This window comes from Chelonia mydas, chromosome 3 (genome assembly GCF_015237465.2).
Source record: "Chelonia mydas isolate rCheMyd1 chromosome 3, rCheMyd1.pri.v2, whole genome shotgun sequence".
NCBI classification, from domain to species: domain Eukaryota; kingdom Metazoa; phylum Chordata; order Testudines; family Cheloniidae; genus Chelonia; species Chelonia mydas.
Window position 1 is genome coordinate 37,129,076 of NC_057851.1, and position 72,089 is coordinate 37,201,164.

Consider the following 72,089-nt stretch of genomic DNA (forward strand, 5'->3'; position numbering starts at 1 on the left):
AACACAAATCTCTCCAACAAAACCTGCATATATAGCAAATCAGTGTAACCACATGCTCTTGTTACTGTTGCATTGTGATCCTTCGCCTACTACTTTTGTTACTCTCACTTTCTGTGTCTTGTCCAAAATGAAGGTTAGAATGTGTAAGCAGCACCATCAGAAGAGGCTTTTTGCTTTAGAAAGACACAATTCCTTCCCCTTGCTCTTCATGGGGTAATAATTGCCCAACAGCAAATAACACACCCATGCTGGCTCCATCTATTCTCCACCTAGCTGCTCCAAGGTGGGCACAATGCCCACTAACTGTGGCATGCCTGGACCTAAGGATCAGATAACTCATACAGGCGTGTAGTCCAAGTGACAGTCTAGCCTTAAGGTTGTTCTAGGCCTCATCCTCCTTTCACCTGGTGTATTCATTTACACTTGTGCAAGGCAATTGGGAATCAGGCCTAAAGTCTAGAATGAAGGTGCTAAGACAATCATAATATAACTTCTTGAATGACTTCAGTATTACCAAAGCGCACACAGTATTCTTCCACCTTATACTCTAGTATTGTAAAATGTGTGTTCCTAGACACAGCCTTTTTAGACTATACTACTAATGAGAAATAATGAAACACTGGAGTTTCTTCCTTCCTTCCGCAGTTCCTTATTGGAGGCACCAAACCCCCCGCATTAACATATTCCCTTCAGAGTCATAGGACAGAGTCTGGCTTACTAACTTCCTGGCTAATGGATCTTTGTACACAAATTAGGCTTATAGGGTTTTATCTTTCCCTAGGGAGAATATTGCTGGATTATGTATGGTTCTTCTCTTTCCCCTCCCCCCTTTATCTATTATTTATAAAACAAAACATTCCTGTTTCTTCCTTCTGAAAACATAGTTATTCCTGGCATCAGTAAAAGGCTTTTGTCAGTGTAATAAATGACCAATTCCTGTATGTTTTCCAAGCTAATATGTTACAGAAATACATGTTGGATGTACGGCAAGTTGTGTTTTAAGATCTAATTTGATTTGGCACAATTGATTCAGGATATTAGATATATTTCATAAAGCATACAATTTTTACAGGTGCACCCAAGAAATGTTTGGAGACAGCATCAAAACTCAATTTATTTTGTTCCTGATCCACCAAGACTACTTCATCCATCACCCTATTCTCTTTGTCAGCATTAGGACCTGTTTTGTAACTCATAATAAAATGCCAACTTATTTTAATAAAATATTGATATTAACAATAACAATTTGGATTTAACATCTTTACCAGAGCAACTCAAAATGTAAGTAAGCTTCATATCCCTCATGTAACATAGGTAAGAATTTAGTAACTAGTTTACAAATTGGTGACATACTAAACATTACATAAGGAGTGAGAGACAGAGTTGTCACTAGCGGCCATGGGATGAAAGTTGCCACTGACTTCACCTAGGCCAGGATTGCACCCCATGAGTCCCCCAGCTGAAAATACAAGAGTACATTCCCTCCTTTATTAGTGGTAGCATACCTTTCTAGTGAGGAACAGTGTGATGGAAAGCTTAAACTGCATTAGAATGTTTAATCACTAGGTAGTGCTGTATGAAAAATACTGGAGCTCTTCTTTACCGAGTGCTGGAGATAGTCTGTGTTCTTTTGTTTACAATAAAGTTGTTGTTACTAGTGTCTATCTTACCTCTGTCGCAGTTTGACTAACCTGAGATGGTGACATCAGAAAAACAATAAAACTGCAGAATATCATCAAAATGTGACCGTTTCATGCCCCAGAGAGCTTTAACTTCGGCAGAGCATCAGACTGGCCTGATTGGAAGGAGCTGTTTGCACGTTTTCACATCACAATTAAACTCCATGAGGAGTGTGGGGAGGTGCAGGTTACTTCCCTACTCTATGCCATGGGCAGGAAAGCTGAACATATCTTTAAATCCTTTGTCTTTAGAGACGAGAGCCCCCAAGAACAATTATGGGGTGGTACTGGCTACGGTTGATGAACTTTTTATACCTCAGCATAACTTGGTTTATGCATGGGTGATTGGATGTCCTGATTTTTATAGGGACAGTCCTGATATTTGAGGCTTTGTCTTATATAGGCACCTATTACCCCTGAACCCCTGTCCTGATTTTTCACACTTGCTATCTGGTCACCCTACGCTGTGGTGTCTGCGGAATCTTTCATAAGATGACATTGCAGAAAACTTATTTTGAAGGCATAAAGGAAGAGGACATTAGAGACAGAGTAGTGACTGGTATTTTAGACAGTGGACTGTCAGAGAAACTGTAAGTGAAGAGAGATTAAATCCTTCACAAATCGATAGAAATAGCAAGATAACTGGAGAGGATCAAAATCAAAATAGAGAGACCAGTGGTCACCAGAAAGAAACCTAGAAAAAAGTGACTTAGAATCATGTTAGAGATAGCACAGCTGCAAAAACAAAACAAAACAAAACAAAAAACAAACAAAAAAAACCCCATCAAAAACAACAATAAAAAAAACCCCTGTAATAAATCCTCAAAGGCAATATGGGGTAAGCCCCAGGCAAAATACAACACTTCTCAGACTAGATGCACAAGTTGTGGGATAAATCACAGTTAAAGAAGTGATTGCCCAGCTAAAGGAGTCAAATGCCAGCTAAAGTACAGCAAAAAATTGGACATTTTGCCACTGTCTGCTACACAATGGCAGAATGGGAAGTGCCCACTGAGCATCTAGAGCCATTTTTGTGGGATCAATCATGTATAATGGCCCAGCCTGGAGAGTGGAATTGTATCTGTGGAAAAACTGTTAATTTTAAAATAGATTCAGGTGTAGATGTAACAGTCATATCAGAAGGGACTTTTACTTACCTCCAGCCCCTCCTGGAGCTGAAACAGTAGATACTGTCCTAAATAGTCCTGGCAATATTTTGAACTGCATTGGACAATTTTCCAAGGAAACAACCTTGGAACAACAAAGACAAAAGCTTTAATTTTAATGTGTATGTGGTTAGAGGAGCAGAGGCTGTCAATCTCCTCTGTCGTAGTGTGGTTGTCATAATAGATCTAGTGAAAAAGATGGAAGAAGTTGAAGGAATATTTGGTGCTAGTGGACTTTTGAAAGGAGATCCAGTAGAAATAATCTTAAGAGACAATGCTGAACCATACACCCCACAGAACATACACCCCACAGAATTCCTATACCTTTACTTCGTAAAGTAGAAACTGAGTTAAGGGGAGTGGAAAAGAATGCCAACTCCACGGTGCACACTGATAGTGTCTGTTACAAAGAAAAATGTGAAAATAGGAATCTGTGGATTTTAAAAGACTTAATGAAGCAGTAGTGAGAGAAAAATATATCTTCCCAACACGAGAGGATTTCCTCCCTAAAGTGTTAGGAGCTACTATATTCTCCAAGCTAGATGCATCAAGTGATTTTTTGCAAATCCCTTTAGCCAAAGAGTGCTTGTCAAGGTTCCTTCCCCACTCTGAACTCTAGGGTACAGATGTGGGGACCTGCATGAAAACCTCCTAAGCTTACTTTTACCAGCTTAGGTTAAAACTTCCCCAAGGTACAAATTATTTTACCCTTTGCCCTTGGATTTCCACTGCCACCACCAAACTTTATATGGGTTCCTGAAAAAACGGAGTTTGGACACGTCTTTCCCCCCAAAATCCTCCCACCCCTTGCACCCCACTTCCTGGGGAAGGTTTGGTAAAAATCCTCACCAATTTGCATAGGTGACCACAGACCCAAACCTTTGGATCTTAGAACAATGAAAAAGCATTCAGTTTCCTTACAAGAAGACTTTTAATAGAAGTAAAAAAAAGAATCACCTCTGTAAAATCAGAATGGTGAATACCTTACAGGGTAATTAGATTCAAAACATAGAGAATCCCTCTAGGCAAAACCTTAAGTTACAAAAAAGACACGCAGACAGGAATATTCATTCTATTCAGCACAGCTATTTTCTCAGCCATATAAAGAAATCATAATCTAACACATACCTAGCTAGATTACTTACTAAGTTCTAAGACTCCATTCCTGTTCTGTCTCCGGCAAAAGCATCACACAGACAGACACAGACCCTTTGTTTTTCTTCCTCCTCCCAGGTTTTGAAAGTATCTTGTCTCCTCATTGGTCATTTTGGTCAGGTGCCAGTGAGGTTACCTTTAGCTTCTTAACCCTTTACAGGTGAGAGGATTTTTCCTCTGGCCAGGAGGGATTTTAAAGGGGTTTTACCCTTCCCTTTATTTTTATGACAGTGCTAAACTGACTTTATTCATTACAGTCTTTGGGAGATTTTGCTTTCAAAGATTACCTTTCTTGATTACCAATGATTACCAATGAATTTTTCCCAAGAAAGGCAGCAGAGCTGCTAAAGAACCTAAATGGGATTGTTGTTTTTACAGATTGATTTTTTAGTATACAGGTCATCAATGGAAGAACATGACAAACTTTCAGTGAAGTTCTAAGCTTAATTAGTGAGTCTGGTCTCAAGTTAAATAAAGAAAAGTGTGTTTTCTGCTAACACCAAATTGAATTTTTGGGACAGATAATAAACAAAGATGGAATTAGTCCTAGTCCTAAGAAAGTAAAAACAATTAGAGAATTGAATACACCAACAAATGTACCAGAACTGAAATGTATACTGGGGATGGTAAATTATCTTGGACGATACCTGCAAGACCTCTCTACAGTGATGAAACCAAAGAATGAACTATTAAGGTCCAATACATCCTGACTAAAGGAGGCCAATCAGGAGACCACCTTCAAAAGTGTAAAATAAATTATCTCCTCTACTCCAATTTTAAAGTTCTATGATGTAAATAAACTCACAATGGTCAGTGCTGATGCCAGTAGCTATGGTCTTGGTTGTGTATTTTTACAGTTACATTGTTCTGAGTGGAAGCCAGTTGCATTCTGCTCTCGTACAGTTACAGAAGTAGAAACAATATGCATAGATTGAAAAGGAGTGCCTGGCAAGTATGGTATGCAAAAACTTATTCAGATATCTGTGTGGGTTGGGTTCCTCTAAACCAATAACTGACTATAAGCCTCTTGTATCTCTCATCAACGGAAAAAACATGGATCAAGCACGGCTGAAATATCCATGTCTTTTGATTAGGCTAATACAATTTAACTCAATTGCTGGATATATTCCTGGTAAAAAAAAATTGGTAATACCAGACACCCTATCATGGAGTCCAGGACCAGACTCAAACACCTGTTGGCTAAAGGAAGATATAAAGGCTCACGTGGATGCTGTAGAAGTTTACAGGACAATGTCAGGTAGGAGACTATACCTATCACAGAAAACAAATCTAGCAGATAACTAGAAACTTCTTGAAGTTGCTTATGTTCAGGCAGGATGGCTCAAGTATCTAAAGAATACTATGGCCGTGGCAAGATATGACTTTGCTGTACACAGGCAATGGACTAATGATTAAAGATTATTGTATTGTCATCCCAAGCACTTTGAAAGGAAAAGATTTAGACCTAATCCATGAAGGACATCAAGGACTAGCTAAATGGCATGAGTGAGCCAATCAGTCAGTGTGGTGGCCTGGAATCCGTAATAAAGAATAAAGTTTCTTCATGCAAACATTGCAAAACTAACAGACCAACACAATAGAAAACATCTCTAATAACAGCACCTGTACCATACAGACCCTGGAAGAAGCTAGCAACAGATTTATTCAAATTCAGAAGATATCATTACCTAGTTGTGGTGATTTATTTTTCTAGATATATTAAAATAATATATTTGAAAGATACAATATGTCAGTGTTATTGAGAAATTAAAGAGCACATTTACCCATTTTGGTATTCCAAAACAAGTATTGACAGGCAACAGACCACAATTCACCATAGCTGAGTTTAAGTAATTCCAAACAAAATAAGATATGAATAGATCACTAGCAGCCTGAATTACCCATAAACAAATGGGAAAGGCTGAGAGGGCTGTACAAACTACCAAGAAAATATTGAAGCAGGAAGATCCATTCCTTTTGTAACCCACACGCTTAATAAGGAGATATCTCTTTAAGAGATTTAGAGTGGAGAAGTGGGGGAGGAATGAATTGAGTTGTCTGTATCTAGGGTGACCAGATAGCAAGTATGAAAAATCGGGACAGGGACTGGGGGGTAATAGGAGCCCATATAAAAAGAATTCCCAAATATTGGAACTGTCCCTATAAAGTTGGGACATCTGGTCACCCTATCTGGATCATGCACAATTAGCATTCCATGCCCAGAAGTTTCTGGAATTGGGTGTGGCTGTTCTGGGTATGCTCAATAGACTCCCTGTAACTGAACTCCATTGAGTAGACTCCATTGAGAGTGAGTAGTTAGGGTAGCTGCTTTACAAAAGGATATGTATTCTTGTCAGCAAGTTAAAGAAGTATGGGCTGGATGAATGCACTATAAGGTGGGTAGAAAGTTTGCTAGATTGTCGGGCTCAACGGGTAGTGATCAATGGCTCCATGTCTAGTTGGCAGCCGGTGTCAAGTGGAGTGCCCCAGGGGTCAGTCCTGGGGCCGGTTTTGTTCAATATCTTCATAAATGATCTGGAGGATGGTGTGGATTGCACTCTCAGCAAATTTGCGGATGATACGAAACTGGGAGGAGTGGTAGATACGCTGGAGGGCAGGGATAGGATACAGAGGGACCTAGACAAATTGGAGGATTGGGCCAAAAGAAATCTGATGAGGTTCAATAAGGATAAGTGCAGGGTCCTGCACTTAGGATGGAAGAACCCAATGCACAGCCACAGACTAGGGACCGAATGGCTAGGCAGCAGTTCTGCAGAAAAGGACCTAGGGGTTACAGTGGACAAGAAGCTGGATATGAGTCAGCAGTGTGCCCTTGTTGCCAAGAAGGCCAATGGCATTTTGGGATGTATAAGTAGGGGCATAGCGAGCAGATCGAGGGACGTGATCATTCCCCTCTATTCAACATTAGTGAGGCCTCATCTGGAGTACTGTGTCCAGTTTTGGGCCCCACACTACAAGAAGGATGTGGATAAATTGGAGAGAGTCCAGCGAAGGGCAACAAAAATGATTAGGGGTCTGGAACACATGACTTATGAGGAGAGGCTGAGGGAACTGGGATTGTTAGTCTGCAGAAGAGAAGAATGAGGGGGGATTTGATAGCTGCTTTCAACTACCTGAGAGGTAGTTCCAAAGAGGATGGTTCTAGACTATTCTTAGTGGTAGAAGAGGACAGGACAAGGAGTAATGGTCTCAAGTTGCAGTGGGGCAGGTTTAGGTTGGATATTAGGAAAAACTTTTTCACTAGGAGGGTGGTGAAACACTGGAATCCGTTACCTAGGGAGGTGGTAGAATCTCCTTCCTTAGAAGTTTTTAAGGTCAGGCTTGACAAAGCCCTGGCTGGGATGATTTGATTGGGGATTGGTCCTGCTTTGAACAGGGGGTTGGACTAGATGACCTCCTGAGGTCCCTTCCAACCCTGATATTCTATGATTCTATGATTCTATGTGACCCGCATGGGTTTGGAGAAGCTCAGCCACAGGTGCAGAAAGCAGGCTGCTTTCCCCTAACTGAAGCATTTTGCAGCAGGTTAGTGATAATAATAACTTTCCAACACAGGGAGACACTGGTAGTGTCAGTTATAGAAAGAAAATTTAAAAGGGAAAATATGATAATGGACTATTTACCTAAATAACTCAACTGTTATTCGCAAAAAGAAAAGGAGTACTTGTGGCACCTTAGAGACTAACCAATTTGAGCATAAGCTTACGCTCACGAAAGCTTATGCTCAGATAAATTGGTTAGTCTCTAAGGTGCCACAAGTACTCCTTTTCTTTTTGCGAATACAGACTAACATGGCTGCTACTCTGTCAACTGTTATTGGAAGGCAAACAACTGTACTGTTTCTGGTGTCTTGGTGAACTGTGGTATTTATTGACAGTGTCAAAAGGCAATGACTATATAAATGATAATGATCAGAGACAACTCATTACAGGAATTTATATTTCGTTGTGAGTATGAGCACACATTCAATAACAAAATATAGCTGTTCCTTCTTTAGTCTTTTTAAGTGAAATTGATATAGTTCTTTCCACAGCTAGATTGGTAAGTATGGGAAGAATATAGAAAAGGTCAAGGGATACCACATGTTTATCAATATTTTATATTGTTAATCAAAACAAGAGAACCATTAAATAATACACTCAGAATTTTTCTTATCTACTAGCATGATAGTTCAGGTTAATTTAAATTGGCTACATTCTGAATTTAACAAGGCAAGAAAGTAGGCTGATTTCAGGTCTATCCAAGTGTAGCAGAAAATCAAGGTTCTGAGAACACTTTATCAAGCTGAAGATTCCCTGATTCCATTTTTAGATAAGTAATGTATTTTACTGACAAAAATCTAATCCTTCCAAGCCTAGTTATTTGTAAGAAAAAGAGTAAAAACTATTAAAATATAAAAACAATCGTACTCAACTACGGTACGTGACTTTATTCCACCATCATTTACACAGCTGGAAAGAGCTGGATTTATGTGTAACATATATTAGTGAGAAAACCACATTGTGGTTTTCTAGCTTTACTCTGAGTTGTTTAAAATGAATTGCCACAAAACTTTCTTTCCCGCCATAGATAAGGTTTCTGTTTACAGAAAACGTAAGGACCTAAAGAATGAGTTATGATGGAGACAATTCATAGATTCCATGTAGGTCTTCAAATCTTTGGCTATTTGGGATCTTTCTCCTTTCTAATTTAGAATCAGTCTGGGAAATATTTTTCCTTGTGCAACGCTGTTGAATGGAACAGTCTTCCTTTGACCTATGGTATAGACCCTTTGAGACACAAAAACGTGTCCTTGTGTCGTGGTTCATCAATTTCTGGTTTCCATAACAAAATGTGGTAACATCTGTCTGAGAATTGGTACACCAGGCCCAGAAGACTTCCCTCAGAAGCACAAAGACAGATGGCAGGACAGCTGCACCCAATATTCAAAAGTTCATATAATGAGGGCAATCTCCTAAGAAGGTGACTGTTGGTATGTGGAGAAAACTCCCAGAAAGAGTACTGCAATAATATGTAATTTTGTTTCCTATATTGTATTGTGAACCTTGTTTTTACTAAGTGGCCCGAAGGAGTGCAAGCCTTTATGGAGAGACTTTATTTATTTTAAACAGGCATCACAAAATAACTAGGCCCTGTTTCCCAAAAGAGGATTCTCTTCCTTGCCAGAAAATGGCCTCCTGTTGTTCACAGGAAGAACTGTGGAACTGAGCTTTGCTACACTCCAAATTCATATTAAGGAAACAATGAACCTGTTGCCATTTCAAAGAAAACTGATTTTTCTCATTTTCTCTTTGTCCCACAAGGAAAATATCTTTTATGAACACCTGGTAATCTCTCATTAATGAGACTTCGTGCCTGCCAAGAGTGTTTCTACCATTCCTAGCACTATAACATATAGGTTCTCCGAAACACAAGGTAGGTTGGTGTTGAATCCCAAGAGATGATGCTTGTAATGGATACGTGGAAAATATTTGACTTGGGGGAAGAAGGAAAAAAAGGATATTTAATAAACTAACAAGTATTTTGTTAGGAAGGGAATGAAATATGTCACAAATAATTTATCTACTGGAGTTTTAAAAATGTTTTTAAAAAGGATGTTGAAAGAAGCATTCTTAAAATGCCTTTTGACTTCTTAGTGGCATGGGACATAATTCCCACTGTCAGAATTGCAAGGCGACCTCTGTCCTAGGCCAACAGAGTATGTCCTAAATAAGACAGCCGCTAAATGGTATCTAAGCTACGCAAAGGGCTACTGGGGTTTAAATGGAACATGCTTCCAAATGAATATGTAATTGGAGTTATTATCGTTAAAGAATATGAAATTTGACTCTGTCAAAACTTACAAGAGTAAATCTAGAAATGCTGTGTATATAAAGCAATGCAGTAGATACTTCAAACACTAGAGACAGCTTAGATGAGGAGAGAGGAGGAACGGACAATATGGTGGGGAACTGTTACTCTTTGAGTTACCTTGGATAAAGAATCCAGTTTAATCCTACTAACTTTGTAGATTCCCTAGCCATCAGGGACCACTGTGATTATCTCATCTGACCACCTGTATAACACAGGCCATAGAACTTCCCCAAAATAATTCCTAGCGCATAGCTTTAGAAAAAGATGTAATCTCAATTTAAAAATGGTCTGTGATGGAAAATCCACCACAACCATTGACAAGTTGTTCCAATGGTTAATTACTCTCACTGTTAAAATGTTATGACTTATTTCCAGTCTCAATTGGTATAGCTTCAGTTTGCAGGCATTGGATTGTGTAATACCTTTCTCTCCTAGCCTGAAGATCCCATTATTAAATATTCCCCATGTAGATACTTATAGGCTGAACCGAAGTCACCCCTTAACCATCTTTGTTAAGCTAAATAGATTAAAGAAGCTCAATCTACCACTATTTCCTGTTTTTCCAATCCTTTAATCATTCTCATGGTTCTTCTCTGAACCTTTTCCACTTTATAAACATCCTTCTTGAATTGTAGACACCAGAACTAGAGATGATATTCCATCAATAGTTGCACCAGTGTCAAATGCCGGGGTAAAATAACCTCACTACTACTACTACTCAAGGTTTCCCTGTCAGCCAAGAGTTGTATTAGCCCTTTTGGCCAGCTCAAGTTCAGCTGATTAACCACCATGACCCCCAAACCTTCTTCAGAGTTACCACTTCCCAGGATAGAATCCTCCATCCTATAAGTAGGGCCTACATTCTTTGTTCCTAAATTATACATTTGCATTTAGCCATATTAAAATACATTTTGTTTGCTGGGTTCAGCTTTCCAAGCTATCCAGATCACTCTGGATCAGTGACGAGACCTCTTCATTATTTACCACTCCTCTAACTTTTGTGTTAACTGAAAACTTTGTCAGTAGTGATTTTATCTTCTCTTTCAAGTCATCAATAAAAATATTAAATCACATAGAGCCAAGTACCAATCCTGTGTGACCTCACTAGAAAAACACCCATTTGATGATGATTCCTCATTTCTAACAACACTGAGACCTGTCAGTTAGCCAGCCTTTAATCCACTTAATCTGCACCATGTGGATGTTATACCATTCTAGGGGTTTTTTTAATCAAAATATCATGTTGTACCAAGTCAAAGGCTTTACAGAATTCTAAGTATATTACATCCCACAATTATCTTTATCAACCAAATTTGTTATCTCATCAAAAAAGATAGCAAGTTAGTTTGACAAAATCTATTATCACATGTTGATTGACATTATTATATTACTACTTCTTGCTTGCTTCTGAAAAAATACAACATTACTGCTGATGAGAATTGCTTCTTCCTTTGTCTACTCCATTTTGAAATTTTTATATTGAAAAAATGACAGATATCAGCACCTTTATTTTTTGATTCACACTGGACAGTCAACGATTCAATGGCACCAGAGGACTGCTTGCCAGATCTTGGACGATGATAACTTTTCTGAAGAAAGAAAGTTATTCTTTTGTGATGTTTAAGAGTTGAAGCCCAAAGGATGTGTTACATCTAACTTGATTTGCTAGATCCTCTATCTGATTCTATGGACCACGGGTGAGAGTTTTTGTAAGTGCCTAAGGAAGTTTTGTCTCCAGCTCCCTTTGAAAGTCAAAATTGCATACAACTCTAATACGACACTGTCCATAGACAGCAGCAACTTGCTGATGCAGGCATTTTTCTCAGGTTTCAACTCTGTCTCTCAGGGGTTACTTGTGTACATAGTAGAGGGAGGCTAAGTTCCACTTGCCTGGAAAGAGAAAAGGAAAAGATTTTTATAGAGCTAGTACCCAGCCAAACTAATTATTCAGTTCCTGGCTTCTCTGTAGATACTGCCAATATGAACTAGACTGAGGCCACCAAGTCATTTCATAATCAAATACAAGCATTTTAAATGGTAACTGGATTTGAACCTTCAGCTGAAAGGTTCCATAGCTCCTTACCAAGCCCTTGAGCTCTACAGTCCCATAAAAATGAAAAAAGAAATCTATACACTTAGAAAATGTGAGTGATGTAAAAATAGGAAAACATGGGCTTTCATAGCTAATCTGTGAGAAGTGTTTACTACTCCTAGTAAAAGCACTCAAATGTGTGGCAAAAATGCTAAATTCCATATGTGAAGAGGTGGGCAGTTATTTATTACTTACACCTGGGGAGCCATATGTTTGCATTGTTTGTTTGCAGACAAACAAAAGTGGCAAGACCTTGCCTCAAAGAGCTAACAACCCAGATTGACTAAATTATCATTTATCAAAGGAAGTTAAACAAATTCTGAAAATGTTGTTCCAACACAACAGTGAACAGCTGAACATTATATTCATATTGGGCCTGTTCCAAAGCCCACTGAAGTCATTAGCAATCTTTTTCCTGGTGCAGAATGAGAAACATGGATTTGCAAGGACATTGTATATAGTTGATTCCAACAATGTGCACAAAAAAAAGATTGTATCACATTGTTTAAATACTCTGTAAGAGAAAACCCTGTTATCCACCAACTCCAAGTAGAGTTCTTTATATACTGTAGTAAATAATAGTTCCCCAAAAATGTCTAACCAATTCTACAAGCAGCTAGAAAAATGAACTGATGAATGTCTGTAGTGGAATGGTACAATTTACCACTGTATTGGAAGTCAAGGGACAAAAACCAGCCAGTCAATCCAATAACTAAATAAATAGCTAAAGTACAGAAGAAACAAGTTTTCCAATTGCATATGGACAATTGGTTTCTGGTTTCTTTGCCAGCTGGGCTTTTATTTGTCAACAATATTAAAATAATTAATCTTGTATCTGAAATGTTTATGCAAACACTGGGCCAGATGGAAAAGGGACTAGATGGCAGTAGCAGCTGGTGCCAAAAATAAGTTTTGGGGATAGGGTGGGGAATTAGAAAAAATTCTCACCCCCTCCCCACCCCAAAAATTACTCCTGGTCTTCCCTCTAAATAATTTGGATCTCTTTCCCTTCTCTCAAATACATTCTGCCTCCCTCTACCTCAATCTTCCCCCACTTGATCCCCTTGTATTGTTCCTGAGGTGAAGATGGAGCTCTGCACATAAAACTGTTAGAGGAACTTCATTCCACATGTGCCTTTCTCCCATGACCTGTGTTAGCTGAAAAAGAGAACAGAGACCACTACTGATGAAGATTGTCAGTGCCTCCCTTAAGGAGGGAAGGTTGCTGCCTCCTCTTATGTAAGCTCTTGCAGGGCCTTTGCTCAAGAAGCTAGCACTGGATGTAGATGATCTGGCCACTATCAGCCTTCATCTAATTTTTCTTTTGGTTCAGATTAGTGGAAAGACAATCTGGTCTCAGAGACTAGATGGCTCAGACCTCCTTGTGGATTATCAGACTGGGTACTGACAAAAGCTTAGTACAGAAATTTCATAGTTCACATCTGTAGATGATCTGTTCCTGGTGATGAACAATGATCAGGTGTCCATGCTAATATTAGATATATTAGCTGCCTTAGATTATGAGATGTTCTTGATTTACCTGCTGCCTCTAGCAGATGTGCACGGGCTGCTTTGGTGGTTCTCTTCCTTTCTTACAGAGTACTCGGAGTGATTTTGGACAACAGTTCTTCTTTCTCAGTAATAGGGTTCTACTGCATTCCACTGCATCACCTTTCCTGTTCAATGTGTGTATGGGAACAATAGAAGAGTTAATAAAGAGATAAGAACTTGGGTGCATTCAGTGTGCTGATGACATCACAGCTCTGCTTCTTTCTTCAAATCCAACTGATGCAGTCAAGAGCTGTACTCAATGTCTGGTTGAAATTGAGAGGTAGCTGTCTTTAGACAAGACAAAAGTAATGGCAGCAAACCATTTATCACCAGAGTTCACAGTCTCAGTTGGGTTAGGTTCTCAGTTAGGTTCACAGTTGATGGTAGAAATAAAACTGGCAGAAAAAAATTATGTATTTTCCACAATAACCTTTTCCTATCTTAGTTTGGCCAGAAGATTATAAACATTTCTTTTGGATGTGGACCTGGCAAGTGCCCTGGTGGCTGCAAAGGAAGGGTTGACAGGAATTAAGATATTGAGTTAAATAGTTACTACTCACACTCTATATTTGTGGATCAGTTTAAAAGCATTGGTGTTAGAGGTGTATTTAGTACATCATTATCCATCATGCTTTGCTTGGTGCTTAGACAACTAGAAACAATGGCTTTCTTGAACAATCGATGTCTTACCTGATAAGATTTTAGTTAGTTATTTTAACTAAAATAGACAGCATAGCATGAAGACTTTGTTAAGATTATGTAAGCATCTTTATTTAAAATGTTAACAAAAGTTAAAAACTACAGTGATCCTGCTTTGTGCACAATAAAATGGCCAAATTAAAGCCTATATTAAACACTAGAATACCATAGCAACAAGCAACAAGATCCTCAGCTAGTTCTAATTGGCATAGCTTTATGGACTTCAGTAGAGCGAGGGTGATTAAAAACAGCTGAGGATCTGGATTTCTGAAAAAATTATGATGAAAAAATTGAAATAATTCATTTGATGAATGTTGTTCATCTACCTATAGATTTGGTTAAGTAATAGAAACAAATTATTTGTGAAAACATTATCTGATAATTGATGGAGAAAAAACTAGTTGTGATTATTATTCAACTAGCTCAACAAGAGAACAGCATGTTGAAGGAAGGAGATGACAATGGTTTTGTATTACAGAAGATTTGGGTGTAACACATATACAGTTACAACTATATAAGTCATGTTACCTCTAAACAGAGCTCTATTCCATTCTACTTTTCTCATCTTAATATTCCAAAGGACACTACGGGCCAAACCTAGCTCCAGTGTAAGTGGGCACCTCTCCTTTGAAATCAATGGATTTACTCTGTGACTGGATTTGACTTTATGCCTCTGGAAGACTTAGCCTGCCTCCACTTTTACCTGTGAGGACAGAGAAAAGACAAAAGAAATGACCAAATAGATATTATATATCTGGCTACTCCTGGGTTCCAAGAATAATACAATTCACTATACTCAAGGTCTAGCATCCATAGAGGAGAAAACCTGGCAATATGAAATTAATTAAGCTTGCCATATCTTTACTGAATCCTGGATGTGACCCAAGTAACTATAAACATATTTAAATATATCAAATAAATGTCTGGGTCATTAATATTTTTCAGATACTATCAAAGATGAAAACAGTTGCCCAGACCCAGTCCATCTCCCGAGACACTTGAAACCCAAACAAGCAAGACCCAATCGTATGGGTCAATCTATGCTAGACATTATGGCATCACAGAACCATTTAACTCACTGAGTTCAAACTCCCCTTTAACAAACCACTGTTGAAAGCAAAAGGCTGAGTGTCTAATTATCCTTGCTTCAACATCCAGCTCAGGTACAATTTATTATTTGGATTACTTTAGCAGACTTACCAGCCTACAATATTCCTAGAACACAGAGGCCTAAAATTGCAGTTAGTACTCAGGCAAAATTCCCCAAACTATCCATAAAATCAGGGGGTGGATTAACCCGTGGGACAGGGCCTCAAAACGAGGAAAGTCTGGAAGAATGAAGGCTGTCAGTACAACTTCCCCTCTGATAGTCTGCCCACAAAAGGTCAGCACAGCCTGAAAAGTGGTGAGACGGCATAGCCAGAATGGCCGGTGGCTACCTTATTCACGACAGCCATTCGCATTCATCACTGCTGCAACCACTATGAAACTCCTGGCAGAAACAAGACCCGCATAACCTCCAACTAGGGTGGTAATGGAAAGATGATCTGCCTTCCTTAGGCAAAAAGAAAAGGAGTACTTGTGGCACCTTAGAGATTAACAAATTTATTTGAGCATAAGTTTTCGTGAGCGATGAAGTGAGCTGTAGCTCATGAAAGCTTATGCTCAAATAAATTTGTTAGTCTCCAAGGTGCCACAAGTACTCCTTTTCTTTTTGCGGATACAGACTAACATGGCTGTTACTCTGAAACCTTCCTTAGGCAGAATCCTCTCCACAGTACAACACAGGGTCATGCTAACCACACCCTGGGCCTCACGTCTTTTTAAAGAGTTTTGAACAGAGTTGGATTTTGAAAAAATAAATAAATTCATTTAAAGTTTTTCATGAATTTTTTTTGGCTTTTGAGTAAAAATTTTGTCATTATGCTCTTTAATTTTTTTAAAAAAGCATAAATATTGAAATCTTTATTTTGATAGGGAAAAAAAACTTTCATTTTTAAACTCCCTCCCACCTGTTTCTTCTCCCTGTGGGGGAAAAAGAAAGCTAGGGGAAAGTAGATAGTGCATTTAGACTTTTTCTTGACATACTTAGGAATGCTATCAATCATGGTAACATTAGAAGGCCATTTCTGCCACTAGGATGGGGAAAACTCCTTGGAAAAAAATCCATAAAACCCCTACCTTATCATAGGGGTAGTTTGACTTCTATATTTATGGGGGGCAGCTCTAGTCAGGCCAATGGGGCTGCACACGGAGGGTAAATTTCACACCTGCCTGAGGCTTGCAGTTTGAGAGGCAATGTCTCCCATACCCCACCCAAACTATGCCCATATACCTTATCCTCCTTCTTATCTCTGATTCATCTTTGTTGTACTGCCTACAGAATTATGGCAGTTGATCCTGAGCAGGCAGGTGGTGAGCTTACTGTGCTAAATTTGCTCATTTCTTTGCTATCTCTTTCTCCCCCATCTTATTTGTTTCATCCACTTGTTGCATCTTGTCATATACAAAAACAGTAATTTATTTGGGACAGGAACTGTCTTTATACTTGATATCTGTTCAACACCTTGTAAAGGTCTCCATCAGGGACTGATTGTGCAAGTAATTACATTGACTTTGGTGGAATGACATCACATTAAAATCACTGCAATGAGATTAGAACACTGTATTTAGGATTAAAAAGGAGCAAACAGTCTGAACGGTTGCCCCATCACTTATATGTGTGTGTGTTTGATAGATAGATATCTATTTCCTAAATTTCACTCAAAGTCAATCAAAGTTGTTTGCATTTAGGGAGAAAAAAAATATGTCATAATTTAAGTCAGCTAATATATCCACTAATATTGTTTTTCCCCACTAACTATGCATTGTCACTCTTATTCAAGTTGTGTAACTATCCACACAATAATGGAAATTCAATAATCTTTAAAAATGTGCCATTTTGAAAAAGTTTACCATTGCTAGTGGAACTTCCCATTCTCTAAATAGAAAATATTGCTGAAAATGGTGGGGAAACCCCACACCTTACTAAACTGTAGAACTTTTAAGCCTGTTCACTCTATTATTCAGAATAAAGGTGGTAGAAATGTGGATTCAGTAAGGAAATCCATTCATATGCTTTGCATTATATTTAGCCAGCAGCAGCTGCTAAGCCATGGTTCTCTTCTTCCAAGGACACAAATATGATTTTACCAAGGGATGAGTCTGCCTTGTTTTCTCAGCTGTTTAGATTTTAGCATAATTTTTTTCAGTCTGTTCTGCCCAATTGAGAGTACAGGAAGTGTGGTTTTCAATATTTCTTCTTGTGTTCCTGCAAATCAAATTGCTATAGCTACAGCCAAAATAAAAGGCTTTAGGTGGTCAAGAGACTGATGACAGGGAAACACACATAAGATTCATGACTTTTAGGTTTGGAATGGAAGTGGCATTAGTGTGCTTTTTCCAGGATATGTGAAAAAGGGTATTGAGGTGGAAACTGTGTGTGTGTGTTCAGATTTAGTTGAAATCTTTTAAACAGGTAATTTTTATACCACCAGAGTTGTTTACATAGAAAACAGAATAGTATTTTTCTAACTTGTCTGACCCTGCTGCTTTATCAAATATATTCTGCCATAGTACAATGGCCACCACCAAAAAGTAAGAATTTGCAGAGGGTTATCACAAGGCTTGTCTTCACTACTGGGGAGATTGATGCTGCTGCAATCGATTCAGCAGGTGTTGATTTAGTGGGTCTAGTGAAGACCCACTAAATCGATGGCAGAGCTCTCTGGTCAACCCCAGTACTCCCTCAATTGACTTACCTTACTTTTCTCGGAGAGGTGAACATCTGTCAATGCAGCGCAGTGAAGACACTGGGGTAAGTTGACCTAAGCTATGTTGACTCCAGCTATGTTATTCATGTAGCTGGATTAGTGTAACTTATGTCGACTTACCCCAGTAGTGAAGACAAGCCCACACAGTAGTATCTGAGATATCTTTGGTAACAGTGAACAGGCACTCTCATGCTTCATAGGCTCAAAAATGCAATCTCCATTTTTGTCCCCTAAAAAGTTTATAAATGCTGGTTTCAGAGTAACAGCCGTGTTAGTCTGCATTCGCAAAAAGAAAAGGAGGACTTGTGGCACTTAGAGACTAACCAATTTATTTGAGCAGAATGCATCCAATGAAGTGAGCTGTAGCTCACGAAAGCTTATGCTCAAATAAATTGGTTAGTCTCTAAGTGCCACAAGTCCTCCTTTTCTTTTTATAAACGCTGTGCGCTGTATTCCTCACACACTCAAAAGAAATGCTTCAATGCTGTTTTCTTTAAAAATGTTTCAACGGAGCTATACTGATTTACACCTGTGGGTATTCTGGCCAGTAAGTGAAAAAACGGGCAAAATAAATTACTGTATTTGTCTCTTCATTTGTAAAAGAAGCTGAAGAACAACTTAAGCTTAAAACTGCATGCATTTTCCTAATGAATGAGAGTTCTGGCATCATGCGAAAGTCTTAAAGGACATAAGCTGCTAGAATCATAAAAAGTTCATGAGGAGCTAGAACCATAGGCAATGAATCCAAGAATTCTCATGAAAGTAGCAAAGATAAACAGCGAAAGAACTCAGGATACAACAGGTACCAAAGGACTGGAAGATGACAAATGCAGATCTCACATATACAGTAGGAAACTGATTGGATAAATTAAGTGAGGATCATACCCGATGAATATTCCTGATAGTACTGAAATAATGCAGCAGAGATAAAACACACCACATGAATCTTGATTTCAGAAAAGCTTCCTATCTATACCAAACAAATCAGATTCCATAGCACTTAGTGCTAAAATAATGGTGTACTTCTGCCAGCAGATTGCTACAAAAATATTTTAAACGACGCTAGTTGGACTAAATGCTTAACTCAAAGGGGTCAAACATTAACATTTTCAAACCTAGGTGTAGAGTGGGGGCAATAAATTGGAGGCCATGGTTTAATGTTGAACCAAAACAAAGTGAATAGTTTTGATTTGAGAATGTTGAAACATTTTGTTTTAATTCAAATGTCAAAGCAAAATGTTTAATCATTTCAAAATTGAATGTCGAAGTTTCAGGTGCTCAATTTTTAGACAAAGTCAAAATTTTCTATACACATTTGATATTTTTCCTTGACAATCAGAAGTTTCAATGGAAAAAAATTTTCACCAGCCTGTCTTGGGTACCTCTACATTCATATTTAGGCATGTAAATAAGCCTGACTTTCAGGGTGCTGAGCAGTCATTTTGGAAAAATCAATCCCTAAATAAGTAAGTATATAGAAGTCTATCTCTAGGCAAAGCAAAGGAGCTTCACTGATTATGTAGTTAATAAGGCTGTCAATCGCAGGTAACTCAAGCAATTAACACAAAAGAAATTAGCTGGATTTTTTAAAAAGTAGTTATGATTAATCACAGTTTTCATTGCACTTTTAAACAATAGGATACCAATTTAAATTTATTATAAATATTTTAGATGTTTTTCTACATTTTCAAATATTGATTTCAATTACAGCACAGAATGCAAAGTGTACAGTACTCACTTTATATTTTTTTATTACAAATACTTGCACTGTAAAAAGAAGATAACCAAAAGAAATAGTATTTTTCAATTTACCTCATACAAATACTGTAGTGCAGCAGTTCTCAAACCGGGTTGGGATCCCAAAATGGGTTGCAAGGGCTGGCCTTAGACCTGCTGGGGCCCAGGGCCAAAGCCGAAGCCCCACTGCTCCAGGCGGTGGGGCTCAGGCTACAGTTTCAGCCCTGGGCAGTGGGGCTCAGGCTTTAGCTTCAGCCTTGGGTGGTGGGGCTCAGATTACAGGGTATTTTTGTCTTATTTTTCTGTGAGGGCTCATTCGAGAATGAGTATTGACCATGATTGCAGTGGTGTTATCTGGCAACTTCACTTTGAATAGTCTCTTACAATATGTATTGTCTTCTTATGTTAAACAATCTGTTCTACTTTGTATTTAGCTGTGGCACTCTCTGTAACATTCTCATGTAAGTTTGAAAACTTGTCTCTTTCACCAAGAGCCGTTGGTCCAATAAGAGATATTACTTCACCCTCCTTGTCTCTCTAATATCCTGGAGCCAACATATCTACAACACTGCAAACATTAGACAAAAATAGCAGGTATTATCTTGTTTCATTCCCATCAAGAATCCCTCAAATTATAAATTAATATCAACTAGTTAGTAACTGAAGAGAACAGTTTCTGCTGCCGCGTGAGCCCAGTCCTAAACAACAAGCGAACTCATACTCTTTTTAAGACTATGGTCAGCACACTGCTATGAACTTCCAGCCAGTATTTGTGCAGATGGTTCTACCAGAATTGCTGGGATATGTGCTCTTATGTAATAGTGTACATTTAGCCCAATATGTTCATCATAGAAGTACAATTATGTTAAAGGATTCTCATACAGTATGGGGATGAGTGCTATGGAAATGCCATTACATACAATTATAATCAATGCATTTGGTCTAGCCTTGTAGTCTAATGGCAGTGCAAAACAATATCTAAGTAAATATGTACTGGTATATGTCTGTGGGCTTCTCTGCATAGTTATTTAGGCACCCAAGTTGAAGATCTGTGGAAATTAAAATTTCCAAAGCTTTGTCCCACTCCTCTAAAGATTTCCACATTCCTTACTCATTCCTTAATATCCTAGTTTGCAATTCTTGTTAGTTTACCGGTGTGTTGATTTTTGTTCTGATAGCCATTGCTGCAATGCCAGAATCTATGAAGTGAGCTAAATAATTTAGTAAACTTGACCCTAAACTAACAGAGATAGTAAGAGGTCTAATGCAGCCAGAAATTTCTACAATTATTTAATCCACCCACCTGCAAACATAGTATAAGTAAAAGAGCCACTGTTCAAACACTCCTCCAGATTATATTTGTTTTAATTTAAAATGTTTTGCCAGCATACAATATTAAATGTGTCTTATTAAACACAGCTACTTATATCCTGGCAATCTGCTTCCTTTGCTAGAACTGTTTAAATATTTATCTGAGAGTCTTACCCAGCAGATATAAAGAAATGGCATAAGGTTTCCTACATAAAAGCTGCTTGCTTTCCCTCTAACTTTAGCATCCATACAAAATAACCTGGTCATAACGAGAATCTTACAAACTCCAAGAATGCAAACTAAGAGAGAATAGGGTGCAGGTCCTTTCCTACATTAGGGCAGTTTTGCACAACTCCTCAATGAAAGCAGCTCCAATGCCAGCAAAACATGCAACAAGTGAGTCACCCCAGTGTTGGGGGTTCTTGGTTTGTGCGGGTGGGGGTTCTTGGTTTGTGCAGGTTATCACAATGACACTTATCAACTCAATTAGCCCTCAGATGAGAATGAAGGGTATGAGGAGTCTAAAGATGGCTTAAAGCTATCTTTTCATCCCCCCCCCCCACTTTGGTGTTTGTTACACATTCCTTCAGCACAATGTTTGTGACATTTTTATTGTATTTCTGTAAAAATGGCTATAGACATTTTTTTCTTTCTACCAAAAAGTGAAATAACTAAATATAGATATTGAAACTTTTCAATAAAAAAAAAATGTCTACCACCTCTAAAAATCAGGCCATATCTGATTACATGCAGCCTTGGAACAGTGGTCCTTTTTGGCCAAGGCTCACACACGCATGCACTTGTAACACTGACAGGCCCCGGTTGTTGGCAGGCGGGATCAAATCGGGGACCTCTGGAGCTTAGTGCATGAGCCAAAAGCCAACCGGCTGTTAGCTAAGGCTGTAGAGCAGACACGTTCATCTCTTTCGCGCTCTAAGTGGTCTCAGTGCCACTAGATGGGACACAACACCACACCCAGAAGGTGTGTGGGTTACACACACACACACACACACACACACAAAATAGCAGCTTTCAAATGGATACAAATTAGAGAGCTAAAGAAACGAGATTTTTGTTTATCATCATATATGAATAATAGTATTTTAACTGTGTACTAGCCAGTTATATTCCACTGTGATAACAATATGTATCCTAGCATATAACTTGAATCAGTGACATTTTGGACAGAAGCAAGAAAGAAGTTACCTACTGAGAAATATACATTAAAAAATCAGTAACTTTATATAAAACCATTATGTACGAAGCACACATGGTGAATCTCACATGGTGAATGGTAACATAAAAGCTACCCTCTGGATCATAGTTAAAAGGACAAGAATCCTAAGGAAGGAAGATATAAGTTAATTATTTGTTGGTGTTCAGAATAATGACACTGTAACTTTAAGTATTCATCAGTTTATGGGTTTGAAATCCGGAACACTGATTTATTAGAATTGGTTCAATTCCTTCTGATAGTTTCTTTGGAAAGTTATGTTGTGATGATTAGACTCCTTGGTACAGTTTACATTGTTATGTCACTTCCCTGCATGTCCCCTTTCCTATGGTTTTACTTACCAGTAGCAAAGATTTCAGGCACTGATATTGTCTGAAAGCTTACAGTAATTCTAATGGGTAATGTACTGTAGAGATGTGTTACAATGATACCACATTACAAAGAAGTGACAGTGCTGTCGTGAGGCATTTCTTTAGTGGAAACAAAAACCTCAAGGGATTTTCATTTTAGAGGATTGGTTTTATTAGACTGTTAAAATTATTTTTTGATAATTTGCCTAATGCTATATTTGAAAATGAGTATCTGTATTTTGCATAAAAATTATTTCCAGCAGATGCTTCAGTGGTTGGTGGTTTGTTTGGCTTGTTTGTTTGCTTTTTTGAGCTTCTGTTTCATCTTTTATGGTTCTAGCATATAAATGGCCTAATCAGTGTGCTGTAGATTAAATTAGGACCAGTGGAATTTTCCAAATCAAGGGTCCAAGGCCTCAAGAAATAGGGAAGACTATGATGTTTTGGAGAGCACCCATGACATGTTAGTTTCTTCAAGGCCTTTTGTGAGTGTACAAGTATATGTCAAGTACATACAACTTGTCAGTTACAAGTGTATTATCATGACCTGATTGAAATATAATTCTGTTTTGTGCTATAGCTGGGACTTAGACATGTTTTAACCATGCCCCTAAACTGTGCTTGGACAGAGAGGGGCTCTGTTTTTGGCAACACAGTAAAACACACCTAGGTCCTGACTTACTGCAAGACAGAACTATAACTGTGATAAATAGTGGGATAACATTTTGCATTACTAAATTTACAGGACAAGATCCCATGTGAAACATACATATGACCATGATAATTCTAAATTTTGGTCCTTAATGACTCTGATATCACATATGCGAAATCATTAATGAGTATAAAAACCATCTCTTTCATGCCTCTCTATGCCATGCAGAATATACCTTCCATCTTCTATCACTACCTCCATCTTTGCTGGTCCACTGCTGCAGTTCTAGTTTCTTCCTAGGTAATTCTGATAGTTTTCAGTTCTACTTCTACTGTAGGTCCTGTCCTATCCTGTCTTGTTATGTTATTTGTATCTTTCTCTATGTATGTCCTAGACATCTCTATTTCTGTTCTGTAATGTCCTCTCCTATTAGTTTGTTTGGTTCTCCTCCAGAGTTCTGCATTTGTGATTTTTATGGACATCTGATATTAAGGATTTGACTAAGGAAGCTGTTTATGAAAATATGGAGTTAGATATAAGGTCTTAATAAGTCTCAAAGTTTCAGCACCGTATAGTAAGATGGACTTCACAATGGTGTTAAATATTCAAAGTTTAGTTTGAAGGGCAAGATTTCTGTTTCTCCAGATCAGCTTTAGAGTTGCTAAGGCATGTCTAACTTTTGCTATTCTGTCTTTAACGTCTTAGTCAATTCCACCTCTTGTACTTACAGTGCTGCCAAGATATGTGAAATGTCAGACCCCTTCTATGTCAGTCCCAGAAAATGTTATTTCATGTGGTGTGTTGATAATAATGATTTTAGTTTTCTCAGTGTTGATTTTCAACTCTGCTAATGGTGCATAGACCTGGAGATAATTTGTTTTGGCTTGCATGTCTTTCTGGTTATGGGAGAGCAATCTGATGTCGCCTGCAAAGTCAAGATCCTGCAACTTCTCTGTGAAAATCCATTATTTGCCCCTTGCTTGTTCCATGGTGTCCCATTACCAGGTAATGATTACCCAGTCCACCAGCAGTAAAAAGATCCTGGGTGATATGCAGTATCCTTCTCTGCTGCCCGTAGAACCTCAAATGAATTTATCAGTTCACTGTTATGTATTACCTGGCATGTCATATTTTCATAGAAGCTCTGTTCCCCAGTGTTCCGTTCCTAGCTCTGACGCCTCAGAGCCTTGCCTGTGTCCCCATTCCCTATTCCCACTTCCCACCTCCTCCTCTTAGCAGGCCCAAATATACCTGCAGTGCATTCCCCTAGTCACACCCCTTACAACTTATGATCATGTTCTGTTTGAGAGGTTTTGAGTTGGGGTCTTCGTCCCACCTCTTTTGTACCCCATAGGAGGGGTAAGGAGTGAGGTTGTGCTCTGACCAAGGCCAGTCCTTTCTTCAATTTTTAGTGTTTCTAATGCCTCCCTCCCCAACCCCCATTGCCACTCCTAACTGGTTGCTTGACCTTGCCTTGAGGTAAGGAGTTGAGGCAGTCTTCAAGTGTGTGCTCATATTTTACATTCCCACCATGTCCAGTAACACTTGAGCTGTATCCCTTGTCTTTTCCCATTGTACTAAAAGCCCCATCTGGCTGTGGGAAATGCAACACAGTCTCTTTGTTCATTGTTCTTTACACATATTAGTATAAGATATAAGAGTATCAAAATGTCAAACCCCAAATTCTATCTCAGGCTGGCAAACAAGCCTAAATACAACCACCACTATATGAGCCTGGTAAGATGGAGCAAGTAATAAAAGAAATAGACAGTGTGGCCCAATGGCTGGAGTCCATGTCACTCACCCCGAGTATCAGGGTATTGTGGCCCAATGGCCAGAGTCTATATAACTCGCCCCAAGTATCAGGGCATCGTGGCCCAATGGCCAAAGTCCATATAACTCGCCCCAAGTATCAGGGCATTGTGGCTCAACAGCCAGAGTCCATATAACTTGCCCTCAGGCAGGGAAGAGTATCCCAACGGTCAGAGGGGTAGGGGAACCCATGCCCGCCCTCTCCATAGGGTCCCAACCCAGGGCTCTCCTATTGGCAGGGTTTCCCCTGGCACTTAGCTTGGTGGGGATCCACCCACAACACGCCAAGCATCAGTGCAGCTTTAACACTGCTTGTCTCTAAAATGCCCCTGGGTCACTTCCTACCCTCAATGTCGTCTTCTCCACTCCAGGGGGTGGGGGCAGGGGGTCCTCTGGTCCATCCCCTCCTGCCAAGACCTCCGTCTGGGATGCCAGGTGCGTCCCAGCTTGGCTGGCCCCTGGACCCGGGAGCATTGGCTGTCCCTCCTCAGGAGCTAGCAGTGTGCCACCTCCTCCTCCGGTGGTCAGCCCAGACTGAGCACCTTTGCAGGCTTTTATACTTATTCTCCAGTTGGAGCATGCCCAGCAGGGCTTCTGGGGCGGGGCTTCCTTGGCCAGGAAGGAAGGGTTAATTCCTGCGGTATCAGTGCCGGGCCAGTCTGCCCCGTCACAGTAACCAATTCTGACTTTAATGCCTCATTACTTGTAATCACTTAAAATCTATCTTTCAGTAGTTAATAAACTTGTTTTATTGTTTTATCTAAACCAGTGTGTTTGGATTGAAGTGTTTGGGAAATTCTATTTGAGAGAACAGGATTTGTGCATATCATTTTCTATTAATAAAATGATGGACTTTGTATTGTCCAGGAGAAGGCTGGCCAGTACAAGACACACATTTCTGGGGGCAAATCTGGGACTGGGAATTTGCTGGTGTTACTCTGTAGCCTAATTCAAGGGTGACTAGCCATAGTACTCATACAGTATAGCTGGGAGTAATTTATATGCTGGAGGCTGTGTGTGAGCAGACCAGGAATGGTTGCTCTCACAGCGAAGCAGTGTAAAAGGCAGCTCAGGCTGGAGAACTGAGGGGACAGAGCTGTTCAACAGTCCAGATTGTACCCTGGGTATTGTCACAATGGTGCAGCGAGCAAGGTATATGCTCAGCTTGTTGTTCTGAGTGAAATTTACACTTTAAGCACTGGTGTCATAATTTTAAGTAGAGACTCAAGTGTGGTGGCTGAAAACAGTCAAAGAAACATTACAGTTTGTTTTCTGTTTGCTTATTTAGGGTAAGGGGAATAGAAACAATAAGCATAAAAATGAGCAGCCATGACAAAACTACAAAGTTAGAGCTGGCCAGACTGGAAGCTCCAGAAAAAGAGAGAGATTGCCAGTATCAGATATGGCAGGCAGAGATGAGACTGAAAGAAACAGCTGCTGCATTGGAAGCTGAAAAGCAAAACGAAAGAGAATAATTCACCCACAAAAGATCCAGGGAGGCTGAAGGAACTGCCCATAAAAGAGCCGTGGTGCTGAAGGAACAGGAGGTGGAAGCCCATAAGCAAGCCATGATGCTGAGACAATGAGAAGCTGAGGAGAAGGAGAGGAAATAACAATCTGGAACTGTTAGAAAAACAGAGAAGGATCCCAGAGTCACCAACATCTCCCTCCACACGAGGAATCCACAGCTGGGACCAGCTGTGGCCTGCATACAAAGAGACAGACTGTATGAAGGAATACTTCACCATCTTTGAAAAGTTATGCAGAGTTCATAAGGTTCCTGAGGACAAGAAAGTCCACACACTCGTTGCAAAACTGTCTGGTAAAGTTTTGAATGTATTTATTGAAATGCCAATTCAGGAAGCTCTGATATATTCTAAATTTAAGGAAACTGTTTTTTACAAAGGTTCCAAGTCACTCCTGAAGTGTATACGGTGAAACTCAGAAATCTTAAAAGGAGTGCTGGCATGAGTCATAGTGAATGTTTATAAGATGTGTGCCCTAATGAGAAAATGGGTAAAAGGAAAAAGGGATGAAAGTTACAACCAATTGCTTGATCTCATTTCTCAAGTATATGCACTGATGATGTAAAAAATTGCCTGTCAGATAAATCTGTAGAAGAGATGGCTACACTGGCTGATGCCTTTGAGCAAGCCTAGATATAGCTTGTGTAAGGGGACTGTTGCCCCCTTACTAACATTCAGTGGGGGTGTTTTAGTTGCTAGCTCCCAGTACTAAAAAGGGGGAAGGGTCGATGGGGAATCAGGACCCTGAGACTGACAGCCCCCAGGAACAATGGGGAGAGGCCAATGCTCCAGGTCAACCTGAATGACAGGGTCAGCAGGCTAAGCAGGGAGTCAGGAGGCCAGAGAGGTCCCGTCCTCCCTGTGAGCTGAATTTGCCTGGGTCAGACAGAGAGGGGCCGAGCTAAGGAGAAAGCAGGGGCCCAAGCTAAGCTGGGGAGCAGAGCTGTGCCAGATCCAGAGGGACCACAAAAGCAGCCCAGAGAGAGCAGACCCTATCCTGGGAGCAGAGCTGCAGCCCCAAAGCCAGAGGCACAGCCCAGAGAGAGCAGACTTGCCCTGGGAGGAGAGCTGCAGCAACCAGAGCCAGAAGGGCCAGAAAAGCAGCCCACGAAGCAGGTCAGTGCTGGGAGCAGAGTCACAGAAGCAGCCTGCAGAGCAGACCTGTCCTGGGAGCAGAGCTGTAGCAACCAGAGGCAGAGGGGCCAAAGAAGCAGTGCAGGGAGCTGGAGGCAGAGCAGAAGCAGCGCTGAGACAGAGTGGTGCAGCTGGGGCTGGAGCAGTCTGGAGCTGGGTGCGGTGAACAGCTGGGGAGAGCGAGGGGGGCCCTGGGCAGCAGGCCCAGTACAGGGAGACGCCTCAGCCAAGAGGCTCTGCAGGCCAGGCTTGGATCGTAACCCCGACAGGGCGGGGGCGACACTGGGAAGAAGGGTCCTACCACTTAGAGCCTGAGAGCGTGTGGCCACCACCAGAGCAAGCGTCCAACCCACAGCATCCCTACAGCACAGCCAGGGCCTGAGGAGGAGGCCTGGGACTTACAAGGAACAGACTGTGAACTTCCCTGATGTTCCAGAGACACTGTTTGTGATGTTCCCTGCCACAGAGCGGGTTGATGTATTTCCTTTAACCTTTCCCATTTTTCCTTATTCTTTTTAAATGTAATTGTTGATTAAATAACTTGCATTTGCTTTAACTTGTATGTAATGGTCAGTGGGTCAGAGAAGTGCCCAGTGCAGAGAGAGTACCCCGGAGTGGGGACACCCTAGCTCCTGTCCTAGGTGACCACAGCAGGGTTGGGGGTCGAGCCCCCCAGGAATCCTGGGCCCAGCCTTGTTGGGGTTACGAGTCTTCTGCCAGACAGGAGAGTGGAAGGGGACTCCTCAAGGGCAGGGAGGCCACTGAGTAAAGGAAGTGGGAGCGAGGACTCAGATCCTTTCGCTAACTCACTTCACCGGGGTAGTGCAGAAGCCAGGAAAGTTCCCCACAAGAGCGGGACTATTCCCCCACTTACACTTGGGCACAAGCCACAGAAGGAGGGGCACAAACCCAGGGTAAATGAGGAATCCTGTTTTACCCCTGCAGAAAAGGAGGGTGGTTGGGAGCCTATGCACTCACTACCCCAGAATCATTCGTCTCCTGGAAATCCCAACACAAACCTCCTGTGAAAGGGGAGTGCCCAAAAAGGTGTTACCAGTGTAACGCCAAGGAGCATCTAAGTTGAAGGAAACTGTGCGATGGGAGCTGGTGGGTGCAGAAGGCCAGGAAGAGGTAGGGGTAGGGCCAGGGAGGCAAGCTAGAGGCAGGAGCAGTAGGGGGGAGCAGTGGGAAAGGCAGACAGGTGTGTAAAGGGTAGTGGCGAGTAGAAGGGATCAGGTAGTGGGTGCAGAAGGTGGGGGTAATGAGTAGGGGAGATGGGGCACAGCAGGAGACAATAAGATGTGTCATGTAACTGTCTGGGGTGGAATGAATGGGTTGTTACAGGACTGGCTGAAACTGACGCATCTCAATGGAAGATGCGCCAAGACAATGGGAGCCCCAGTGACTGAACAACTGACACTTATCCTCAGGAGTCTCTGGTAGGTGGAACACGTGAAATCAGTATGGGTCAGTGTCGGGGGAGAGGTTAAGAGTTGGCTCTGAAACTCTCACCTGAGACTAAAGAAAAAGGGACAGATATCTGGAGTATTTGTGGAGAATTAATTCCATGATTCATGCTGGGTTTTTCTTTTAGCCTATTGAGTATTGCATCCAGGTCACATTAGTCCATTCCAGGTTTTGGAGTTTTATTGGGGAGTTCAGTTAGTTATCATTAAAGAAGGTGTATGTTGTGTTCTGCGAGCTGCAGGATTAAACTAGTGGTCTGTGGAATCTTAATCTGAATACGATATACAGTGACTCTTTCCAGAAGATCCTACTCAATTTGATCCAACACTGGCAACGAAGATCAACAAGAACCACAAGAATTAAAAAAAAGAGAGACACCGCAAAAAAGAAAAAAGAAAGGTATGAGCTCTTTCTAAGTTTTGCCCATAGAAACAATAGTCTGCCTATCTGCAGTTGCAGAAGTCACTTTCTGCCATGCTGTAATCAGCACTTTGCAGCAATTTTGGCTTGCTCTGTCAGCCTGGAAGTGTTGTGGCAGCCATTCTGAGTGGGGAATATCCTCTGGACTTCATCAGAAAGCCTGAACTTGTCCATTTGAAGTTAACACAAAAAATAGTGTACACAATATATAGTTAACACAATAGTGTACACAGAACACTGCTAACCAAGGCCTCGTGACAACAAATCTATCAAGGGTTTACTTCATTTCCCACAGCCACATAGCACACTTTGCAATACTGCAGTCTTAACTTCAAAAAAAAAAAAAATTCCTGAACTTCCCTGCATTTCCTGTCCATGAATGTCTTTCCACTCTGGGACCCAAAGGGGAACACTGGCTTGAAAGGTTAGAAAATCTATTTCTTGTGATGAAGGAAGATGACTCTATCACAAAAGGTGCTATGCTCCGACACTTGCAGGCAGTGAGGTGCATCATATTTTTGAAACATTCCCTAACATTGAGGATAGTAAGACTATAAGAAAGCAAAAATAGCACTCACAGGGTTTTTTAAACTGCATAAAAACATTGACGATGAACAATATACATTCCAGCAAACATGTAAGTGAGAAGGGGGAAACATGGATGAGTATCATGTCAGCCTATGTTGCCTTGCAAGTTCATGTGTGTTCACAAATGTGGACCACGAGATAAAAGGGCAGATAATACAAATATGTTTGTCGGTTAAACTGAGAAGACATTCTCTGAGACCCCCCCAAATGTATCTTGTCATAATACTGGTTGAGGCTTGAGTGAACAAGATGTTGGAAACACTTAGAATCATAGAATATCAGGGTTGGAAGGGACCTCAGGAGGTCATCTAGTCCAACCCCCTGCTCAAAGCAGGACCAATCCCCAACTAAATCATCCCAGCCAGCGCTTTGTCAAGTCTGACCTTAAAAACTTCTAAGGAAGGATATTCCACCACCTCCCTAGGTAACGCATTCCAGTGTTTCATCACCCTCCTAGTGAAAAAGTTTTTCCTAATATCCAACCTAAACCACCCCCACTGCAACTTGAGACCATTACTCCTTGTTCTATCATCAGCTACCACTGAGAACAGTCTAGATCCATCCTCTTTGGAACCCCCTTTCAGGTAGTTGAAAGCAGTTATCAAATCCCCCCTCATTCTTCTCTTCCACAGACTAAACAATCCCAGTTCCCTCAGCTTCTCCTCATAAGTCATGTGTTCCAGTCCCCTAATCATTTTTGTTGCCCTCCGCTGGACGTTTTCCAATTTTTCCACATCCTTCTGGTAGTGTGGGGCTCAAAACTGGACACAGTACTCCAGATGAGGCCTCACCAATGTCGAATAGAGGGGAATGATCACGTCCCTCGATCTGCTGGCAATGCCCCTACTTATACAGCCCAAAATGCCATTGGCCTTCTTGGCAACAACGGCACACTGTTGACTCATATCCAGCTTCTTGTCCACTGTAACCCCTAGGTCCTTTTCTGCAGAACTGCTGCCGACCCATTCGGTCCCTAGTCTGTAGTGGTGCATGGGATTCTTCCGTCCTAAGTGCAGGACTCTGCACTTGTCCTTGTTGAACCTCATCAGATTTCTTGTGGCCCAATCCTCTAATTTGTCTAGGTCCCTCTGTATCCTATCCCTACCCTCCAGCATACCTACCTCTCCTCCCAGTTTAGTGTCATCTGCAAACTTGCTGAGGGTGCAATCCACACCATTCTCCAGATCATTAATGAAGATATTGAACAAAACCGGCCCAAGGACCGATCCTTGGAGCACTCCACTTGATACCGGCTGCCAACTAGACATGGAGCCATTGATCACTACCCGTTGAGCCTGACAATCTAGCCAGCTTTCTATCCACCTTATAGTGCATTCATCCAGCCCATACTTCTTTAACTTGCTGGCAAGAATACTGTGGGAGACCGTGTCAAAAGCTTTGCTAAAGTCAAGGAACAACACGTCCACTGCTTTCCCCTCATCCACAGAGCCAGTTATCTTGTCACAGAAGGCAATTAGATTAGTCAGGCATGACTTTCCCTTGGTGAATCCATGCTGACTGTTCCTGATCACTTTCCACTTTGTAAGTGCTTCAGAATTGATTCCTTGAGGACCTGCTCCATGATTTTTCCGGGGACTGAGGTGAGGCTGACTGGCCTGTAGCTCCCCGGATCCTCCTTCTTCCCTTTTTTATAGATGGGCACTACATTAACCTTTTTCCAGTCATCCGGGACTTCCCCCGATCGCCATGAGTTTTCAAAGATAATGGCCAATGGCTCTGCAATCACATCCGCCACCTCCTTTAGCACTCTCGGATGCAGTGCTCCAAATAAAGCAAGAAAACCTGGTAAGTAGTACAGAGACTACTTACAGAGTAGTACAGGATTTGTGCTGGAAATGGCCCTACTTGATGATCACTTTAGATAAGCTATTACCAGCAGGAGAGTGGGGTGGGAGGAGGTATTGTTTCATGGTCTCTGTGTATATAATGTCTTCTGCAATTTCCACAGTATGCATCCGATGAAGTGAGCTGTAGCTCACGAAAGCTCATGCTCAAATAAATTGGTTAGTCTCTAAGGTGCCACAAGTCCTCCTTTTCTTTTTGCGAATACAGACTAACACGGCTGTTACTCTGAAACCTGTCATTGATGACATTGTTCAGCCTGTAGACCTACCACACAGATACATTCCTTTCCATGTCAGAAAGTTGGTGGAAGAAGAACCAGCACACCTAGAAAAGCTAGACATCATCAAGCAAGTGGATGGCCTGCAAAAAACAAAGCAGCGAGGCAAAATCTGAATTTGTGTGGATATGTGTTTACAGAATCAGGTTATCAAGCATGAGTGACCACTGTAGATGAAATTATTGCAAAGCTGAATGGAGCAAAGTTCTGCTGAAAACTTTACCTCACAGCAGCATACCATCCACTTGAGCTCCACCCTGAGTCAAGGTATTTAACAACCTTCATAATTCATGTGGGTCTACATCACTATGAATGACATTTCTGGCATTTCTTCAGCTACAGAAATATTTCAAACCACCATACATGAGGTACTAGCTGGAATCCCTGGGGTTTCTTAATGTGAGTGGTGACATATTAGTACTTGGTACCACATCTGAAGAATACAACACTTGACTAGCAGCTATTTTTGAATGACTGCAGGAGCAGAATCTCATGTTAAACCCAGACAAATGTGATTACACTAAACCCACGTTAGAATTTTTTGGATACACATTCTCCAAAGATGGTGTCTCAGAGGATCCTAAGAAAGTGAAGGACATTCACAATGCCACCGTGGCCACAAACCCCGCTGAAATGTGTAGCTTGGTAGGGCTTACAGATTTCTGTGGCAGATTCATTCTGAGGTTAGCCAGTATCACACAACCACTGGAAGATCTTACCAAGAAAGATAAAATATGGGTGTGGGCACATGAACATCAAAATGCATTGAGGAACTAAAAAAATCCCTTACCAGCAATGCCGTCATGTCATATTTTAATTCTGGTAAGAGGTCTGAACTTTAAGTAGATGCCAGCCCTGTTGGATTAGGAACAGTCCTCACACAGGTTGACCAGGGTGGTCAAATTTACACCATTGCTTATTCCAGCAATGCTCTTTCACCCCCTGAACAACAAGATTCTCAGACAGAAAGAGAAGCTCTTGCTGTAGCATGGAGTTGTTCCCATTTTCATTGAGCAGTGGATGATCAAACAACAAGGTTATCTATTGGCCTGGAAAGGATAACCCTGCTGACTTCTTTTCCAGGCACTTACTGCTGAAACAGCTAACAATCAGAATGCTATGGAAAAAGCTGACGCGCATGTTCTGCTCTCACACACCAATCCTAAAGCTGTCTCGTTGCAACAAATAAAAACAACTGCAAATTGCTGCAGCTGATGGTTTGGACATGAAACAGGAGTTATTTTGTTTCCTCCATAGTTATTGAACTACTCCCTGCTGCTCAACAGGCACTGAGCGAGCAAGTGCTTTGTTCAGCAGACAACTACGGACAAAATTCCTACCTGTTGAGACAAGAGCAGATGATTGATCTCTTTATCACATGGCAAGGAAGCAAAGCTCATCATGAAAAAATATGCTGACTAGTACAGACAGGCCTAAACCCATTCTTTCCATGTGGGAGATATTGTTCTTGTCAGAAATGTTCAGCCCCACAACGAACTGTGTACGTCTTTTTATCCTGAGTCTTATAGGATCACAATGGTCAAGGTGTGATCACTGCAAGAAGAGGATCCCAGAAAGTCACACAAAATGAATCTCTCAGCAGACCACTTGCAGCACTCATTGAGTTCCCACTTTGCAAGATGATGATGACGACGACGATGACAACCTTACAGAAACTGAACCCTTTGTACTCTCTCCAAGGCAAATGAGTTGACCCTCTGTTGTGCCAGAGATGGAAAGTCACCATTACCCAAAAAGAAGTAGCCATCAACCTCCAGTGCATTTGGCGGGCTATATAACATAAGCAACTGTGTTTCTGTGGATGTGTTGATCTATCATCAAACTTTTGACATTGTTTTATTTATTCTGTGCTTGTTGTATTTTATTTATAAACTGGAAGTATTTCAAAGTGATTAATTTAGTAATTGTTGTGAATTTAAAGTATTTTTGGGGAAAGGAGGGATGTAGTGTAGGGCAATTATGACACAAAAGCCAGGATGGCTTTGATGGAAGCAGCATGGCTCACTGGAGTCCAGGCCTGGCGTTTGCCAGGCTGAACTCTATCTTAACTTTTGCTTCTCTTTGCTAACCTAAGGACTTGCATAATCTGTATTGCCAGGTAACTAATAAGTTGTGACCATGTTTTGGAAAGGCTGCCTGGTAGCTGTTACGGACTGAGATGAAGGTGTTCTGGCCTAGTAGTCGGGGCAGGAGTCAGGTCTAGTGGGCAGAACAGGTTGGGGAACAAAGCCCAAGGTCAGCACCAGAGTCAGCTACCAGTTACCAGAGCCAGGGGTCAAGCCAGAGTCAGAAACAGGAATCAAAGCTGAAGGTCAGAGCTAAGGACAGATGCCAAATGCCAGAGCCAAGGGTCAAGCTGGAGTCAGGGTCAGAAGTCACAGGCCAGGGTCAGAGCCAGGAGTGGTGACTGAGGATTGGAGGCAAGGAGTAATGGCTGGAGGAAAGGCAAGGATCAAGCATGGAGCAGGAGCAGGAGCACGGTGGGAACAGGAGCTAAGCTGAAGGTAAGGCAGCAGCCAGGAGCAGAGTAGGAATCAAGAACAGGGTTGGGTGCAGCAGGCAGGCACAAGCAGGGTCCAATGCAGCCACAACAGGAAACCACCTTGTTGCTCAGACAAACTTCCCATTCCTCCTTCTGCCTTAGATAGCATAGTTGAATCAATCGGTGGAGTTGGGCAATCCTCCAATCAGAGCTCCTGTGCCTTCTCTGGGGCCATAGACCTCGTAGTTTCTTAGCCCACCCAGTTTTAGTAGTAATTTGGTGGCGGCCAGGATATGCAGTTGTCGGGAAAACTCCCAGGCCTGGATTCAAGACCGAGGCCATCATGGTATCCCCACAGGCACATCTTTAGTTAGATACTAAGCTCAGCAGAAGCAGATTATTTTTAGAGGCAGCTGGCCATTAATTTCAGCAGTCCTTCACTGGTTTTGTAGTTTAAAACATTCAGGGCTAACTTCTTCCTTCAAGTATATGTGCGTAACTCGTACAGAAGTTGGGGGAGTTGGCATGCAAAGGTGTGGGCAGAATTGTCCCAAGTAATGCACATTATTAATTATGGAGTTTAACAGCTTTTATATTTCATCTTCTCTTTACTATTTAAATTTGGGTGCTAGTACCAAAGACAAATACAAATGTTTGCAGTTAAAGATTGGGAGAGGCACTTATTTTGAGGTCCAATAAAAAGTTATGCACAGTTCCATTCTTTCCCATGACCACTGATATGTAATATTAGAGATGAATTATAATGGATCTGGTTTATCCCGAAAATACTCTACTAAGATAGGTTTCAGAGTAACAGCCGTGTTAGTCTGTATTCGCAAAAAGAAAAGGAGTACTTGTGGCACCTTAGAGTGCCACAAGTACTCCTTTTCTTTCTACTAAGATATGCATTTCCCTTCAGCTAACAAGAATTCACTAATTATTGGCACAAAAGATTAAGTGATTTGAAAAGAATATTGGAAGGAAATTGCAGAGCAGAAATCATATTACAAAGAAGAAACAGTTGCAGCATCACTTATTCCCATTAAAAGTGAATCATTTATTAAGAAGAGTGACTGTAAAATGATGTGTGCATTCAGATAACTCAGCACTAGGCTTACGAAATTAATGGGAAATAGCTCAATTCTCAATGTCCTGTTTTGTAGCTGGCCACTTGTAATGTAATATGCAGCATTCAGAAGGGTCGCAGATCCATATTCTCAGTTAACTTCAGGCTCTTGTGCATTGGGCTGGGTAACAGGGCATCTAGAAGAGATAACCCTAAGGACATGTGACTTGGCCTTGTTTAGATGAATTCAGTAGCACAAAAAGTTTGATAGGGTTAATAAGGAAGGAGCCAAGGAAAAGTAATCAATAAATACAACACATAAATTAATTATAAAAGCCAGTGACTAAGCAACTGAGTCAGGAGAAGGAATGTAATACCCTCAAAATTCTAGTCGATTTCTATTAATAAAAACAGTACACACCCTATCAAGACAGTGAAAACCTAGAGATTTTAAAAGATTGTAGTAGAGCTAGATGATTTTATTACTTTATCTGCTTCTCTAAAGGAATGGCTGCTCTTCTGTCATAATCAAGTTATAAGTGTTAAAGCGGAGTTATATATTTGTTAGAAGAAATGAACAATTAGAGATGAGATAATCTGCACCAGCTTTAGGGAGACAGGCCAGTCCTTGCTTACAGACAGCCCCCCATCCGAAGCAAATACTCACCAGCAACCACACTCCACGGAACAGAACCACTAACCCAGGAACCGATCCTTGCAACAAAGCCCTTTGCCAACTGTGTCCACATATCTATTCAGGGGACACCATCATAGGGCCTAATCACATCAGCCACAATATCAGAGGCTCGTTCACCTGCACATCTACCAATGTGATATATGCCATCATGTGCCAGCAATGCCCCTCTGCCATGTACATTGGTCAAACTGGACAGTCTCTACATAAAAGAATAAATGGACACAAATCAGACGTCAAGAATTATAACATTCGTAAACCAGTCGGAGAACACTTCAATCTCTCTGGTCACTCGATTACAGACTTAGAAGTGGCAATACTTCAACAAAAAGCTTCAAAAACAGACTCCAATGAGAGACTGCTGAATTGGAATTAATTTGCAAACTGGATACAATTAACTTAGGCTTGAATAGAGACTGGGAGTGGATGGGTCATTACACAAAGTAAAACTATTTCCCCATGTTTATCACCCCCTCACACCGCCCACTGTTACTCAGACGTTCTTGTCAACTACTGGAAATGGCCCACCTTGATTATCACTACAAAAGGTTCCCCCCCCCCCCCCCCCGCTCTCCTGCTGGTAATAGCTCACCTTACCTGATCACTCTGGTTACAGTGTGTATGGTAACGCCCATTGTTTCATGTTCTCTATGTATATAAATCTCCCTACTGTATTTTCCACTGAATGCATCCGATGAAGTGAGCTGTAGCTCACGAAAGCTTATGCTCAAATAAATTTGTTAGTCTCTAAGGTGCCACAAGTACTCCTTTTCTTTTCACTTACTATGTAATCTCATAGACTTCAATCAGACTGCTTGCAGGGTGTAAAGTTATGCACACGTACAAGTCGTTGTGTAATAATAAGGAGCAGGGTACATTTTTCTTTTTGTAATAGAATACAGAACCTTTCTCCTCTAGATCACTGGTAAGTACTGGATGGAAGTCATTACCACGTATTGATCGTTTGGTAGCAAACTTTCCCTGCCTTGAATTTCCCATTTCAGGGGTAGATATTTAGTAGGCTGTTCTGATGATTTACCTCTGGCTATTCAGATAACAGTAATTTCTCATTAAATATTTTAATATGTAGTTATGAATTATAACATTTTAAAAGGCATTTGGGTCTTTTCCCATAGGCTGCTAAGGAATATTCAGCCAGAAGGCTAAAATAATTTGGTAAATAGATACATTTGTGGTAAGACTATGAGTCTTTATGAATCTTAAGGTTCAGTTGATTCAGTTTTAAAGTGAACAGCAATCCAATCAAAATCTGCCCACCAAGATTTTCCTAGAAAGCATTTAATCAGGAGGATGTCTCCTCTTACTGAGAAGGTAAACATTCCATGTTCAGTTGGGTGGCCCCCGCACAATCCCAGACTTCATTATAGATTGCACTGGACTTCCTCTAAACCTATAATTTAAATAAATAAAATATTTATATGATAAGCTGAAATGTTAGCATCAGGAATATGGTATTTAGTTTTGGACTGACAAACTAAGTAGCAAACTGGAACAATTTTGAAGTAATAATGTCTAGAAAGCATCTTATAAATGGTTTATATCATAGTGTAGCAAGATAGGAACACTGTGAAAGATGAAAGCACAGTGAAATCTTTCCAAAATAAAATAAGAGTATCCAAAAATTTAAAATAGTACAAAATTAAGACTAAAATTTAGACAATCCATAATATTTTGGTTGACTCAATAACAAACTATTTGGCAAGATGATGAAGGAATTAACTTTGTCTTCCTTCCTTCCTTCAGAAAGATTAAATTAATGTACAAAAAAGTCTGAAATGCCTAGAAATGTTTATACTATGTTGCATTCATTTTAGTCCTGAGCGTTTACATACTATTGCTTATATTTAAAATTTTTTCAAATCTTCCCAAGTTTGCAATTTTAAAATTTTACTGAATTAGATGTACCTGTCTCATAAGACTTAAAATAATGAAATAAAAAAAAATGTATAATCGCAAACAATTTCTAACTTCACATGCAAAAACACTATTAATAGTGTGTCACTATTTGTAAATGGAAATGGGTTCAGTTGAAGTCAATGGAACTTATGTACTTAAAGTTTAAACACATCTTTAAATGCTTTGCCAGATTGGGGCCTAAATTTATTGTAACTCAGATGTCAACAACATATAGCTTCATCCAGCTGCAAAATATTTGCAACACACTCTGCCATAAAACTTCTCCAGAAGGGTATAAATTCTGAATTTACAGTGTATTGACCTATCCAGGAGAAAGGTCAGACTGCCGCACAAAGCCAAAAAAATAGTGAAAAGTTCATAATTAGAGAGCTGTAAGAATGTTAAGAGTTGTAAAAAGAAAAGGAGTACTTGTGGCACTTTAGAGACTAACAAATTTATCTGAGCATAAGCTTTCGTGAGCTACAGCTCACGTCATTGGATGCATTCAGTGGAAAACACAGTGGGGAGATTTATATTGCCCCCTTCCCTGGCCGCACTCACCAGCCCTGCTGGGAGGTCTCTGGCTCCTAGGGTCAGAGGAGAGAGGGGAGGGGTATCTCCAGACTCTCCACGTGCTGCACCCACCACAAGCACGAGCTCCATGGCTCCCATTGGCCGGGAAAAGTGCCAATGGGAGCTACCGGAGCCGCGGAATGGGTCTTGCAGGTGCTGCCAGTGTGCAGAGATCCTAAGAGCCAGCAGGTCTCTCTGGCTCCTAGGGTCGCGTCAGGTTGGGCGGGGGGAGCAGAGGGCTCTCTGCCCGCTGCCGGCGCCTGCAAGACCCACCCCCGCAGCTCTGATTGGGCAGGAGGGAGCTGGTGCAGCACATGGAGACCCCCTCCACCTCTGTGCCAGGGGGCCGCCCACACTGCTGGCTCCTGCCAGCGGGCGGGCGCGTCGCCGGGAGCTGCCCCAGGAATCGCCGCCACGCCAGCCCTGGGACTTTGGCGGTGATGATGAACGGTTCCCGATATCGGGACAAAGGGCTTCCCGACCAATGTGCAGTTGGGATGAGGGACAAATGTGCGTGCGGTGTTTCGCCATGTGTGTGGGGTTTAGGATCTGTATGCGCACAGCTTAGGGGGAACAGTGATCATGGAGAACCCTGATCTAGAGATAATGGATAAGCCAATGTCTTTTTCAGCTGTGCGAAAGGCAATGGTTCTGTATCCTCCATGTGACTGGAATTAGCCAGCCATCACTTTGTTAAAGCAACCTGTGGTGAAATACTTTTGATTATGAGTCAGTAAATTTTCTCTGTTCCCTAGTTCCTCCAGTGGGTAGCTCAGCCTTTGGCAGTTACTTCAGTCCTAGAGTTAGGACTACCATAACATCCTGAATTTACCCCTGTGCTGTTACTCTTAAAGTCTTATATTACAAGACATGAGAAAGCAGAGCATGAGATCAGGTAGATTCAGATGTAAAAGTTTCAGTCCCTCTCTGTATAATATGTGCAGCATTATTCATATTTGCAGCTGAGAGCTTTCAAACAAAGATTTCTGTATGATAATGAGAGTATGGAGAAGACTATTGTCAGGGTTCCCTCTCCACTCTGAACTCTAGGGTACAGATGTGGGGCCCCGCATGAAGCACCCCCCTAAGCTTATTTCTACCAGCTTATGTGAAAAAGTCCCCAAGGCACAAATTCTCCCTTGTACTTTGGATTAGGTAACGCTGCCACCACCAAGTGATTTAGACAAACTCAGGGAAAGGACCACTTGGAGTTCCTACTTCCCCCTAATATTCCTCCACACCCCCTTTCCTGGGGAGGCTTGAGAATGAATAAGATGACCACAGACCAACCTCGGGTTTTTTTAGGACACTAAAAAAAACCCCAATCAGATTCTAAAAGAAACAGAACTTTATTAGAAAGAAAAAAGGTAAAAGAAGTACGTCTGTAAAATTAGAATGGAAGAAAATCTTACAGGGCAATCAGATTCAAAAACATAGAGGATTTCCCTCTGGGCCAAACTTTAAAGTTACAAAATAGAAAACCAGGAATACACCTTCCTCTCAGCACAGAGAAAATCACAAGCCAAAACAAAAATAAGCTAACGCATTCCCTTGCTATTACTTACTAATTCTAATGGAGTTGGATTGCTTGCTTCCTTGATCTGTGTCAGGCAAACACACAGAACAGACAGACCAAAACCTTCCCCCACCCCCCAGATTTGAAAGTATCTTGTCCCCTTATTGGTCCTTTTGGTCAGGTGCCAGCCAGGTTATCTGAGCTTCTTAATCCTTTACAGGTAAAAGGATTTTGTGTCTCTGTCCAGAACGGATTTTTTAGTACTGTATACAGGAAGGTTGTTACCCTTCCCTTTGTATTTATGACACTATGCATTCCTATGATGTGTGTGCAGTTATTTAATGGGTACTGTAGTACCATAGTACCTACTGGTGTTATGGTGGATGGTTGGTTATGTTCAGCTTTTAAAGATTCCCTAGGAGTAGAAGAACTGCCATACATAGCAGACCAGTGGTCCATATAGTCCAGGATTCTGCCTTTGACACTTGTCTGTAGTGAATTCTTCAGAGGAAGGTGAATAAACCATAGTGTACCTTACCAACTGTGTAACAATATATCATCCAGGAGAGATGTCTTTCTGATCATGATCAGAAAGTGTCCTGCAAAAGGACTGACCGTTCTTGTTATTTTTATTCCAGATAATGTAACTGCAAATTTTATTCAGGGCCAGTTCAAACAAATTTGAGGGGCACTTTGAAGCCATTCACCCAAGGACCTCCCCGGCTGTAATGCTCAGTATTCAGTTCCATCCTCCCTGTCCCACTCCAAGTGTGTCAAACTTAAGTGTAATATCAGCTGCAGGGGGTTCAGTCCAGTCAGAAGAAGGAGTAGATGAAGTCTCTAGAACTGGTATGTGCTTCTGTGGAGGGAGTAGAACTAGTAAGAATGTGGGGATCCTATTAAACATGGAAAAAAGAAAAAGATGAAGATTGTACTCTCCTCCAAAGATGAGAATGGGAAAAGTAAACAAAGGGACCTGAGAGGCGGGCATCATTGGCAGAGCACAGGGACAAGATTGGATGTGATAAGAATTGGGAGTAGAGGTCATCAGGGGTGTAGTTGTGCAGGAATTCTGGTCTCATCTTCCATACAGATGACTTTCATGGTGTCTGCGCGGCATAAGCAGAGAACTACACTTGCAGGCTACTATACTTGTATGATTGTACAAAAATGGTATGATGTCATATTGGATATTTGAGAAACAGTATGTGATTGTGTAATTAAAGACTATTGTAGTCCATATTCCCAAACGGATGGAGATAAGGTTACACAGGAAAACTTACTGTGGTATTCCTGCCTTTTGAGTATTTAAATTTACCTTCATGGTTTTTTAGCATAGGTTATTTTAACAGAATATAAATACTACATCTGTTTTAATATGCAATTTTATATTTTTAGAAGCAACATTCTATATGATCTTGTTCTTCTTGGGCTTGATTCTCATTTACACTTAGGCTCCTTTACACCACTCTGGCAACTTTTTGTGTAAGTAAGAATCATGTCCATTGTTTTAGGGCTTACTCAACAATACTTCTAAAGTTTCCAATCTGAAACTTTCTCCATGTCTGAATGAAAATAAATTGAAGTCATTCTACTGAAAGTTACTGTCAATTGAGTAGAGCTATAATATAGGGGTCCTAAAATTTTTAGAGAGAAAAAAGGATTCTGTTTATTATTATATCCTTTCCCCTTCTTTATCCCACTAGTTCCATATGTGTTTTCAGGGCATGGGTTATTATCTTTTGTTTTCTTAGTATCACATTTATTTCCATTTCCACCCTCTTACTCCTAAGTAACTTTTTTATTTATTTATTTTGCCTTCTCTACTTCTGTTGCTGTTTTCCATTTTTTTCCCACCCTTCACTCTACAGTGCATATGACAGGGCAACTACTTCTCTTAAAAACTAAAATAGTCATGGCTTCTGTCACAAATGAAGTATAGCAACTGAAGTTGCCTGTCTTTATTAAAGCAAAACTAGCAGTCTAATTTGCACTACCCTTCTTTGTTGCAAGAAAATGACTGTACTCTCTGTGCAATTACTTGCTTCTATCCTCTTTCAGATAAAAGATGTACTGTGTCTCTTTAAGTCTGTGACACACCACTATTATGAGTCAGTCTGTGCTAGATCGCAACAGGTGCACCACATCACATGCAGAGTCATAGCTTGATGTTACATTTCTGTGTTATACCACAATACAAGTGCACAGCACATTTGAAAAGTCTGCTTTTTCATTTACTTCTGTACTATCTAGAATTTATTTGGGTGGGGGGAGAGGGGAGCTGTTGCCCAAGCTTATTGCATAATGTCAGAAAATGCCTCAGTATAAAGTCTTCTGTACAGGAATAAATAAAGCCAGATCTCCAGCCAGTTTAAATTGGTATAATGCCATTTAAGTCAATGGAACTATGCCAGTTTGTATCTGTTGAGGATCTGGCTCATAAATTTCTGGGCAATAACAAGGTGGTAATAGTAGGTTGCGGGGATCAACCAAAAGATGTCATCCTTTCTAATATTTGCCTCTATTATTTTGGGTGGACGCTCTCCATTTCTTAAAAGAATTTGCAATCTAGAGGTCATGCTGGATCCCCACATGGTCATGTAGCCATAATGGCCTGGAATGCATTTTCTGCAAGGTGGAAAAAATCCATTATTTAAAAAAAAAATCAGATTTTTTAAAAATATAAATCTTTTTTTATTTACACACTCCTCTTTTTAAAAATAAACAGTTTAAACTGAAATTATGACACCCTATTTTAAGGCCTAATTTTACTATCATCTATTAAAATCACTTACATAAATTACAAAATAATATACTGCATCAATGAGCCCTCCTGAAACATTTAATATGTTAAAGTATGCAGCTTTTATAATTATATACAGAATCAGGGAGAAAACATTTTTGACATTTGAGGTCAGTTCAAGATTCATAAATGCGATTATGAACTGGGTTAACCCTTGTTAAGGGTTGAGTTAAAACCTCATTGAAATTGATGTGTAAACTTGTTCCTCACTTAAGACAGGTAAGGGACCACACCTAAAACAAGGCCTAAGAGAGGCTACCCAGGAGTTTTGGGTTGTATGAGTGGAGGGTTTTTTTGCTGAGTATTGATTTTATGTATCGGCGTACGCACGGGCATGTGTGAGAAGGGTAAACATACAGAAATTCAGGACAGACAAGAACAGAGAGAGAGGTAGCGACCGCTTGACTCTTTCCAATTTTTCCACATCCTTCTTGTAGTGTGGGGCCCAAAACTGGACACAGTACTCTAGATGAGGCCTTACCAATGTCAAATAGAGGGGAATGATCACGTCCCTCAATCTGCTGGCAATGCCCCTACTTATACAGCCCAAAATGCCGTTAGCCTTCTTGGCAACAAGGGCACACTGTTGACTCATACCCAGCTTCTCATCTACTGTAACCCCTAGGTCCCTTTCTGCAGAACTGCTGCCTTGCAACTCGGTCCCTAGTCTGTAGCGGTGCATGGGATTCTTCCGTCCTAAGTGCAGGACTCTGCACTTGTCCTTGTTGAACCTCATCAGATTTCTTTTGGCCCAATCCTCTAATTTGTCTAGATCCCTCTGTATCCTATCCCTACCCTCCAGTGTATCTACCACTTCTCCCAGGTTAGTGTTTGTCCACGCCATCCTCCAGATCATTAATGAAGATATTGATCAAAACCAGCCCAAGGACCGACCCTTGGGGCATTCCACTTGATACCAGCTGCCAACTAGACAAGGAGCAATTGATCACTACCCGTTGAGCCCAACGATCTAGCCAGTTTCTATCCACCTTATAGTTCATTCATCCAGCCCATACTTCTTTAACTTGCTGGCAAGAATACTGTGGGAGACCATATCAAAAGCTTTGCTAAAGTCAAGGAATAACACATCCACTGCTTTCCCCTCATCCACAGAGCCAGTTATCTCGTCATAGAAGGCAATTAGGTTAGTCAGGCATGACTTGCCCTTGGTGAATCCATGCTGACTGTTCCTGATCACTTCCCTCTCCTCGAAGTGCTTCAGAATTGATTCCTTGAGGACCTGCTCTATGATTTTTACAGGGACTGAGGTGAGGCTGACTGGCCTGTAGCTCCCCGGATCCTCCTTCTTCCCTTTTTTAAAGATGGGCACTACATTAGCCTTTTTCCAGTCTGCTGGGAACTCCCCCAATCGCCATGAGTTTTCAAAGATAATGGCCAATGGCTCTGCAATCCCATCCGCCAACTCCTTTAGCACCCTCGGATGCAATGCATCCGGTCCCATGAACTTGTGCTTGTCCAGCTTTTCTAAATAGTCCCGAACCACTTCTTTCTCTACAGAGGGCTGTCACCTCCTCCCCATGCTGTGTTGCCCAGTGCAGCAGCCTGGGAGCTGACCTTGTTCGTGAAGACAGAGGCAAAAAAGCATTGAGTACATTAGCTTTTTCCACATCCTCTGTCACGAGATTGCCTCCCTCATTCAGTAAGGGGGCCACACTTTCCTTGGCTTTCTTCTTGTTGCTAACATACCTGAAGAAATCCTTCTTGTTACTCTTAACATCTCTTGATAGCTGCAACTCCAAGGGTGATTTGGCCTTCCTGATTTCACTCCTGCACTCCTGAGCAATATTTTTATACTCCTCCCTGGTCATTTGTTCAATCATAGATTTTAAGGTCAGAAAGGACCATTAAGATCATCTAGTCTGACCTCCTGCACAACACAGGCCACAGAATCTCACCCACAACCTCCTGTAACAAACCCCTAACTTATGTCTGAGCTATTGAAGTCCTCAAATCACGGTTTAAAGACTTCAAGGTGCAGAAAATCCTCCAGCAAGTGACCCATGCCCCACGCTGCAGAGGAAGGTGAAAAACCTCCATGGCCTCTGCCAATCTGCCCTGGAGAAAAATTCCTTCCCGACCCCAAATATGGCGATCAGCTAAACCCTGAGCATGTTGGCAAGACTCACCAGCCAGACACCCAGGAAAGAATTCTCTGTAGTAACTCAAATCCCACCCCATCTAACATCCCATCACAGGCAATTGGGCATATCTACCGCTAATAGTTGAAGATCAGTTAATTGCCAAAATTAGGCTATCCCATCATATCATCTCCTTCATTAACTTATCAAGCTTAGTCTTGAAACCAGATATGTCATTTTCCCCCACTGCTTCCCTTGGAAGGCTGTTCCAGAACTTTACTCCTCTGATGGTTAGAAACCTTCGTCTAATTTCAAGTCTAAACTTCCTGATGCCCAGTTTATATCCATTTGTTCTTGTGTCCACATTGGTACTGAGCTTAAGTAATTCTTCTCCCTCCCTGATATTTATCCCTCTGATATATTTATAGAGATCAATCATATCTCCTCTCAGCCTTCTTCTGGTAAGGCTGAACAAGCCAAGCTCTTTGAGTCTCCTTTCATAAAACTGGTTTTCCATTCCTCAGATCATCCTAGTAGCCATTCTCTGTACCTGTTCCAGTTTGAATTCATCCTTCTTAAACATGGGAGACCAGAACTGCACACAATGTTCCAGAAGAGGTCTCACCAGTGCCTTGTATAACGGTACTAACACCTCCTTATCTCTACTGGAAATACCTCGCCTGATGCATCCCAAGACAGCATTAGCTTTTTTCACGGCCATATTACATTGGCGACTCATAGTCATCCTGTGATCAACCAATACACCGACATCCTTCTCCTCTGTTACTTCCAAGTGATGGGTCCCCAGTTTATAACAAAAATTCTTGTTATTAATCCTTAAATGAATGACCTTGCACTTTTCACTATTAAATTTCATCCTATTACTATTACTACAATTTACAAGGTCATCCAGATCTTCCTGTATGTTATCCCAGTCCTTCTCTGTATTGGCAATACCTCCCAGCTTTGTGTCATCCACAAACTTTATTAGCACATTCCCACTTTTTGTGCCAAGCTCAGTAATAATAAGATTGGTCCCCAAACCGGTCCTTGAGGAACTCCATTAGTAACCTCCTTCCAGCCTGACAGGTCACCTTTCAGTGTGATCCACTGTAGTCTCCCCCTTTAACCAGTTCCTTATCGACCTTTCAATTTTCATATTGATCCCCATCTTTTCCAATGTAGCTAATAATTCTCCATGTGGAACTGTATCAAATGCCTTACTGAAATCGAGGTAATTTAGATCCACTGCGTTCTCTTTGTCTAAAAAATTTGTTACCTTCTCAAAGAAGGAGATCAGGTTGGTTTGACACGATCTACCTTTTGTAAAGCAATATTGTATTTTGTCCCAATTTCCACTTCTTGTAAGCTTTTTTTTTGTGTTTAAGATCAGCAAGGATTTCACTGTTAAGCCAAGCGGGTCGCCTACCACTTTTACTATTCTTTCTACACATCAGGATGGTTTGTTCCTGCACCCTCAATAAGGATTCTTTAAAATACAGCCAGCTCTCCTGGACTCCTTTCCCCCTCATGTTATTCTCCCAGGGGATCCTGCCAATCAGTTCCCTGAGGGAGTCAAAGTCTGATTTTCTGAAGTCCAGGGTCTGTATTCTGCTGCTCTCCTTTCTTCTTTGTGTCAGGATCCTGAACTCTACCAACTCATGGTCACTGCCTCCCCGGTTCCCATCCACTTTTGCTTCCCCTACTACCATAATTCTTCTTGGTTTGTGAGCAGCAGATCAAGAAGAGCTCTGCCCCTAATTGGTTTCTCCAGCACATGCACCAGAAAATTGTCCCTACACTTCCTGGATTGTCTGTGCACTGCTGTATTGCTCTCCCAGCAGACATCAGGGTGATTGACGTCTCCCATGAGGGAGTCTCTACAATGGAGGAATGCTCGTATTTACATTTGTCCAAATGTTAAGACACTCAGTTTGTGATGTGCAGAAAAGATTTTGTCTTAATTACTTTTGGTTTCAGTTTAGCTTGCAGGTGCACAGAAAGCATTCTCTTCATTTGGAGTAGTTCATTCAACCTTTAGAAGCTGATTGGGAGCTGAGGAAACAGGAAAGCTTTTTTTTTTCCTGGTCATTCACATTTTCTAACAATGAAATAAATAATCTGAATAAATGTATATTAAGGTATATAACTGCTTAAATAAATGTGTCTAGATATAGTGTATCCTTATGGTTAGCAAAAGTAATACCAAATGTAGTACAAAGGCTATTTTTAGTTGCAAATCAACATATTTTAATGGCTATACCAATTAATGAGGAAAATAACTAAAAAGTACAAAGGTAAAAAGATCATTGTTATTTAAGTCAACATTTCCTGCTTCCTGATTTAAATCACTCCAATTTAGAGCACTTCACCCTGATTTTCATGCTTATCTGTGTAGGGGACAGCATGCAGTTTAGTTGTATCTGTGTCAGTCCCAACATATTAGAGATACAAGGTCGGTGAGGTAATCAGAAGTTGGTCCAATAAAAGATATTACCTCACCCCACCTTATCTCTCAGAGATTGTAAATATTTCTTTGGAATGAAGAGGTTGCCAATGTTATCTATGCTTCTGTCACCTCAGGCTTAGACTTTGCAATATGTTCTATTTGGGGCTACACTTTACAGTGAAGCTGGCACAGACTACAGTAGCCCATTTATTAAGTAATTTACCTCAGTGGCAGTGTGTCTCTGGGATCAGAACTGGCTGCCTGCTAGAATATAAGGTATTGGTCTTGGCATATTATGTATGGCTTGGGATCTGCTTAGTTGACAAACCACCTTCCTTTTACTCCCACAGTGCATTCAGCACAGGAACTTGGGCCAGAAACTCCTTGATATAAAAGGGCTTCCAGAGGGGCCCTGAAGCTTTTGAACTTACTTTCTACTTGGTCCAAAACAGCTTGAATATGTTGACCTTCAGGGTATAGTCTATTTACCTACCCCCTGGGGTTGGAGGAGGGTTAGGGTAGGGGCTCAATGTTTGTATGAGGGTGGGGGAAGTATTGTTGAGCATGAGTTTTACTGTATATGCTGTTGCCAGCATGTGAGTACGAAGTAGCTACTGCCTTTACTTTTTATCTGATTGTATTTTTCTTATCCAAGGGAAAGTGCCTAGAGCCAGGGGTAAGCACCTTTTTGTACCTTGCTGTAAATCTAAATACGAAATTAAGTTGCCTTTCTCCAGTGGGTCCCACTGTACACCGTCATCCACAGTAAAACCCTTGGAAAAGAACACCTTGCTATTACTATTTATTATTGAAGGAAAGGAAGGGAATGAAGAGACATAAAGTCATTACAAGCTGCTAAATTTTCATTTTTAAGAAAATTGACTTTAAATTAGATCTATCTGCAGTGCTTTTTCATAATTTTGTTACAATACTAGGCAGTTAATATGAGGCAGGTATAATATGAAATAACTATCAGTTTTATGGTTATGGAGTTGGTTAACTCTTGGTATGGGTTCTTGCTACTCACAAAATTATCAAATATAATAAATGTAACTGCATCATTTATAGCTTTTTCAACAAATCTGCAGCTGATTTGACTTTGGGTAAGTACCAATTCTAGGTATTCGGTTTTCTGTCAAATACTAAAATTCAATATTGGGTATAGCTTCTTGTATTAACTCTAGGGTAAAAAGATGAAAAGGAAGAAGCAGACACTTTAATTAGGAGCTCAAAGCAAAAATGTGATCAACCTATCTTGACATTACCAATTAAGAATAGCCACCCATCACCCTTAGGATGTCTCTTTTCTCCTGATTTCCATTCCAGGGATTCCAAAACCTATTTTAATCTATATCTTCCCACACAAAACTTCAGCGATGTTTCCTGAACAGAGTCACACAAGTAGCAGCACATGATGTTGTCCTAAATGCAATAATAATGAGTAGATTAAATATGCACAGTTATGGAATCAGCATTAAACAGCCCTGCTGGCAGAGTTAGTGTCAGTACCCAGCATAAAGCTCCCATTGTGTAGCAGCTACAACTATGAAATTGAAGGACATAGTTGTCAAGGGGTGGGAGCCACATGTCATACGAGATAACTGTTTTGTCTAACAAGCTTGCAACGTGCCCCTTTGGGTATCTCACTGTTGTCCTTAATTTACTTCTGTGCACAGTATCAAGGATGATTTTTTTAACGTTGTAAGTGGCCCATTTGAGCTTGATTTACAAAGGTATTTAAGGCACCTAAAAATGCAGATACAGATTTACAAATATGCCTAAGCAAGTTCCTTTCATATTCAAGGGGAGTTAGGAGCCTAACTCACTTAGGTGCCAACTATGATTTACAAAAGCACCTATATGCATTTTAAGTGCCTAAACCTTTGTAATGCTGGCCCTTCATGGTCAATCTATTGGTCATCAACCAACTCCACACCTTCTCAACTTTTTGCTGTTCTTACTGGTACTAAATTTTAAATAATTAGAACTAAGTCTGGAAACGCTGGCCTAAAATTTTCAAAAGTGACTTCTGATTTTGGCTGCTTCAGCTGTTGGGTGCCCAACCTGAGACATCTGAAAGAAGTCTATTTTTCAGAAACCTTTGAGCACTTACTTTACCTTCTGAAAATCAGCTTGTTTAAAGGCTCTCAAGTTCCAAACATAAAAACTGAATCACTCAAAATCACTGGTCATTTTGGAAAATATAGGTCACTTTATACTTTTTATATGTTGTAAGTTGCTGCGCACTCAAATGAGTCACAATGGCAGCACTGGGTATCTTTCACTTTCTGCAGAACAGCTAGAGTGCGGACAAAGTTTCTTTCCCCCGCCCATCAACATGTTGCCTTGTGGCAACTTTGTGTTGAAGCCAAGGAACCAAAGCTATGAGTAGTTTAGTTCCCAGGCCCATTCATTTCTCTGTTTCTCTGGTGAGGTTCATTTGTCCTGGAGATAAAAAGTAATGTGAGGATTGGTGTGCTGCTTCTTTAAAACTGCAGCAGGAGGCCAAGTAGGAAGGATGCTGGCTAGAGCAAATTTTTCGACAAAACATTTTTTCATCAGAAAATACTGATTTATCAAAACCAAAGCGGCTTACAGGAAAGGGATGGGTTCAACTAATTTCTCATTTAGAAAAGGTAGGTTTCGAATTTTTTAAAAATGCCCCATTTTGAAAAAAAAATCTGTTTTTTCAGTTCCAAAGGGCTTTTCAGTTCTAAATTTAAGCTAATTATCGACTATATATATATATATATATTGAAAAGGTCCAAATCTAAAAAATGTTTTGGAATGATCAAAACATTATAAAATTATCAAAAAAACAGTTCAATTGACTGAACCTGAATTGAATTGAATTTAAAAAAATTATGGTCAGATGGCAATTTTCAAAATTTTATCTTTTCATCCTGAATCATGATTGAAAAACATTATGAAAGCTTGATAATTTTCACAGGATGGGAAAAACGGTTTTCCTCCCAGCCCTAGTGCAGCTGAAAGTTGCGGTAATTAGCCTCTAGTACACACTGGGGGCAGTGCAGAGCCATCCCACAAAGGACTTGGGGAAAGGACTGTCTCTCTGGAACATAGGGGGAATGTATACTCTACTAGCCCTTCATCTGGTGCCACCTGCTCCCACCTCTGCAGCTGATCTGTTCTGCAGGCCAAGGGAAGGAAAAGCATGGCCTCATCTCCTCCCTATCCCCTTTGGGAAGATCTGCACCACCAAGAGTGCACATAGGGAGTAGTCTCTGCAATCCACTAACCTCAGGGACTACAACTGTCCATGGCCTCTGCATGCATCGAGTAGGAGAAAATAATTTAGTTCCAGTGAATATGTGCAGTTGCTCTTTGAAGTAATACTGCACTTTAAACCAAAATGAAAAATATTTTTTTCCTCTCTGAAATAGTGTTGATGGAAAGAAGTGTATATTCCACTGCTGAGGGGTTTCTTAGTTTTTCATGATGAAAGCTATAACTAGCATAAAACTTCCTTCACTGGTCACATATTTTCAAATACTCTTGTTTTATAGCAGATTTTACCAGTATGTATTAGCATGAAATCCAGTAATGAGATAGTCCACACTGAATATAGGATTTTTCTCATATTTGATAATGTACTGAGTAAAAACATCCCATTTCCATAATCAGTATATGACTATGAAGGCACTTTTAGTGAAGATCAAAGAGAACTTTTATTTCCCAGCTATATCTAAACTGTTTATGTGAAGTTGTGATTAGCTGTTTCACTGCTTTTTCAAAGTTGAATTCTGTTAAAATGAGGCAGCTGACAGACAAAAATTAATCTAGAACTCAAAATCTAAACCACAGCTTGACTTCAAAATCTGATCCAAAAAGTTATCCAGATACTTAATGAGGAACTAATAGCACTGGTTTGAACCAAGTGTAGTGCAAGCAATGTCTATGTAAGATTCCCCGCAGAGCTCTAGTAAACATCTCTGTTCTGCTCTGCAAGACCTAGCTTTTCTCAGTCCTGGGAGCTTTTTGAGCAGAGATTGCTAACGGTGCAAGTTATAAGCCTGATCTTATAAGAGGACTGTGGTGACTTCAACTTGCAATAGCTTCAGTGGGAATTGAGATCCCAGTACCTCACTGGATTAGGCTACCTTTTTCACTTTTGAACTAATACCAGGAACTGCAACTGTGGGCATGTCTACACTTACCTCCGGAGCAATTGATCCAGTAGGGCTCGCTAGTGAAGACGTGATAAGTCAACCGCCAAGCATCTCCCGTCGACTCCAGTACTCCATCGGAGAGAGAAGCGTAGGTGGAGTTGACGGGGGAGCATCAGCAGTTGACCTACTGCAGTGAAGACACCACGGTAAGTAGATCTAAGTACGTCAACTTCAGCTACATTATTCATGTAGCTGAAGTTGCGTAACTTAGATCAACACCCCCCCACCCCCCAGTGTAGACCAGGCCTATGTCACCAAGTCACTCAAGTACTAAAGAATGAGTTGTGCACTGACTTGTTCTGTGACCTATTCCCATTATCACTAAAATAGGATGTATCTATAGTTTTCAAAACATATAATAGACATTTTACTTTTATATAGTCATTTTATGATGATATGGATGACAAAGAAAAGAGGAACTGTTGGAAAACACCACCCATTAATTTAGCAAGTACAACAGAACTTCAGAGTTACAAAGACCAGAGTTACAAACTGACCAGTCAACCATACACCTCATTTGGAACCAGAAGTATGGAATCAGGCAGCCACAGAAACAACAAAAAAGCAAATACAGTCCAGTCCTGTGTTAAACATAAACTACTAAAAAAATAAAGGGAAAGCAGCATTTTTCTTCTGCATAGTAAAGTTTCAAAGCTGTATTAAGTCAATGTTCATTTATAAACTTCCAAAAGTGCAACCATAACGTTCTGTTCAGAGTTACGAACATTTCAGAGTTACGAATAACCTCTACTGCAGAAGTGTTTGTAACTCTGAGGTTCAGCTGCAAAACTTTTGCAATACCTAGGCCACAGCCTGTTGTGCTTTTCAACTTTAGTTTGAAATTGTCCCAAATCTTATGTAAACCATTTTTGTACCTCTTTTCATACTACAATAATCCAGCGTTTATTTTTTGTTCCATTTAGATCTATTAAACAAGCAGTTTAGCCTCTGTCCCATATTACAGGCTCCTCTACTGTCACATACTAGTCTGCTGTCCAAATACAAACAAAGTATGAACAAGTTAATTTTGTTTATCCATTTGTTTTGTTTTGAACATTCTAAGACCTAAGCCTTTCATGGCAATTACAAAAATCACTGTTTTGTAACCATGTGTACATGATACAAATTTTTTCTACTTTTATTTTCTGTATCCTGATTTATATTATATCCAGTTGGTTGTTTACACATCAATCAGGGAATGTGGGGATTATTTTGAATATAAAAAAAATGCTTATTTTTCTTAGCAAAAATGTTCAACAAAATCCCTGAAATTACATACATCCTAAAAATCAATTAATTCATGTCAGGACTAAAAGCACTCAAGGACTTTCTGTAAAAAAACAGCTGATGATACAACAGCAGTATATTTCATGGAGTGAAGTTATGGCAATCCATGTCTATGTAAATATAACATTCAAAAAAACTATGCTAAAAGATTGTTAAAGCTGCCAACTCAATCAATCAAAAGTTAGGAATTGCTAAAAATAAGGTTGCCCATGAAACCTTACGAAGGGGGAGAAGCTAATTGGATGAGAATCCAAGAAAAGGGGACTGTGATTCAGTGAGATGGAAAGAATGGGGACAGGGAGCAAGAATCTGGGCCAACTGGGAAGAGACCAGGACTAGGAACAGGGGTGGAGCCACTGGCACTGGATGGAAGTGGAGACTTGGACTTGGATGGGGACCCTGGATGGGAAGACTGGGACAGCAATGAGAAGTCTTAGGAGTGGAGACTAGGATTGGTTAAGTGAGGATACTGGGATTGGGACAAGTAGCCAAGATGGGGAAAAGACAGAACTGGGAAAGGGACAGATTGGGGAAGAAGGGACCCATTGTGGGCAATGGATAGAAGGGGCATCTCTTGCAAAGTCCTCTGTGTCAGCTCCCACAGCTCCCTCCAATTCATTATGTACAAAGGAAGTCTTTACCCATCAGAGTTGCGGATCTGGAAAAACACCACCAGAAGCAAGCCTTTGGAGCTAGTATGCATTGATTTCCTGGTTTTAGATGAGGACTGGAAGAATGTGGGACACTTTAGTAGGGACTGACCATTTCAACCCATATGCCCAGGCATAGTCAGATACAGAATAGAAGGCCACTACAATTGTTTGACTGTTGAAGGTGAAACACTTTTAAGTATATGGATTTCCAGCTTTGATACAATTGGACCAAGGAAGAGACTTTGAGAGTTCTAGTGATTATTAAACCTAAAAAGTTACCCTAAGCTCAACTGTGAAAAGTACCTGAAGGTTCATAAGATGTCAAAAATGCCTATGACTTTTTTGCCTGCCTGAGAATTAACCACAGAAAATAGGTCAATTTGTTTTCAGTAAATAAATGTTGCGAACAGGTGCAAAGAAACCGGACATAGTACCTGAATTAATCCAAACAAAAATCACCGACTGCTATAAGTCAAGTACTATGGTGGTCATACTCAGTCAACAAGAAAATGTGGGAACACAGCTACCTATGCCAATTTTAGCCTTACAGAAATGGATTTAATTGTTGGACAAGATAATGAGGATAAAATATGCCATTCACTTTTACTTTTTGGGGGGAGTTGTTAAAAAGAGACTTTGGAGGAAAAAAAAAAAGAAAAGAACCATTTTCCTCCACCTTATCCCTGGACCTACCAGCATTGCAACTCATCTCAACTCATTTCAACTTTCTTGCCATTAAGGCAGAAGGAACAGACCAAGCTAAGGGACTCTCTTCCCAAAAGAAAGGCCATTTGGCCTTGCTTTTGTTTAAGAAACTTTGTTTTCACCTGTGAGTGCTGAAAGTAAACATATTATCATGACATCCACTCCTCAGCCCATAAACAGGGATATCTAATTGCCTGCACCGTGCAGGCATCTAAGCTCCTGTACTCTTTTCCCTTCCCTTGTTGTGTTGCTTTCTATCCTCCCCCATTCTTCTTCCTTTCCTATCTTTCATTCTCTCGGCTTTTCATTGAGTCCTGAAATCACCTATGCTGCATTCATCCAAGCCTGCTTTGTCTAAGGAGAAAGAATCCAAGCAGATGATGTCCCTGACCAGAACGTGAACCAAGTCCAAGCAGCAGGTGTCATGCTCGACTTGCCAGCCAAAGCACCCACTCATAACTAACCGGTTGTCCAGTGTTCCAGAAACATCAACAAAAGCTTCATTTCACCTATCTTTTCTATTCTGTCTTTCCTCCATCTTGTGTCTGTCTGTTAAAAACAGGTAAGTTAATATCTTTCATACATCAGGACTAAAAAAAAAAAACAACCTTTTCTTTTCATCAAAGAAAGATTGTTAGTAAAAATAAGAGACACTGATATTTTAACTCCAAAAGGAGAGAGACTCTCCTAGGGTCTGTCTAAGTTTGTTTTGCATAATCACTCAATTACAGTTGCAGTATAAATGCTTGATTTAATTCCTTGGGGTGTGTGTGTGTGTTTAAATCATCAAACTTTCAACTTGAATGAATGCTTCTGAGTGTTTGCCAAGTAATGTTGTAAAACCAAGGCCTCTGTAGAAAACAACCCCAAACCTATCTGTCACTGTTTAATGTTGGACAGTGAGAGAGCTTATAAACACATTTAACTCTTTAAGCCTTGATGATCAATATCAATACAACATTTCCACCTTTTGAAATAGGTACTTAATATTGTGTGCATTAGTGTAGGACAACCCCTTATCCTTAGCCAGAACAATTTAATCGGACTCTTTAGAATGTGTTGTACTTTATGCTCTTACCTGAAACTTGAAGTGAGATGGAGTTGGTAAGATTAATAGATAATAAAAGGCTGTTCAAAATAGTGCAATCCAAACCAGTGATAGGTTGTCACCAACTGCCCTGTAACCCTTGGTGCTTTAAATTCTCTGTTGCTGTGTCTCGCAGCCTGGATACCAATAGCCGGCAGACAAGCCTAAGGTTTCCTGATTGTCTGTGTGCTGTGCAACCCTGGTTTCGCACTCGGACCACTTTATGCCTATAACACACCCTTGGTTCCTACTTGCAGGGTGACCCCCCTCCTCCAGTGACCCCCAGTCGCAAATTTCCCAAAATAGCCTGTCCTGGAATGTCTAGTCCTCTCCTGGAATACTCAGAGAATTAATAAGGTTTGTTGCTCCTTTAAGGAGACAAAAGCATAGCTTCTGACTTTAGCTGGAGTTAAGAATCACTTCAAACACAGGGTTGGTTTAGATTAAAACTGAAATAAGTTTATTAACAAAGAGATAGGTTTTAAGTGTATTCAGATACAAGGGATAAGGACAAAATAGTAACAAGTAAATAAAAGTAAAAATATGCTTTCTAATGGCTAAGACTTAACAAGCTGCAGCCTTGCTACAAGGTAGATTTTTCACCCATCTTTTTTCCAAATATGGCTAACTTTCTCTCAGTCAGGACTTCCACAGAAGTACAAAATGCTGGTTTCCTTTATCTTTCTAGGTGAAAGATCTTTGCCTAAGCAGGTTTCTCACTCTTATTTACTTCCCAGAGACTTTAACCTCTTGGCTGAAGGACTTGTGTTTCTCAGCTTGCAAGAGCTCTGGCCCCTTGTGTCTGCCTAGTGATGAATGCCAAGATAGTTTCTTCTTTCTATTATATTTTCCCAAACTCACTCAAGATTCTGGATATCTCAAGATTCTGGATAATCTCAAGCTTTTCTTCCCCTGCTGATTCATATGTAAATGGAGCTTCCATTGTTTTGATTCCACAGTGCTACCTTCCCTCCCCGCTGTCTGAGGCAAAACCTGTTTCTCCCTGTGTTTGGTCACAGACTTTAGAACATAGTATTACTGAGTAACTCCTCATATAATGTTAATGCATACATTTCACAATTATATTAATTACCTCTGTGTCATTCGCTTTCAGAAAAGACCTCATTCTATGCACTTCTATAATACAATAATATTGTATACCATCAGTTGATTCAATTATTTATTATTTGAGGTTCAGACAGGTGGGTGTCTAGTAAACCACTGAAATAAAGTTAAAGTAAGAGAGTTTCTTTTCTCCTTCTCGGAAGAGATGCCATGTGGTCTGGTGAAGATTTTATGCAGATTCCACCTCCACTGGTGGTAGCTGAATTGTTACCTCCTCTCCTTGTTAAATTGATGGTTTTGTTTAGTTTTTAGGTAAATGTACCTTCAGTGTCTCTGCCTGATGACCAGCCATTCCTTTATCTAGGATAGACTGGGCTTATGCATTGCTTGACAAACACATTTCAAGAACATGGTTCTGGCACATATCCATAACTCTTTGTTCACACCCTGTACATATATCACCCAGTAATATTAATGATCAGTGAGACGTTAGTTTTTCAATGATATATTACATGGCACCTTCTGGATATATATAATGACAACAGCACTAGGTTTAGTGAGTATGTCAGGCTGACACAGAGTATCGAACCACCAATGGGCCTCTGTGTCACAGATAGCAAGAGTCACAGAGTCAAAGCTTTCACACTAACAATGGCTAAATTGTGGTACAATGTAGTGGGGCGGTCACCCAGCTCTGGCTCGGAAAGAGTTAAAAGCCGGCCCTTGGATAGGGACGGGGCTGAAAGCAGCTGAGGGAGGCTGATTCAGTAGGCAGCCACAGGTGGGGCCACACCCAATTAGAGTCCAACTGGCCCTGATAAAAGGGCTGGGAGCTAGGCAGGGGGAGTCTCACTGCAGTGGTAGAGTGGGAAGGACCTGGCTGCTGGCTAGAGAAGGGTATCTCAAATAGAGCAGTGCTTGGAAAGGACAGGCAGAGCTGGGGAACTCTGGCCAGGCGACTCCCCAGGCTGAGGCCAGGCTAAAGGGCCTGTGGTGGTACTAAGGCTGCAGGGGTGCAGCCAGGCCAGAAGAAGGCAGCAGGTCCAAACCCCCTTGCCAATGATGAGTGGCCATTTCAGTTTGCCTCTGAGAAAAGGGGCTAGATGAGAACTGGCAGTTGGTCACTGAGGCAAGGTGGGCTTTGGGGAATTGGGGTTCCCCAGGGAGGGGAGGTCCCTTAGTGTGGGGGCACTACTGCGGGGCAGTACCCCAGAGAAGGGGCACTGCGGGCCGGGAGGGACGTGGGGCCTGAACTAAAGGGTGGTACTAGAAACAGAAAGAAGTAGGCGGCAGCAAGGCGGCACTGGCCAGCAGGAGGCTCTCCGAAGCTGGAAGAGCTAATTCCCAGACCAACCAGCAGGAGGCATCATGCCAGTGAGTGCTCCGCCGTGTTACATACAGAAATAGAAAAGAGGTCAGTATGAGAACTGGAAGAGAGAGAAGAGCAACAAGAGGAGGTATTCAGAAAGTGGGTTTCATAGGATGTACATCTCTATAGAATCAAGTCCAAGGTCCATGATATAGGCAGAAGTAAGGAGCATTTTAAAAAGAGGGAGGACAGATTTGATCTTGCTCATGAAATAAATTCTGAGTTGTCTGAGGAAGGAGATGTGGTGGTTTGGCTTCATTGTGCGTGGAAGAAGGTGGAGAGAGGCATTCAGCAGACCCTGCAGTCTGACCATCAGGGACTTAGTGAAACTACAGAGAAGGAAGAGGCAATAATTAACACAAGAGTAAAAGAAGGCAGGCAAAGGCAGTGGTATGCCTGGGCAATATTGCTGACATGGTTGTAAGCTGATTTACAGACCTAGAAGGTTCGGGAAGAGAGAGAACTTTTACTCAAGGGTGAAGCCAAAGTTAAAGAGAAGTGAAACAAATGGAAGGCCCTAAGGTCCACTTGCCTAAGGGTATGTATACACTACGAAATTAGGTCAATTTTATAGAAGTTGATTTTTTGGAAGCGGTTTTATACAGTCGATTGCGTGCGTCCTTACTAAGTGCAGTAAATCGGCAGAGTGCGTCCACAGTACCGTGGCTAGCGTCGACTTTTGGAGCGGGCACGGTGGGTAGCTATCCTACAGTTCCCAGAGTCTCCAACCACCCACTGGAATTCTGGGTTGAGCTCCCAATGCCTGATGGGGCAAAAACATTGTCGCGGGTGGTTTTGGGTACATGTCGTCAGTCCCCCCCGCTCTGTGAAAGCAACATCAGACAATCGTTTTGCGGCTTTTTTCCTGGGCTAACAGCGCAGATGCCATAGCACTGCAAGTGGGAGCTCGCTCAGCTCACCGTCACCACTGCTGTTGCAGGAAAGTCTACTGTGGGGGCTGCTGTGATCCAAGTAGCCAATGCAATCATTGACGTTCTGGTATCAAGGGGAGTGACTCTGGGAAATGTGCGGGCCTTTTTAGATTTTAGGTGCATCATATTCCTGTCCTTTGTTGCTGGTGAAGAAATCATGCAGCCGTACATTCCACATGTAACAGCTCCAGGGATCTTGCTCTTTTGTCTTGGCCACACAGCAGCAGCTCCTGGGTGCTTTCGCATCAATGGTGAATGGCTCCACCGCTTCCACTGCAACTCTGCTCTCCTGATCTGCTGTACGGTGCAGTAGGACTGCTAGCCATCCTCATCAATGGTGTTTTGCTTGCTCCACCGCTTCCGCTGCAACTCTGCTATCCTGATCTCCTGCGAGCTGGAGGCTTTTGCCTCAAGCTGCTCTCCCAGCTGGCAGCACCGCATGGTCGCACCTACCCCAGCCTACCCCTTGCTCCCACGGCTCATAAGCCTGGAGAGTAGGAAGGAGCAGTTCAACTATAGGCTGAGCAAGTGCAGAATGGTGGTAGAATGTGTCTTTGGACGTTTAAAAGCTTGCTGGTGCTGTTGGTCAGACCTCAGCACAACCAACGTTCCCATTGTTATTGCTGCTTGCTGTGTGCTCCATAATATCTGTCAGAGTAAGGGGGAGACATTTATGGCGGGGTGGGAGGTTGAGGCAAATCGCCTGGCGTCCAATTTTGAGCAGCCAGACACCAATTAGAAGAGCACAGCAAGGCATGCTGCGCATCACAGAGACTTTGAAACCAGTTTCATGACTGGCCAGGCTATGGTGTGACAGTTGTGTGTGTTTCTCCTTGATGCAAACCCGCCCCCTTTGTTGATTTTAATTCCCTTTAAGCCAACCACCCTCCCCCCCTTCGAAATACAGTAACTATTGTTTTGAAACCATGCATTAATTTAAAAAAATTCAGATAATGGACAAGATAGCAGTGGGTGGTTTGGGGTACATGTTGTCAGTGACCATTCCCTCCCTCCCTCCCTCCGTGAAAGCAATGGCAGAATCATTTCTCGCCCTTTTTACTGGATTGCCCGCGCATACGCCATAGCACTGCAAGCAGGAGTCTGCTCCGATCACCACTGCAGTTGTGAGCATTGTAAACACCTCGCATTTTCCCTTGGAGATTTTGGCATATATATTGGCATTACGTCTTTTGGAACAGAGTTCTGATAGCACGGATTCGTCTCCCCATACAGCGATCAGATCCAGTTCCTCCCGTTCGGTCCATGCTGGAGCTCTTTTGCAATTCTGGGACTGCATGGTCACCTGTGCTGATGAGCTCGCCACGCTGGCCAAACAGGAAATGAAATTCAAAAGCTCCCGAGGCTTTTCCTGTGTACCTGACTAGTGCATCTGAGTTGAAAGGGCTGTCCAGAGCGGTTAAAATGGAGCACTCTGGGATAGCTTCCGGAGGCCAATACCATTGAATTGCATCCACACTACCCCAAATTCGACCCAGCGATGTTGATTTTAGCGCTAATCCCCTTGTCAGGGAGGAGTACAAAAATCGATTTTAAGAGCCCTTTAAGTCGACAAAAATGGCTTCATCGACTTAAACTCGTAGTGTAGACCAGGGCTAAGAGAGGCGCTTCAATCTTTGACATTTAGCTGAACAAAGCCACTACTTTACATAGTCAAAGCCAGTCAACAGGGTGGACCAAGAGGTAAAATTAAAAGGTGTCAAAATATAAGCATATCAACATAAAAGAAGAATAATGGTAGAGATAGAGACAAAAAAGCAGAGGGGTGAGATATGAACTTTGTGAAGTGCCATGGAGACCTGGGCTTGGAGCAATATGAAGGTATCTGTGTATCTATGGAGAAGATACCTATGCTTAATTGCAGATTGTAGTTCCGTATCACAAAATTGGCAACTATACAAACCACTCTAGATTTGTCCTCATGGTTTGACAACACCAGAGTTACTCAATGAATTATAGGTTTCAGAGTAGCAGCCGTGTTAGTCTGTATTCGCAAAAAGAAAAGGAGGACTTATGGCACTTTAGAGACGAACAAATTTATTTGAGCATAAGCTTTTGTGAGCTACAGTCCACAGCTTTTTGTTACTGGAAGAAGCATGAAACACTGAGGTCGTAAGTTCTCAAATTTGAGATCTTATTGCCCAGCTAGCAAAGTTACCTTTTCTGGACTTTAGGAGCTTATGTTAATGAAAAATTTCACAGATCTATCTCTATGTGTTGGACATTTAGAATACCCAAGTGATACTATGAAGTATAATGAATAGGCAGCAGAATATGGTCACTGTTTTAAGTATTAGGGGGAAAAACTTGTTATTGCAGATAAAGTCACATGCATACAAAGCATGACCCTCTGAATCACATCCAAGTATAATAATTTTTCCACTGAAAGCTTTGCATCTACAAACAATTTATTTTTCTTGAAGTGGTGATTTCCCTTCCCCATCCTTTCCTTTGACTGGGACCTTCAGTAATGCTAACAGCTGCAACCAAAAATGTGTTTGGCTGAGCCTGAGATGCCTTACAGTCATCTTGATGGCATTTCCCTCTTTAGAGCTCCCCATAAACATAGACCAAACTAATTCATGATCCTCGTTCAAATCTCTCCTTAAAATTCTCCTCTGTTGTGATGTCTACAAAATCTTGACAAGCACACCAGCAGCCTATCATGTTGATCACTATCATTTCATTATTTCCATGTGTCTGTATCCATCTGTTGTCTCTTGTCTGACACTTAGATTGTCAATTATTTGGGACAGGAACTCTGTTTTAGTTATGTGTTTGTGCCTAGGACAATGGAGTCCAGGTCCATGTCTGGGATCTTTAGGTGCTACTATAATACAAATAAAAATAAATGGATGTCAGAATATAACAACTTTTGAACACTGCACTTAATCAGTTCTAAGGTTTCTTGGAAGGGTCTAAGCATCAATGGGCAGAACCCTATTGATTTCTGGCAGAATTGGAAGATGGGAAATGAGACACACAGAGTCCATGGCATCTAGTTAGCATCTCTTTCGTTGTCTGTAGATCAAAGAACCAGTTGATGGTAACCATTAACATTTTCCAGCATAACAGTACCCCCATCTCAGCTCTCCCCATGCTCCCAATATAGTTTAAAATGTTAACATCCTGAAAGAGGGAGAAAAAGAAAGAAGAAAGAAGGAGAATAAGAATGACCAGGCGATGGGAGTACACAGCATCCCCTGGCATGGAAGGGAGGGGTATGGGTGTTTCATTGATCACCCCTGTTCCAGAGCACCCCCGTGATCAGAAGTTCCCCTGTATTCACACCCTGCACACTTGTAATAATCTTGTACAAAATATGCCTTGTGAGGTATCATTTGAAAACTGACAACTCAGTGGTCAATAATATCATGGTGAAATGTAAATAGCAACATAATATGTAAAGTTATGAAACCCCCCTGGTATGATATTACTAGCACATGTTCAAAACCATACAGCTGTGCCCAGGCAAAAGTATGCTGAACAAAGCAATGTGTCTTTATTTCAATTTACGCATACGTAGTAAACAGGGTCCTTGAGACAGCTAGGAGAAGATATGGCAGGGGACAAAGCAAATTTGCATTTCAAACACATTTGAGAAGAAAGAGCATGGAGCCTCCTTCAACCCCAACTCCACCTTGCCTTCTTTACTGTTTGAATAAACTTTGCTTTGAGGGGTAACCCTCAGAAGAATCCTCTTCAAAAGTTAACCATACCATAAAAGAAAGAGGCAGAAAACCCCAAGTGCTCTCTCTCTCACACACACACACACGTATTTAAACTGAACTGTTTTGGTAACTCCAGCTGAAGTAACAAACTGTTGAATATTGATCATTACAGGGGCAACGGACCTTTTAATATCTGAATTGTTCAGGAGAGGCCTGGAGAGTGCAGAACACATGTTTCTGGGAAAATTTGGGACCGGGAGAGTCTTGGGGTCACCCTGCAAATAGTTATCAAGGCTGGTGGAAGCCAGAGTGTGACTGAACTGGTGCTGACAGGCTTCTGGCATCAGAGCAGCTGGACCAGGGCCACAGCTATACCCAGACATTCAGGATGTAACCTACATGCTGGAGGGCTGTTTGTGAGCAGCCCAAGTTGGGAGCTACAACAGTAAAGCATTGCCAAGCACCATGGTTACCAGATTTGCCCGTTACTTCGGGGTACACTCATTTCTTAGGGTTACTCTTCGGGGGGAGGGTTCTGTAATTCTATTAATGTACTGCTTGTGTCACATGTGTTTTCATATGAAGCTCTACTCCCTTCTGCAGGTCCCCTCCCACTAGAGCTATCCTGCAGGACCTAGGTTTCCCAGGGCTGGGTTCTTCCAGCCCCAGAACCGGATGAACACACACACACACACACGCACACACACATTAACAGAGCAAGTCTGAGCAGACCGGGTCAATCAGCACTTTTAAGCTGTCACCCTTATATGTCCCTGGGCTCAATAGGCTGGGCCAAGCAGCACTTTCAAGCTGTAACCCATAAATGCCACAAGTACCGCACTGGAATAGAGTAAGCCTGAGCAGGCTGGGTCAAATAGCACTTCCAGGCTGCCACGCTTATGTGCCCCTGTATTCAACAGACTGGGTCGAGCAGCACTTTCAAGCTGCCACCCTTGTATGTCACAGGTTTAGTATGTCCCTATCCCCACTTTCACATCACAATTGTTCTGGTACTAACCCACTTGATGAGCAAAACGCACAAGATTTTTGGGTGCTACAGGGATCTTTAGCTTAGGTAAAAGAAGCGTTGCTGCAGAGTAAATGGGGAAGCTAAAAACACAAAAGCATAAAGTTGAGAGAGAGAGAGAAGCAACCAGCTTAACCACAAAAGTTATTGATTGAATAATAGTGATAACTACACAAGGAGAGCCTAAACCAACATAACGGTTACATTACTAAAGGTTAATACCTGAAGTAGAAAGGAAAACAGAGAGAGAGAAAGAGGGGATCTCACCACTTCCATGAAGCTTGAACTGGTTGGGGTTCCCGAGTAATGGTGGTAGCTCAGGGTTCTGAGTTCTAGATACAGGCAGAGCCCCCACCATGATCAGTCAGGAGAAGATGGAGTCCCACTGAAACTGATGCATAGTTTGGATCCAAGCATCCGAACACTCACTTGGGCTTAAGTAGGGGTTTTTGTAGAGAAAATACAATGGTTCAAGGGAGAACACTACATTTGTTTATAGGTAAACTGATGACTCAAGGGTTTTCTTTAGACTAGACAATAGGAGCTGAGTCACTCTTGGCTATGGATGATGTTCCTTCCAGGGAGCTCACAATGCAGTTAGGCTGTTTCAGTATTTTGGATATCAAGCAAGGATTCATTACTAGAATTGGTCTGATAACTGCTGATCTGGGTGTGTGCAGGTGTAGGTTCATTCCCATGATGCAGTGCTTCCCTGCTTTTCTGGTCCCAGAGTTCAGTGTGGTTCTTTAGTTGGAATCTCTGTTCTCCATTCTGTATGCTAATGGAGATGTCTCCCTGTCCCATCTTTGATGCAGATGAGGCTAGGGGAGTTGCCTTTAATCTTGTCATCCTTGTCAGGAGGGATGTAGATGTGTCTCCCACCACCCTTTACTGCTCTCTGCAAGTCTTTTCTCTGATTGGTTTTGGTTCAATCAGAGGCGGGGGTGGGGGCGTGTCTTTCATGAGTCAAACAGGCTGGATACTGCACCCTGGTTCCCCAAGAACACAGTGCTGACTGGTATCACCCAAGATTTGGGGGCAGGGTGGTGACACAACTCCTCACTGGTCTGATTTGCATCCCAGAATGTGACACCCCACCTCACACTCTCAGGGCACAAAGCATTCAATAGAGTCCTATTCTTCAGCCAAGCCCCCTCTAGTGTGCAGTTCCATTTTGGATTACAGAATCTTTTAAGTTTTTCAGAGAACCATGGCCCTCCAGCCATGCTTTCTCAACATCCAGCCCCTTTTGGGGTTACCTTGTCTTTAAAATCATGCACCTCACCAGCTCACTCGTAATATGTTTGGGCTCCTTCAGTGACCAGGCATCCAGAGTCTCTAAGCCACCTTTTATTCTCATAAACTTCCTCTTAGCCCTGACCTTTCTTTCAGGACCCAACTTCTGTAAGTCAAGGTCTTCTTTCAAGTCCCATTGCTGAAAGGTGTTTCTTTCCTCTACAGCCCAGTTTTTTCTCACAAGCCTAGTCTTTGTCTCACTGCCATTTCCTCCTTTTAACTCCAGTACTTCGTCTTCCTAATTGCTCTTTCCTCCTGAACTACACCCTCTTCAGGTGACATTCAATTACATGACCCCTTTCAGGTGGTTCTTGTGTTTCAATTACCATTGTGCAATGCTTTATTAGCCCCAGCTGAGCAAACTGCTCCCCCCTCCAGATAAGCTAAGGCTGCTTAAAAAGACCACATCATCTTGTGACAGGGAGACACAGAGCCCCTAGCATCAGGGAGCAGGAGGGGATAGTTGAAGTGAGTCCATGAAATTGATGAGGATGGAAGGGTGGGACACCACAAGGCAGGAGACAGGACCAGGACAAATCAGAAATAAGGCATTTCATTTCCAAAGAGTAAAAATGGAAAAAACAAGTGAGGAGTCAGCTGATGGGAATGACCGTGTCACAGCAGGATGAGCTGCCCTGTAACATTAAGTACCAGAGACTAATCACCGTGTAGTTCATCATTTGGCTAAAGGATTTGGACATTTGTGGGTTTTGTCCATTTAGTGATGTGATTTTATAATAGACATGGAAATTATCATACCAAGTGAATCTGCCACAAACTGGTTCTTTGACTTCCTGTTCATGAGTATATACTGCTAATATATTCAACAATGCACGTACAACAGTGCCTCTTTCATAGTATTTTATAGTTCCCATGTTAGTAAATACATCTTCCCTCTCCCTCCATCCAGTATTAATATGACAAATAAGAAAGTCTTGGTTCTTACAATATTAGTATAAACAAATAACAGTAACTTTAAAATTAAGATGGAATTTTTAGTTTTAGCAATTCAGAACTGGCTTTCTCTTAATTCTTAATCTGTGGGCAGGTCAGGAGATTATTCTGCCTAAAGTAAGATTTGCCTTTTCTTGATATACATTTCTGGGGAAGTAGTATTGTCACTTAGTATACATTGGCTATCACAATGTGCTATAGACATCTTCTCCAAAGAGGTTATGATTGAGGCAGATGATGTCATTTTCCTCATTATGCCTAATTTTTGTCATAAATAAAAGTCATTAATTACTAGCAAGTGATTCTCTGTAAGAACAACAAAACTCTGCTACTATGGCCCAGCTGGTATCTCAATCCATACTGTTGATTCACACAATTTTCTGTAATTGCAAAGATTCATAGATTCATAAGGCCAGAAGGGACCATTGTGGTCATCAGACCATAGGACTTCCCTTAATTAGTTCCTGTATGAATACATTTTTCTTTTAGAAAAACGGTCAACTTGATTTAAAGATTTCCAGTAAAGTAGAATCCACCAGAGCCCTCGGTAAATTGTTCCAAGGGTAATTACCCTCACTGTAAAATGAGGGAATAGTGTTTTATAAAAGTGTGAAATTTCACAAACTCATTTAATTAGATAATGTCCTGTTGCTTGTTTAGGCCCTAATCAAGGAATCATAGTCAAGGAACTATGACGTGATTGGAATAACAGAGACTTGGTGGGATAACTCACATGACTGGAGTACAGTCATGGATGGTTATAAACTCTTCAGGAAGGACAGGCAGGGCAGAAAAGGTGGGGGAGTAGCACTGTATGTAAGGGAGCAGTATGACTGCTCAGAGCTCCGGTACGAAACTGTGGAAAAACCTGAGTGTCTCTGGATTAAGTTTAGAAGTGTGTGCAACAAGAGTGATGTAGTGGTGGGAGTCTGCTATAGACCACCGGACCAGGGGGATGAGGTGGATGAGGCTTTCTTCCGGCAACTCACGGAAGCTACTAGATCGCATGCCCTGATTCTCATGGGTGACTTTAATTTCCCTGATATCTGCTGGGAGAGCAATACAGCGGTGCATAGACAATCCAGGAAGTTTTTGGAAAGCGTAGGGGACAATTTCCTGGTGCAAGTACTAGGGGAGCCAACTAGGGGGGGCGCTTTTCTTGACCTGCTGCTCACAAACCGGGTAGAATTAGTGGGGGAAGCAAAAGTGGATGGGAATCTGGGAGGCAGTGACCATGAGTTGGTTGAGTTCAGGATCCTGACGCAGGGAAGAAAGGTAAGCAGCAGGATACGGACCCTGGACTTCAGGAAAGCAGACTTCGACTCCCTCAGGGAACAGATGGCCAGGATCCCCTGGGGGACTAACATGAAGGGGAAGGGAGTCCAGGAGAGCTGGCTGTATTTCAAGGAATCCCTGTTGAGGTTACAGGGACAAACCATCCCGATGAGTCGAAAGAATAGTAAATATGGCAGGCGACCAGCTTGGCTTAATGGTGAAATCCTAGCGGATCTTAAACATAAAAAAGAAGCTTACAAGAAGTGGAAGGTTGGACATATGACCAGGGAAGAGTATAAAAATATTGCTCGGGCATGTAGGAAAGATATCAGGAGGGCCAAATCGCACCTGGAGCTGCAGCTAGCAAGAGATGTCAAGAGTAACAAGAAGGGTTTCTTCAGGTATGTTGGCAACAAGAAGAAAGCCAAGGAAAGTGTGGGCCCCTTACTGAATGAGGGAGGCAACCTAGTGACAGAGGATGTGGAAAAAGCTAATGTACTCAATGCTTTTTTTGCCTCTGTTTTCACTAACAAGGTCAGCTCCCAGACTGCTGCGCTGGGCATCACAAAATGGGGAAGAGATGGCCAGCCCTCTGTGGAGATAGAGGTGGTTAGGGACTATTTAGAAAAGCTGGACGTGCACAAGTCCATGGGGCCGGACGAGTTGCATCCGAGAGTGCTGAAGGAATTGGCTGCTGTGATTGCAGAGCCCTTGGCCATTATCTTTGAAAACTCGTGGCGAACGGGGGAAGTCCCGGATGACTGGAAAAAGGCTAATGTAGTGCCAATCTTTAAAAAAGGGAAGAAGGAGGATCCTGGGAACTACAGGCCAGTCAGCCTCACCTCAGTCCCTGGAAAAATCATGGAGCAGGTCCTCAAAGAATCAATCCTGAAGCACTTACATGAGAGGAAAGTGATCAGGAACAGTCAGCATGGATTCACCAAGGGAAGGTCATGCCTGACTAATCTAATCGCCTTTTATGATGAGATTACTGGTTCTGTGGATGAAGGGAAAGCAGTGGATGTATTGTTTCTTGACTTTAGCAAAGCTTTTGACACGGTCTCCCACAGTATTCTTGTCAGCAAGTTAAGGAAGTATGGGCTGGATGAATGCACTATAAGGTGGGTAGAAAGCTGGCTAGATTGTCGGGCTCAACGGGTAGTGATCAATGGCTCCATGTCTAGTTGGCAGCCGGTGTCAAGTGGAGTGCCCCAGGGGTCGGTCCTGGGGCCGGTTTTGTTCAATATCTTCATAAATGATCTGGAGGATGGTGTGGATTGCACTCTGAGCAAATTTGCGGATGATACTAAACTGGGAGGAGTGGTAGATACGCTGGAGGGGAGGGATAGGATACAGAAGGACCTAGACAAATTGGAGGTTTGGGCCAAAAGAAATCTGATGAGGTTCAATAAGGATAAGTGCAGGGTCCTGCACTTAGGATGGAAGAATCCAATGCACCGCTACAGACTAGGGACCGAATGGCTAGGCAGCAGTTCTGCGGAAAAGGACCTAGGGGTGACAGTGGACGAGAAGCTGGATATGAGTCAGCAGTGTGCCCTTGTTGCCAAGAAGGCCAATGGCATTTTGGGATGTATAAGTAGGGGCATAGCGAGCAGATCGAGGGACGTGATCGTTCCCCTCTATTCGACACTGGTGAGGCCTCATCTGGAGTACTGTGTCCAGTTTTGGGCCCCACACTACAAGAAGGATGTGGATAAATTGGAGAGAGTCCAGCGAAGGGCAACAAAAATGATTAGGGGTCTAGAGCACATGACTTATGAGGAGAGGCTGAGGGAACTGGGATTGTTTAGTCTGCAGAAGAGAAGAATGAGGGGGGATTTGATAGCTGCTTTCAACTACCTGAAAGGGGGTTCCAAAGAGGATGGCTCTAGACTGTTCTCAATGGTAGCAGATGACAGAACGAGGAGTAATGGTCTCAAGTTGCAATGGGGGAGGTTTAGATTGGATATTAGGAAAAACTTTTTCACTAAGAGGGTGGTGAAACACTGGAATGCGTTACCTAGGGAGGTGGTAGAATCTCCTTCCTTAGAGGTTTTTAAGGTCAGGCTTGACAAAGCCCTGGCTGGGATGATTTAACTGGGACTTGGTCCTGCTTCGAGCAGGGGGTTGGACTAGATGACCTTCTGGGGTCCCTTCCAACCCTGATATTCTATGATTCTATGATTCTAATCCTACCGACTGTGCATTTGCCTACACAGAGCCACTTTAACTTCATTGTTCAGAATCCATTAAGTTCAATTGGCTTTGGCCCTATTCTATTCTTCATTGTTTATCTTACCATTTTTTTTGCCCCTTTGTACACCCTTCTTCCTAGTGTACCTTTTTTTTTTTTTGTGCACTTAACGGTGCACATGTCTCTAGAAGGTTTCCACTTGTGTGTTTTTGAAGGTTTTGTCAGCCCTATAAGTACAGCAATTCAGTAAAGATGACAGCATTCCTAATGCAGCAGAAGAACAAGTAAAGGAAACTTGTCTTAGAAATGTTGAAGGTGGTGGGATTATAAAAGCCCTCATGGATACTGCCCAATTTCAACACAAAGTACTTTTGGTTGCTACTGAGAAGTAAGCAATACACCAAATAAACTATTTGTCCAAACTTAACATAGCCCACATAAATGTCATAGACTGAATTACATCTGAGACACACTAATGTTATCATTTGCTTGTATTCCGAGGAATAGATGTTGATACACATTCTTAAGGGATGCAGAAACTGCAGAATCAATCTTTATTGTAGACAAAACAAAAAAGTCTATCTTATTACAGTAGCAGCAGGGCAATTGTGCATAGCTGCTCTGGCTCAGATTTGAATCCACAGATGGCAAGATAAGAGATATGGCAGCAGGTTTTTCTGATCTAAAACACTCATGCTAGGAAGCCGCATGTAGCTTCTGGACAAAAGAAGGTGATAGGTGCTTAAGAAGTACATTAGATAATGATAGATAATAAATGTAAACAACATAATTTATAAGGAGCCAGAGAGAAATTATCAGCAGCAGCTTGGAGGAATTGTGCTGATAAAGATATGAACCAATAAAATGTATGGAGTCTTATGTGGCTTTTATACGCCTTTGCATGGTTTTCAATGTGTGGAAGCAGAATGTTTATTTCGTTGAGTTCTAACTTTGAATTTACTAACATGAAATCTTAACCACTTGCATTAACACACTGCCTGCATTTAATTGCATATTGCATTTAAATAATATCCTACGATTTCAGGTTGAATCGTTTTTTTATAACAATGCATTATTATTACTCAAAGGCTCAGTTGTTCTTTGTAGGCATTGTCCTGCACTGGGAAAAGTGTCAAGTCACATTGTCCCAGCAGGTGCTTCAAGAAGCGCTATACAGGTATATGGGGGAACCACACCCACTGCTGCATACCTGGAGGCAAAGCAAGTTACTCTGTAACTGGCAGGTTTTGGAGTGACTACTGCCTCTAGGCAGGTGCAGTCCTTGTTCTCAAGAGAGCAAGGACTTGGCATGTGGTTATCACCCACGCAGGGAGACTCCTTACAGTCACCTGGACTTCGGATACAGAAGTCTGCAGTACTTGTCTGCAGTACTTCCCTGCGAGGATTCTTTTTTTGGGGGGCGGGGGGGTAATAGTTGACAATGTCTTCATCCAGAGTGTATCCCCTTGAGATGCCTTTTGGTCTGTTTAAAAAATAAGTTTACAAACCTATATGAGGGTGACAAGAGTGGGGAGAAGGAATCTCTTCATATGGCCAATCTCTGATGTTAAAGCTATTTTAGGGATTCATGACATATTTTTGGCAATCCTAAAAAGATGTCATTTTCCTTCCCTTTACCCCTCACTCACTGTTTTTACTGTAAGCTTTTAGCTATGTTGCCCCTCTAGTTTCACTGTATCTTTTCCAACTTTCTCTGGCAGCTAATACATTTTAGTGAATTTTTTTAAGCAACAGTTTCATTTAAAAAAAATGAAGAGCCACATCTTGCTTGCCTTGCTTTTGTGAGAAGCCTTTTAGAAGCTACTCCTCAGAGAGGTAAGGCAAGCAGAATTTGGCCTTACATAGTAAAATGATCTGACTGAAGACTGTTCTCCTAAGGACCATACTTTTGGTGCTTCAGGTTGAGAAGAGGCAGGAAAAAGTGTCTCTCAAAGCAAAATGACCTTTGGAAAGATGAATCATAGCTGAGGAGGGGGAGGCCCCAGATCACCTTCTTGACTGTATGGATTATCATATGCAGAGGGCTCAATCTCTGATGTAATGGGAAGAAACACAGTACATGGCACTCCTCCAAGGATTAGGAGGCTTTGTGTTATTATACGAATCTTTTCTAAATGAGGATGAAGATTCATTTTCAAAACTCTTTGAAACCTAAGCTAAGATGAAGCTGATTTCTCCCACCCACTTAGATATTTTATCTAATAACTCCACCACTTCCCTCCCTCCCCCAAATCCCAGAAAATTGGCTGCTGGCTTTTGAGTTATCCTTATGGCACGGGGCCCCAAAAGGAATTCTTGATTTCTATTATAATATTTTTTTAAA

The 72,089-nt window shown here is 41.5% G+C and overlaps 1 long non-coding RNA gene across 2 annotated transcripts; it reads right to left on the minus strand.

Moving 5' to 3' along the window:
• Positions 1-11,283: 11,283 nt before the first annotated feature.
• On the minus strand, positions 11,284-25,637 carry LOC122465329. Of its 2 annotated transcripts, XR_006290077.1 has the most exons (4): positions 25,470-25,637; positions 14,745-14,919; positions 13,507-13,642; positions 11,284-11,764 (listed from the first exon to the last, which is right to left on the minus strand). It is a non-coding gene; the product is annotated as an uncharacterized LOC122465329 (long non-coding RNA). The 2 variants fall into 2 exon arrangements; XR_006290078.1 differs by lacking the exon at positions 14,745-14,919.
• Between the last annotated feature and the right edge of the window lie 46,452 nt (positions 25,638-72,089).